The following is a 66,240-nucleotide window of genomic DNA, read 5'->3' as shown; positions in this document are numbered from 1 at the left end:
AGTTTGAAGACTGATCTCATAAAGTTTTCAACATTAAATATTTGTTCATCCAAACAATGGCTGATTATGATGACTCTGCCTAGTTTGTAAGCTGAACATACATAAGCTAGTTCCACTTTTTTTTTCTTGGAGTGCAGTAGCAGCATTATTTTTTTGTAATATCTTCATGATTAATGAAGGCACATGTTTTCCAGAGAAAACATATAGGGTTATAATGAATACTTCCACAGTAGAACCTTGTTAAGGTGAAGTAAAAAAAACACTCAAAATATTTCATACACAACAAATTTCAACCACAAAGAAGTGATTTAATTATGCTGAACATGAAAAATATTCAATTCGTATTAAGCTGATTCGTAATAACAGAGTTTGATGGCATCGGCATCCTTTATGGCACCTTTATCAATCATTAACCCCCTTCATGTATGCTTTTGGCAAAAAATTTGGATGATCTGTATTTGAAACATCAGTAATAAACCGAAAAAAATCCTCATGGTTTCGTTGTTTGCATGTTAGAAATAAAAGAAGGAAAAAATTAGTGCAATAGATTTTTTTTTTCATAACTTTTGAGGAAACAAAAGTCTGTCACACTGAAAAATTAATATTTACACAGCTCTACAAAGGATGACCATAAAAGTGGAAAAAATGCAGAGGTGAACAAATTTCTGTTCAAATTTCTAGAAATGATGGAAAATACGGGTGTAATGCAGGAGAGCGCAGCATATAAAATAATTAAATGGAACTTGCAATCATAATAACATTAAAGGGATAATACCACAATTATAATTACATGTATTTGGTTCTTTCTCAGTTTTGAACAATGATGCATGGTCCTACACTTCAAAAAAGCTTTACCTTGTAAAGGGCACTTTAAGGGATTTCCCTCTTTGGCAAAAACTTAGAACATACTATGCAACTACTACTACTAAACCACACATACACCTCATCCATGTTTCTCTGTGGAACTTCTAATGAATTCGTACATGTTGGAGTGTATGTGCCATGAACCTAACGTGAAGTTTGGTTCTGTGTAATGCCATCTATATTTCAAACTATGAGGAAAGTATACTATGCTGCAGGCGGACTCCTAATTAAATTTGTCAGCAGTTTATAAGGTTTAACCAACTAGTTCGATTCCCTCATGAAAATCTATGTTACATAAGATTTAATGTGTCATTGAAAGAAAAAAAATGTCCATGCCGTGAACGAATAGACTTTGTAAATATAAGGAAGTGGAGAGAGAGACACTAAAAGTTGTTGCAGTAGGGCAGGATAACCCAGTTTCATAAGATATTCACCTACAGCACCAAAGGATGTTCAGCAGTGTCACCAGTTTGATATTCGATTTCGTTCTTGTCATGATATTTCCTGACGTGGAGCTGCAACAAAAGGGGTGTTATATGCCCACAGAACACAATGCTACTGTAGGAAGTGCCCCACCAAAGGATTAACACACCAACTTCTTAGGAAGTGAATCCTGCTGATGTTTTCCAGCTTAGAACTATTTATTATCATAGTCTCTCTCAACTGTAACTAATACTCAAGATTTTGCATTTAAAGTGCTTTTTTAAATGATTTTTGAACTCCACTGTATATGGGGGAAAAAAGGCCAAATGCTGCCATTCAGAGATTCAGCAATAAACTGTAGGTCTCTGTTCAATTAGCCGTTGGTAGAAAATGAAAAATGTGGTGCAATAAAAATGATTACATGAAGGTAATAGTCTGTACACAATGCTTGCTAAAATATTGATGTTTAATTGGGGAAAAAACTCATGGAAAATTCAAAAATTTTTTAATAATTTTGGTAATTCTTACATTAAATTTTAATTTTTTTAATGTTTGGTATGGCCATATAAGATAACACGTATGTATAGAAAATGTGAAGGGACCAAAATATGTCAGGTGTTATATCCAAAGGTTTGCTTTAGCAGGGTCAATCTCTTTGGCACAAAACAAATTTGATTTTTGAAGAAAGCTCCCATTGAACATTTCTCATTGTAAATTTCCATGTATTAAAGTCTCATTTTGTAAATTCAACAGCAAGAAACAAAATACAGTCGATGCTCTTCATAACGACTCCACATTATAGCAACCATTCCATTACAACAACCGGTAAGATAAGTCCCAAACGTTTAAATAGAACAACTGTCATATAAGTTTTTTACTTTCGATATAACAACAGTTTTTGATGGGACAAAGGGGTCCTTATATCAAGCATCGACTGTGTAAGTACATAAATATTATGGTTTTTTTATGAAGAACTTCTGTATTTCTATACCATTTATAAAGTTCTTGAGCATTTAGAAACAGATTCAATGAAGGTGGTTGATAGTAAATACTAAAGTTTCAAGACTGATGTTATTGATGTTGACATTTTGTGTGATAATCGTATAAGAGTGTTGCTATTGAATTTTGTCATTAACTAGGTGAATGTTACATAATCTCATAAATTTCTGTTGTGTTTTTGCAAATACCTATCAGGAATACTTTTAATATTGTTTTGAAATTTTGTCAAGAAATTTTACAGCTTTAATTTATATTGTCGAATTTTACGTTTTTTGGACAAGTAATAAATTTTATTACTTTTGATTATTTTCGTCTCCTTTATTTTTAAAGAAAATATAACTGAAATTTTTCATGAAAAAGTCTGTCGAAATATTTTTCCACTTATAGGTTACACCAACACATGAAGTACAAAGCAGTTTTGTGTGTTTTAAGTTGCTCTTTGCAGAAAGTCACTAAACCCATTTTCCTAGTAGGTTTTTGCACTGCGTATAACATGAATTACCCAGCATAATATGCCGTTCACTCACTACAGAGTGCAAAATGCCTCACACCTGCACTTTACAACAGGTGCGATTGGCAGACTGGTTCGGGAGTAAAAATGCGTGGGTGTCTTTTTTTTTTTTTTTTTTTTTTTATTGAACAAACAGCACAATTGACAAAACAGACAAAAAAAAAAAAAAAAATTAAACAAACATTTTTCGACCCAAAGGGATATAAGAAACCTTCCATGGGTCGTATTGATACATTACATAAAGAATTTCTGGCAACATACATAGATATATTTTACTACAATTGCTGCATTCAAGTCACACCAACTATATTACCTTAAAAGTTAAACTATAGTCTGATATGTCGAAATACAGATATATTTTCTTACACAACAAAAATATAAACAAATTTTACTCCTTATATCATTTGCAATTGCATTAACTATCGAACGAAACGAACCGCTCCATATCTGCTATTTCCAGTATACGATCCTTTATAGTCTTTTTAAACATATAAAATGATTGCTGTTGTCTAATAATATCATCAAATTCTCTACATATTCTCGGAGCAAGAAAACATATTGATTTTTTGAAAATTGTTTTTTTAGGTAATGGTATTTGATATAAATATTGTGATCTCATAGTTCTTTGTATATTCACTCTGGGATACCAATCAGGATTCTTATAGATGTATACTAAAACTTTATACAGATAAAGTTGCCGTATATTAAATTGGATCAATGATACTTTATTTTGTGCAGAACTGTTAGTTTGTATAATGTCACGTCGCAAACAGTCATAAAGATTATCAATAGTACGGATTGAATTTTTATATGTTCCCCCCCCAAACTTGTAGTCCATATAAAATATGTGGGAACACCCATGCAAAAAATACTTCTTTCAAACTTTGGTGTGAGATGATAGCCTTTAATTTATACGTCATTGCTGTGATTGCTCGTAATTTATTAACAACTTGATCAGTATGATCTTTCCATTTTAGGTTAGATGAAATAATGATTCCAAGATATTTATAATGCTGTACTCTTTCAATGTATGAACAGTTACATATAGTATTTGAAAGAAAGTCGTTACATTCATGAAATTTCATTAAATCTGTCTGTGTGCTTAAGTTAGTTAAATTAAAAAGAACCCATTTAGTTTTGCTAGCATTTAGCCTAAGTCGAAGGTTTCGAATTCTTTTATTTATTGCATGAATGTCTTTTTCCAAATTTTTTATCAGTTCTTCAGTTGTTTCAGCGGAGGAAACTAGAACTGTATCATCTGCGAATGAAACAAGTTGACCGGAAATATTGATATTATGAATTTCATTAATGTAAATAGAAAAAAGTATTGGGCCAAGAACCGATCCCTGAGGTACGCCTGTATCTATTGCCTTTACCTGACTTATCGCATTGCCTACTTTAACTGTCTGTTTCCTATTTGTTATAAAAGATCTGAACCAATCGAGTGGGAGCCCTCTTACTCCAATATTTTTTAGTTTTTCCAATAAGATATCCCAGTTTACTGTATCAAACGCTTTACTGATATCTATAAATACAGCTGCTACTTTTTTGTTATTATTAATTTTATTTTGTATATAATCCATTAATCTAATCATAGCCATTTCAGTATTCCTTTTTTCCCTGAAACCAAATTGATGATGTGAGTAGTAGGCAATGGCGTGTAAATAACTATTAAGTTGTCGTTTTACCCATTTCTCTAATAATTTTGACATAATAGGTAAAATCGAAATTGGTCTGTAATTGTTCATGTCATCTTTATTACCTTTCTTGTATATGGGCGTAACAATCGACTTTTTTAGTTCATTATAAAATATTCCAGTATCTAGAGATTTATTAATCAGATGGGTTATTAGTGATGGGTGGTGACGATAGATAATTTTAATCATTCTTGGTGTCAGACCATCACTTCCTGCTGGCTTATTAATATTAATTGAGTTAACCAAGCTTTCAGTTTGTGGCAAGTCAATTTCGTGAAGAACAATTGAGTTGAGAACTTTCGTTGTTTACAAAGTCATTTGTTTGATTGTTTACTTCAGTGTCCCTTACTCGATTTATAAAGTTATCATTAAAATCGTTAGCTAGTTTATTTTGATCATCACAATTGGGTAATTTCCTAATTTTTTTGTTGTTTACAAAATGGTTTATAAATTTCCACTGACTTCTTTTATTTGATCCCAAATTGATAAACTTTTCCCTAAAATAATTATCTTTCTGTTTTTTGATTGCTTTCTTTAAATTAGTATTATATTGTTTATATTTGATTTCATAATCATGTCTGAATGGATTTTTACGATGCTTCATATATAGTTTCTCCTTAATATTTATCATTTTAATTAGGTCATCCGTAATCCATTCATTAAGCTTTGCCCTATTTCTATCTTTAACATATTTTTTTTTTATAAATAAGCTTGAATTCAATCTAAGGATGTCAATAAAACGTATATAAGCCTGATTTGTATCGATTTCATCAAACACCCGCGTGAAATCAACACCCCTAATAAATCGTTCAAATAATTCATAATTTATCCAAGTTTTTTCTATATAATTTGAATTGTTATTGCTATTATATGGTGAACATTTTCTTATGTAACCAATTAGTAGATGATGATCAGTGATTCCCGCATCATATACGCCCATTTTACACTGAAAATTATTTTTTAGCGAACGGTAAAAAATGAATGCTATGGTTCTTGCACTGCGTATTTCAACAATCTTTTCTGCATTTTTGTTTTTTCACAGAAATCATGCTTAAATGGAGATATGCAAAAGAAAGCTGATATGCCACACTAGGAAAATATAAACACATAACATGATAAATTTACGTGTTTCTAGCAATGCGAGATGATCCTATTCGGTTCATACTGTGCAAAAAACCTGCTCCTAGGGAAAAATACACTGCTGGCCACCCAAATTGCAACACCAAGAAAGACAAGAGATATCGCAACAATATTTATTTTGTAGATAACATGTTGACCAAGCATCAAATGATTAAATTTATAGACTTCTGTGAAGTGTGGTTCCTGCCAAAATCAGTAGCCAGAGTAGCCGCCATTATTGGAGATCACCGCTGCCACACGCCTCGGCATTGATTCAAAGAGACTTTGGATGTGTTCTTGGGGTACAGCAGACCAAGCAGCTTCCACGCGTTGCCAAAGTTGATCTGGTGTGGCAGCTGGGGATGTAATCTGGGTCAATCGTTGAGCAACCATGGACCACATGTTTTCTATCGGCGAAAGATCCGGAGAGCGAGCTGGCCAGGGAAGCAATTCAATCTGGCGATTGACGAAGAACCTTTGGACAATGCGTGCCACGTGTGGTCGCGCATTATCCTGTTGAAATATGGCTGTGGGCAAGCCCTGAAGGTAAGGAAGGACAACTGGCTCCAACACCTCGGAGATGTAGCGCTGGCTTTTTAAAGTACCGGCAATGCGTACTAGAGGAGTGCGAGAGTGATATCCAATACCGCCCCATACCATAATACCCGGTGCAGGACCAGTGTGGCGGTGCATAACGCAGCTGTTCAGCATCCTCTCTCCACGGTGTCTCCAGACTCGAATCCGACCATCGTGGTGTTGCAGACAGAAGCGTGACGCGTCAGTAAAGACAATTTCATTCCATTGTGCCATCCACATCCTTCTTTCATCGCACCATTGGCGGCGGAGACGTCTGTGGTTCTGCGTCAAGGGTAGACGAAGCAATGGACGTCTTGTGGACAGACCACTCTGCTGTAAACGGCGTCGAATGGTACGCGCAGACACTGGATGATGCAGTACAGACTGAATGTGCTGTGCTATGGTTCGTGATGTGGCTGAGCGATCCGTCACTGCCATACGCCTGTCATCACGTGAAGTGGTGCACTGAGGTGGATGCGATCGAACACGTTGGTCCGTCGTACCCTCCTGCATCCGACGATCACATATCCGCATTACAGTTGTTTGGTTTCGTCCGACACGACTACTGATTTCCCTGAAAGATAATCCACAATCTCGGTAGGCCACTATCCTTCCTCTGTCGAACTCAGATACTTGATCAAAAGATGATCGCTGTTTTCTACGAGGCATAATTGATCGTTTTTTTTGAAAAAACCCCAAGAAAAACACAATTGCCGTACTTCAAATCGTCGAAATCTCCAAGCCTTAAATAGCGCTTTGAAGTGGCGCCACAGGCGCGCGTGATGTGCGTCTGCGCTGAAATTCTAATCATTTGCATATCTCACCTCCGCTAATGCATGTTGTAAATTTCATATTATTTGCATGCTTCCTTCAGGGTGTTGCATTTACGGTGGCCAGCAGTGTAGCTTAACATTAGAATTCTAATGGTCTATTGTTAAATTTTTTATGGCCTCAGAGATGAAGAAACATTTTGAAGATGAGTGAATATTCATGTTGCACATTCAAACACAACTTGTTTGTTTGTACTCATGGCAATTTTTCAACATAAATTTATTAAAAAATGCTTTTTCAGTTTCTAAAATTTAGTTTATACTCATTTTTACAAACTTTGAACAATTGGTTTTTCAAAAGGGAAAGACATGCCATATTCTTCAGGACCAAAGTTTAGAAAAATAGGCCAATTTGTAAAATTGAGTGGCAATTAGTTTCTGAATTGAATAATAAGAAAAAATATTTAAGTCATCAAACCACATATGTTTATTTACAAGTCACTAATGAGTAGCACAATACATTTTCAAGATGTTGCTTCAGATTTAACGTCCATTTCTTTTTCTTGTTGTGACTCAATGTATGTTTGAAATGCCAACTGCAGATCTGCCTTATGAGTAGATTCATTTGTTCTTATAAAGGCCTGAAAAAAAATATACAGCATGTATATCTTGTTAATTTTTATTTCATTAAGAGAATAAATATCAAATTCATAGTAAAAAAATAAGCATAAAAAATGAATTTTATTAAGGAAAACTTTACCTCAATTAATTCCAAATCTGATGTATCCCTGTGCTCTGGTAACTGATACCCAGGATTTAAAATACATAACAGCTTGATCAAGTCTGATGCATCACTTACCCTGCAGAAGATACGATTACATCAATAAGATATGAATAAAGTATCAATGATTAGCATAAACACATTCTATAACAAAATTTCAATTTTGTCAATGCTGGTAAAATTCAGTCTAATTTAAATATGAGTAATTTATTGAACTTTTGCTGTTGATGGCCAGATGAGGAAATGTTTTTTTTTTCAGTTTAACCCATTAACGACGACTTTGATTTTTTTAAAAACAAAAAATGAGTGGAACCACTTCCATCATTTATTGGCAAAGAAAAAACTTAAAATTTAGAATGACAAATTTTCTTACCAACCGGCATTAATGTGTTAAAGGCTGTTGTTGGTTTGAGTTCCCTATAATCAGTGGTAAACATCTTCATAGAGTCTTTTTCAATAATTGACATTGCATAATGTGATTTTTCTGTTATTCAACCACTCTGTAATTTCATTAGATGCAGTTTGATATTTTCTCTAAATTTTTAAAGATTAAGAGATTTTATCTAACAGCAGTTTCAGGACAAGCCACATACTACGCTTGCTTGTAAATTGTGGAACATAGAGTGGGTCTCACATTCTTCCAAGCAATTGTCCATGCATGTCTTAGTTTCACACATAGGTTCGCCTCTTTTATTGTAACAATTATATATACAGATTTTGATGGTCTTTGTTGTACAGTATAGTTTCTGCACCTCAATTAAAAAAAATTAATTGATAGAGCAGACATGTTACATAAATGTTATGTAATAACGCAGGGCTCCCACTGAAAAAATTAGAAAAAGCAGGACTAAAAAGTAGGATGGGGGAGGGTACCCCCCACTTAGACAACATAATCATAGCATAACAAAAAAAATCCTAAAAAGATTTTTTTTTATTTAAAAAAGTTTTTCTCTCTCTTCATAGCACTATTTCAGTATCCTATAAGACTGACTCAAGTCAAAGCAAAATGACAGAAACGACTTTGTAACAAAAACAATTTTTGGTCAAAACAGTGTACTAGCAACCACAGATAATTCTTTTTTGTCTCTCCTCTCAATATAAATTAAATTTTTTTTTTTAGAGTCTTCCTCGGTCCAATCTTCCTTGTCCTTCTCTTTGGCAATGCACAGCAAATCATGAAGGCATGTAAGATTTTTAAGACTGACGCTCCTTCGAGATCCCTTTTAAAAGCACAGTGCAAAATGTGTAAATTACAAGCCCTGATGTAAATAAGTCAAGGTGAACCAGATGGTTTTACTACGTTGTCATCTCTTTTTTAAAGGGATTTGTTTACATTTTACTGTTCAATACCAGTGTAATCGTTTTTGAAAAATGAAGCACTTTCATTTCTAGCTCTTTGCCGAGTATTGTATATATTGTTTATGGCTCTGCATGCCCTAAAAATACAGAAGACAATGGAATGTTATTGGGTAGGATCAGAATCACCAAACCTAGAATAGGCTTATGTATTCAACTGCTTTGTAATGCAAACTTGTTTCACCTATATACAAAATGTGCACCATAATTTGGAATGATGACTGCTAGTTACTGTTCAAGACAATGAAAAGTACACACAAAATTATTTTTTTCATCCAGACAGAAGTTTTTAATGACTACTCTACTTGTTGAACCCACACTACAACATTTGAACCATTTGGCAATATATCAATGATTCCCTGCTCAATTAAAACCAATTACATGAATTTTGTAGATAGGATTTGGTAGGAAAAGTAGGACAAAAACTAGAAAATAGGACAAATCCGAGAAAGTAGGACCAAAAGTTGGACATTTTACCAAAAAGTAAGAAAAGTAGGACAGTTGAGAGCCCTTTTAATAATGTCACCTTATCATGAAAACCTCATATGAAATTTTTTTTCGAGAATGACTTTTTCACAGCTTTATACTGAGAACATATCTCACCTATTACAGCAGTTAAAAAAAGCAACTGGCACTGATCTGCTCTCTATGGAGGAAAAAGTACCATGCATGTGTTGTTCAATAAGACATCTCATCCTTTTTTTTTTGCTCTTCCTGTAAAATTTTTTATCTATGAGGTTTTCATTATAAGGTGACAATGTGCACATAATAACCAAATAATGTTTTTCGTATCTAAGTAATGAATGTTAGTATATGTTCATGTTATAAACTGAATAGCAGTGGAGACAAAAATTGTCATCTACAAATGCCTTTTGAAGATGACCAGTGCTGAAGAAAATCTTAAGCCAACTTACATTATTTTATGTATACTCACATTGTTAATTAGTACACATAGAATAAGAAATTTTAGCCTATACTACTGCTTTTTTTGACAGTAACAATTTTGTTGTGTGTGTTCAAAAATACAAAAGTTTTAAATCAAGAGCATTCAATAAGAATAGCATAAAAAAATAAAGCTAAAAAAGCCTGCTTAGCAGCTAAAAACCAAAGAAAAACTACACTCACAGCTCTCTCTCAATCATATCGATTAAAATCTTTTCAATTTTACTCTCCCAGGCCAAGTAAAAAGCCATCGGTCCAAAATGCCTCGTAGACCTCAATACATCAAACTTCTTATTTTGGTTGACATGATTATAAACAGCATATGCGACCTGGTAAAATAAACAGAAGAATATCATGGTCTGAAAAAGAAAAACCAGGCAATAAATATCAGAGGATGACGTCACTCTCTGCTAACTATACAAAGATTTTTTACAGCTGGCTGATGCAAAGATGAATCTATAGGAAAGAGAAAATTCAACTGCACATGAGAGGACGTGGGTTTGATTCCCCACAATGGCAGTTGAATTTTCTCTTTCCTATAGATTCATCTTTGCATCAGCCAGTTGTTAAAAACCTTTGTACAGACAATAAATAAATCACACAATTTTCCAATAGCTTTGTGTTTTCAGAACGAATATGAAAAAATCATTCAAAATATTTTTGTTCAAGTCACAAATTTTTATTACACAAATGAATTTATTTACTTCAACCCTTCAGTAAGCATTATATTCCTCATCATTAACATTTAAGTAATTGTTGCGTGTTTTGTTATAGGTTGAAATGCTGTAGCTACTTTCTAGCCTAATATTTTATCAATTATGATACGACATTGAATCACAACGATTCTTGTTATATGAAGCGGTTTCATATAATACCTTTGCAAACATAGGAGCAGTAAAATAAAGTACAAGATGCTACGCAATGCAACAGATTGATTCAGCTGCAACCTTAGTGTGTAGCAAGAGATTTACATGTTGCATGGAGATACTGTTTACAAAGCATGTACAGAAAAAGTCCCATTTCAAAAATGCTGTGAATTTTCAAGTGCAATACAGAACTTTATTCAATGTAATTTTATTTTGTATACACATTTGATATTTTTATTGCCTTGAATAGTAATTACAAAAATATTTTGATTGAAATGTGTAATTTCCATCATTCATAGCTTTATGGTGATTAAATTTTAAAGGCAATGGTTATCAACCTTTGGAAGTCAGGGGTTCGGTGGTTGATTACTTTTTGAGAGTGGAAAGTCTGGTCATACACACAACTAATAGAAAATAAATGAGAAAAAGTGAAACGATGAATCACCCATTGCCTGGTTTGTCTGATGGCATGGCCCAATACCGGGCCATGGCTCAGTGGTTGAGAAACACTAACCTAAGGGGAGTCCGATTCGCACTAGATCAGATAATAAAAGCCCCCCCCCCCACTGTATTAAAAGACAGCCATCTTTGCTATTTAAAAAAAATTTGTTTATTCGATGGTATTTTTGTCTCAAAGTCACACAGTGCTTACTGAAGGATTGGTCACGAGATTCTCAAAAAATGATATTAACAAATAAACTAAAATCTTTACTTAAATTGCACATTATATTTGGGATCAAAATTAATTAACGTAAAACTCAAATATCAAATAAAAAACAATGATACAAAAACAAAAAAAAATCTGGTTAAATTATTTTAAAAAATAGCAATACACATAGATAAAATTAACAGGAATAAAAATTCCATTTAAATACACAGACTTCTCGAACATAAACCTAAACGAACAGAAATAACAGGACAAATCCGCCAAACCTTACCCTATGAAACACCGAATCATCTGGCTCAAACTGTGCGCAAGCTCGATCAAGCACATACACATAAGATTCTTCATCCAACAATTTCTGAAAAGATTAAAGATGAATGGATTTTACACCAAAACTAAAAAGATTGTAAAGGAAAAAAGCCAATGAATGTAAAGTTTACCCAAGCCATCACAAATATCACTGAATTGAAATATATGATATTTCCATATATCTTGTTATGATAACTTTTTGATACTTATACAGAGTTATCATCCCCAGGGTCACCTGATGGTGTATAATCTGTATCATAGACAAAGGCAGGGCTGGACTAATCTCAGGTGCCAGGTCACCATGGCAACTAAAAAATTGGTTTTGGCACCTAAAATTTCCTTTGTTTAGTTACACTAGCACAAAATGTTTAGAATTCATAGCAGCATATCTGTTATTATGGAAGAGGGGTCACCATGCCCTGAAAAAATCAAAAGTAGAATTATTTTGGACCTTTCTCTTCAGGTAAATTTATTTTTTGGTGCCTCAAAAATTTTTTCTGGCGCTTAGATTATTTTGTGATTTGTCCAGCCCTGGGCTAGGGTAAATTAAGAGATTGGCATCTCAATCGAACTGCTAAATGCTGATACTCAATTCAGGATTATGTATGCATGTCTTCCTCTACGAGCAGGATTTGCTGGGTTCACACACACACACACACACACAGTCTACTTTTTTCCCATATACCCTCATGGGAGGGTTTTTGTGGGATGCATCCTACAGATTGTTCAGAGTTATTGTTAAAAACACACTTGTCTATGCAATATATTAGTCAACTGATTGTCTTGTACTCATACTGTACAGTAGAGTTCTAATTATCCAACACTCACTCAGGACCTGGGATATGTTCGATAATCAACATCATTGGATAAACTGGGACAAACATTGAATGACACTTTTTAAAGGTACAGATGTTGAACTATAAATATAAATACTTTAAATAAAGCACAATCCAACCCTGATGTGGCAAACCATTTTATAACGAGCTCCAGTACAACAAAGAAAAATTTTTATTTCCTTGAAGTTTATCATTAGAACAAGGTTTGACTATGAATAAATATGGCATTTCAATGATTGAAAACTTTGTTTCTAATTGATAGAAAATTTATGTGAGTTTAAACCACAAACCCAATATCCATAAAAAGAGTATTAATGATGAAAACAACAGAACTATATAATATCTCACCTCAAGGTAAGGACTTTCAAACAGCATTGGAGTGTAGAGATTCCTTCCAGGCTGGGGAAAGAAAATCTGATTCATCTTGAACCTTTCATCCCAATTCGCTTTCCTTAGAATCCCATCTGGTTCTCGAACAGTGATAAACCTCTCCTGTAAACAATGCATACAAACATGTAATCATTTCATGTTTTTCAATTTAAGAGATTTAAACTTGTTAATGCAACTAAAATAAAGCATTATGATAATAATATGTTTGAATGGACTGAGTAGTAATTACTATTATTTAAAAAAAATTTTGGTTTCACATTTTATACATTAATGCTCCTTCTAATTATTTTAACTTACACTAGTTTTCTCTGTGACTGGTAAGGCAAAATGTCATATTGGTTGTTAAGATGGCACCTGTCATCCTAGATTAGTTGTTCTTAATCTGGGGGAAAGGTCCTCGGAGAGGTTTAAGGAATCAGTGAGCTTGGATGATAAGACGTTGCTTTTCATTATCATGTGTACTATACAAATACAACGCCACAACAGGCAAAATGCCCAACGAGGTGGCTGAGAAAAAGATGCCCATAAAAATATGGATGTCATATATTTCAAAAATACACCAACCCAATTAAAAATGTAATTAACAAAAATTATAAACAATATATACACATGATAAAATATTATACAATGCCCATAAAGAATACTTATGGTTGTCTTATTCTAAGAATGGATAGCTTCTCGATTTACCCCAACATGTTTATCGTATTTCTTTTTAAACGTGTCAATTGTGTTACAATTTACTACCTCCGGGGGGAAGCTATTCCATTTATTAACAACCCTATTAGAGATATTAGAGATTTACATAACAATCCTATTATGTAAAGGAGTCCATAGTTCTATCTTATTGGTAAAGCAGAGTATCAGATTCATATTTTATATTAGATTTATGATTTCAATATGCAATTTTTGCAATTATATGCAGTTTTATATTCAAATTAGAATTTTATATGTGATATAAGATTATAAGTTTGATTAATAATTGTATACATAGATCATGATCTTGGAACTAGGTTTTCTACTTAGACTAACTATAATAACCCGCACCGTCTTCAGTTATTGGGAGGATTGTAGTAGCCTTAGTAGCCTTATTTGCAAAATTTGGCTGTGATCACAGTAGAAAATTGTGGATTTGCATAGAGAACCACCCCCCCCCCTCACACACACACACACAATATAAATCAATCATATATATAGATTATGATTTTATACTTGTTATGATTATATTATATTTTGTAATGTATGTTTTTTTTAATGAATGCATAAATTGCCAAAGATTTCCGGTCCATGAGGACAATGAACCAATATGTGGCTGTGACCTGTGTTCCTAGGCTTCGTCATTGTTGGAAAGGATCAGGGGAACATAGGAGGTTAAGAACCCCTGCTTTAGATTTAAAAATTATTTATGTAATTAGCACGAATAGCAAAACCCCACAGTATTAACAAAGTGCAAAGCAAACCTACCCTATCTGATACCTTTGGAGAAGTGTCAATAAAAACAACTTTACTATCTGTGAAGCCTTGCAGTTCTGGATTATAGGTCATCACCTCGTTTATTGGCTGTCTTATTTCCATCACAGGAGGCATCTGGAGCTTCTTCAAGGCTTTCTCTGCCGCTTCTGCCTGCAACTTTATAATTCACACAAGAGATTAAAAACAAATAATTTGTGATTTCACATAAATAGTACCACTGAAACTTATTTAAAAAAAAAACCCTTGGTAATGGTTTGTAAAGAATACATAGGTGCCAACTCAGACATAGGAAAAAATCTGCACTTTGTCATGTGACATAATATTTAGCTGCCACTGAGAAAATGCTACACAATTAAAAGAAAAAATTGGGGATTTTTTTGAGGGAATGCATAGGGTGACCATATAACCTGTTTCCCAGGGACATTCCCATATTTTCCATAATTAAGGCTGTTCTGTGTCTTTTTTTTAAGATGTCCCGTTTTTCCCGTATTTTCAATGAAACCCACTTGAATTTTCATTCTCCTTCACTAAAATCAAAGATTAAGATGATTTTGAAACTTATAAATTATATTATGATAATTGCGACCGCAAATATGAGTATTTATCTCACATTTTTGCCATGCTCGACATTTTTTTTTCTGCAGAACTCATTTTAATCCACCGTGATTTGCAGCATCACTTTATTTCCTGCCATTGTCGATTTCAGCAATAATTGTCAAATTCACTCATTTTTAGCATTACATTTGGCAACAATAGATGGTTTCAAATTTTTGAAATCTCAGTTTTTGTCGAGGAAACATGGTTAGCCTCACATTGCATAAAATGAATTAATTTAATGAACAAGATACAATAATATATACTTACCTCTTCAAGTTTTTCCTTTGTAACAAATGCATACTTAGGGGCGAACAATTTTTCTTTCCTAGGTGCGAACACTTTTTCGTAATTGATTCCAGTTATTTTCATCAGTATATTTTGAACGGTTGGATTTATAAAATAGTCATCCATTTTTTTTCTATTCCGAGCTGGTGCTTGCTCAGATCCAAGACCTGAGAAGAAGAAGAAAAGACATTTGCCATAGTAATGCTCAGAAATCATGAAATATGCAAGATAGTTACATGGAATGGCATAAAAAAATAGATAGACAAATTCTTTACCTTGTTAAAATGTTAAGATATTCAAATTGCAGGAAAAAAAAGAAAAATTCCCATCATAGGGACCATTTAAGTATTACATCAGCAGATTTTTAACCACTTTTTATACCCCACCATCAGCGTTTCCCTCTCTTCTATGGCATATTGGGATCTGAGGCGTACGCGTGATAAAAAAATGATTTTTGATCCAAAAAAATTAAAATATCGAAAGAAAACACCTTTATACACTGTTATAGTCAATTTATGTTAATTTCAATGCTATTTGAAGGCTAGTAACTCAATATTACGCCCCCAATCTTTTTGTGCCTCTCTTCAAAAATCGATCCTATGTACTCCCCCTGATTGGGATTGCCCTTTGAGAATATACACAGTGAGTTCGACTACCACTGTTATGTCATGATAATTTTCACATGTCTGGTTTTAACTACAGCGCAAGGTTGGCCACACAATGCGTTTTTCCACGGGAGTACTAAATAAATACAGACAAAAATTAAAGATGTCCTCAAAAATACTTCATATTTTAATAAAGGGTGGTTGATAATGTAATCATCTCATTCAAAATTCAGAAAATCTGACCCCCCCCCCTCCAATACCGACATAATACTTGAATAGCCCCATAATTCTTTTCTTCATAAAAAAAGATAATACTATATCAACTATATCAAATAATGGATCACTCGAAAAATCTCAAAAATCTAGGCGACAGAAAAAATTTTCAGGCGCCAAAAATTTTTTACCCACAGAAAAAGGTACAAGATAATGCTTCTTTTGACTTTTTCAGGGGGCATAGTGACTCTCTTTCATGTTGACAGATTTGCTGCTGTAAACTTCAAACATTTTGTGCTGCTCTCAGCCTGCAATTTAGTAACTGCACAAAAGAAATTTTAGGCGCCAATATCATTAGCTGACCTGGCACCTTGGATTTGTCCAGCCCTGGATTGTACAATAGCTGTTCCCAAAAGAATAACAAGCCTTCTCCTGAGTTAGGCAACAGCACAGAAGATCTGAAAGTTCTTCGCAAAATTGCATCACACTGTGCCTTTTGTATAGGAAGCTCGGCAATAATAATGGACCAGTTGAAGCCATATGGGAAAAGACCTCTAGTCTAGACGTCTATAACCATTTGTTTACTTCTCTTAATTTTTTTTTTTATGATAGATGAAACGTTTTGTTTATAAAAAGGTTAAAAAAAAACAAACTAAAATTATGTTTTGTGATTTACAAGCCACTCGGTTGATAATACTATAATCCGTTTCAGGTTAACTTTGCAGTGAAGAGGAAGCTATGAGGGAACCTTATCGCTATGGCAACAAAAGCCTCTTAATCAATGTATCGATGCGCGGCCTCGGTAAGGTATGGACGATTTCTAGGATACCGCGAAAATGTCGTTGTGGTTGCTATAGATTTTGGATAATGGTAACCAATACTAATTTAAAAATTTCAAACGAAGAAACATCGGTTCAAAACGATATTTTTTCTTTTTTTTCATAAAATCATTAAAAAAATTGAAATATTCTGTACAAATGATCACCATAAAACTACGATTTATGGGAACTTTATTTTGCGGCGAAGGAGTACACTCTCTACCTTTCTCTCCACTGCAAAGTTAACCTGAAAAGAACTATAGTAGGGTTCTCCCAACCACTCATTAATGCAGACGAGAGAAAATAACATAAGCTGCAACCACAAAAGAACAACGAACCTTCTCCTGAGTTAAGCAACAGCACAGAAGATCCGAAAGTTCTTCGCAAAATTGCATCACTGTGCCGTTTGTATGTGAAGCTCAGTAACAACAACGGGCGAGTTGAAGCCATGGGAAAAAGAACTCTAATATAGACGGCTGTAACCATTTGTTTACTTCTTTTTTTTTATGATTAAGATTTTAATTTTTTGTGAAAAAAATAAAAACACAACTTAAACTGAATTTACGGTTTTTAAGTTAATTTAATTCCTTTTTTGTAGCAAAATATTGTTTTCTGACGGATTTGAAAAAAAAGTGTATTTTTTCTTCATTTTTTTTTGTTTCCCCTTCATTTCTTTAACTGTATCCGACCGGCATGTGTTTGTTGACATAAACCGAAAATCACCGCGTGTGTGCGTGCGGTATTCAATTTCGCCTATAATTTACACATCGCGTTAAAGATATACGCTCGCAATAATGAGTCTTGAGCAATCAAAGTCCGCTTTTCTCAGTATTTTAAATACTCTTGATGGGGAGCAATTGCCAAAGTTTCTCACGTGGATAAAGAAAATGTGTTGTACCGGTAATTTATATGCTGTCAGAAACTTTTCCTAATGGTTCGTTTCTTTAAAACTTTGAATTCATTTTAGATGTTAATATTATCATTTTCATTTCCCCAGATCTCTGTACATCAAACGCATATTTCCACTTGAGGACCATCGCCCAAGATATCAAAACACTGATACCATTGAATGCCATTTTCGACTCGGAGAAAGTACTTCAACGCCCCGGATCCGTACGTGCTTTATTACTATTGTTTTTTAATTATAATACTAATATCCTATTAATTTATCGAGTATATAAAGATGTGGACGAGAAGTCCTGCACTCATTTTAAAAATTAATGGTAAATCAACCAGTTCATATAAATGGGTGCGGTTTGTACAAAAATACTTCACGGACTAAACCAGTGTTCCCCAAAGTAGGCAATATTTCCCCTTGTTGGGCGATGAGAGAAAAAAATTCTGATAAAGGGGGGCAATGGAACAAAAAGTTTCGAAAACTATGGTTTGGACCATAGTTTCCCAAATGTTTTGTCCCATCGCCCCCCCCCTCTAATAATAACACGATCTTCACGTATTCCCAACGGATCAGCATGATCGAAGCTCTTCAGAAATTTTTTTCTCCCAGCGCCCCTCAAGTAGGCAATATTTCCCCTTGTTGGGCGATGAGAGAAAAAAAATTCTGATAAAGGGGGGCAATGGAACAAAAAGTTTCGAAAACTATGGTTTGGACCATAGTTTCCCAAATGTTTTGTCCCATCGCCCCCCCCCCCTATAATAATAACACGATCTTCACGTATTCCCAACGGATCAGCATGATCGAAGATCTTCAGAAATTTTTTTCTCCCAGCGCCCCTCAATGCAATCTAACCCATAGAATCCTATGCTATACCTGTAGCTTCTACTGCCTCTCTGGAACATTCCATCACCCCCAGGAGGCGTTAGCGCCCACGTTGGGAATCACTGGTTTAGACCATTGTTTCCTAACCTTTTTTTGTCCCATTGCCTCCTTCAGAAATTTTTTTCTCCCATTGCAATCTAACCCATAGGATTCTATGTATACCGCCTCCTGGAACTTTTCATCGCTCCCAAGGGGCATTAACGCCCACGTTAGGTATCATTGGTTTAGACCATACATGCTCAACATGTGGCTCTCGAAGCTGTCTAATGTGACCCCACTACGTCAAACCTAATTTTGCAACTTGATAGACCCACAGGACATTTACATATCACTTAAGTGGCCTGCGGTGGAGTTTCACTTCATTAAAGTAGCTTGGCACTTTCCCAGATCACTTTAGTGATACACGACATATTTACAGATCTCATAAGTGACTTGTGGCACAGTCCCAGAGTGTTTAAGCAGTCTACAGTTTAGTTCCACATCACTTACGTTACCCGCGGAAACGTTCTTCATCACTCGAATGGCCTGTGTCACATTTCCAGATCACCTGGGTGATACATGGCACACTTATAGTTCACTTAAGTGGCCCATTACATATTCTTAAATCAATGAAGTGGTCCATACTATCCTAAAGATTGAGCTTTCTTGGCCTAGACCAGTGATATCCAACGTGGGCATTAATGTCCCCTAGGGGCAGTAGAAACTACGGGTATAGCATTGGATGATTGCGTTGGGGGAAAATTTTTTCTAAAGAAAGGGGTGATGGGACAAAAAAGGTTGGTAAACTATGGCCTAGACCCTAGAGTTTTTCTTTGATAAATTTAAAAAAATGTCCAAATTTCACTCACAGGTAGCGTTTCAAAACGAAAACTTGACGCAACACATAAATTGTAGCACAAACAGTGCATAATTAAAGTTTATGACAATTTGCATTTCATAAAACCATCACATTTCAATTTGAGCACCCTTTGTAACTCCGGCTACATCTAAATGGGTGCTCATGTTGAAATGTAATAGTTTTATTCAAAGCAAATTGTCATAAACATTAGTTATGTACTGTTGAATTTTATGTTATGTCAAGATTTTCATGACAGAGAATTATCGATGAGTGAAATTTTGCACAATTTTTTTTTTACTTAAAAAAAAAGTTAGGGCTAGTATTTTAGCATAAACTGCACCGTTTTTGTAAATTGGTTGATTTTTTATTTTATATTAATTTTCAAAATGTGTCTAGGAGTTTTCACACATCCTATATATCAAGTGTGTCTTTTGTGTTTCAACACTGAAATTTTCGGGGATTGTAATTTCATGTGTTTTTCTCCCTTTAAATATTAATGATACAGTTGATTTATATATCAATGTTTCTTGATCTGAATTGGTTTTCAACATTTTTCAGATTTGTGGCTCTGATGATGTTACACCTGTTCTTCATGTAGATAGTTTTCTAAACGATGACGAGGATATCGATGCTCTAGTTGAACAGGGACTGTTGAGCAGGAATTATTGCAGAAATTGCCATTCAACTGATGTTTCTCCAATCAGTGAGTAAGAATTTTCCTAATAAATTTACCGACATTCATGTTTTGTAACTTTGGGTTAAAATAAGGTTTTTAAATAAGTCACAGTGCAGAAAAATGACTTGAGGCAAAAAGTTTTCATAGAAACAGTATATGTTCATATAAGCTGCACATAATTTCTATTCAGAAACATCTAGGGAATTTCAATCAAATTTCTCTCCAACTGAAAGCTCTTATTCTCTACAATTATGGAAGATCTAAGCGCCAAAGTGATTAAAGGTTTACTCCTCTGTTTTAGCTTGCCAGGACCTTCTTTATGCTGATGCCAGACAAGCATGATTATCCCTTTACACGAAAATTCCTGAATTCCGGCATCTCAAGAGCAGTCATCACACGAGCGCTGTTTTTGAGTGCAGAAACAGGTTTTGCTATAGAAAAAAACCCTTTCCATGAAGTGCTGCATGCTCTTTGCTGTCTGTGATTGTCGGCAAAAGCATATTTACTGGGGGCTTTGCGGGCTATAGCCCAGGGCGGCAAATTGAAGAAGGGGGGGGGGGGGTCAAGAAAATTACTACAATAGGAGAAGCGCAGCAAAATTTTTATAGGTCAAGGGTGTAAAACCACAAATATGCCTCTGCCTAAAGAGCAAGGGACTAGGTTAGTGAGTGACCAAAAAAAAAATGACCAAGTATGTAAATGATGAGAACATTGACCTAGAGTGTGTGCAAGCATGTGAGTGACCTAAAGATTGACCTAGAGAGCAAGGGACCAAATCAATGAGCTACAGGAAGAGTGTAGGGCATATGCAACCTTATCAAAAGTATGCAAGCTTTGAGTGATAAAAACAGTGTGCGAGCATGTGAGCAATCAAAACTGTGTAAGTATGTGAGTTACCAGATCAGTGAGTGACAAAAAGTGTGACAGAGTGAGTGTAAGCATAGGAGGGATCAAGCCAGTGAACAACTGAAAGAATTACCAAGGAAAAGTGCAAGCAAGTGAATCATCAAAAAGGATGACTTAGAGTACAACTGAAATAAGTGAGCAACCAAAGGAGTGAACTAGAGAGTGTGAGCATGGGAGTGACATAGAGAGCAAGCAACTAGTTCAGTGAATGACCAAAAGAGTGATAAAAAAATGACCAAGAAAGTGTTCAAGCATGGGAGTGATCAAAAGAGTGACTTAGAGAGAGGGGCATATTCACAGGGGCTGGGGCTAAGCGGGCTATAGTGTAGGGCAGCAAATTTTAGGTATGAGTGGTCGAGAAAATTTGACCACACTTGGAGAAAAGCGGAAAAATTAGAGTAGCCCACAGGCAGCAAAACCAGAAATACATTTCTGATCATTGGACAACTCTAGTTTATTTTTTATCTCCCGGAGCTGGCACAAAAAATCACGTACCTGCAAATAACGCTCATGTGATATTTGCCTTAAACTTGTGGCAACATAATCTAATCTGTATTTGCATGAAAAGGTATCAGGTTTTATTTTGAACAAAGAAAAACGTCTGATGGTGCTATGCTGAAATTAATGAACTAAGATTAGATAAATTTTCTGTCTTACCATTAGGGATTTTGTGGGCATAATAGAGTATCGGTTTCATCATCAACATTCATTTTCTTAGACACTACAAAATATTTGAAGTATGAAAATTTTTGTTATAAAACGTTCATTTTCTTTAAAAGTAAATGACATCGTATGAGTCATTATAAAACAGATCAGAATTTAAAAGCTGGGAATTTTTGTTATTAGTGTAGCGCCATTGAATGGACACAGTAGTCACCATTTTTGCATTTAAAATTAATCAATATGTAAGTATGTTGTATTGAGTGTGTGCCTGTGCATATTTCGTTATTGTTTACTAATTACAGTAAAACCTGTCTATAATGATGCTGTAGGGACCTAGAAAAATATTGTTATAGACAGGTTATCATTGTAGTCAGTTTGAGCATTCATGTTATTATGAAATAGAAATTCCACCTGCACCAAAGAAAATATTGTTATATATAGTCTTGTTATGCTCATGTTTCATTGTACTTACCAAAACACAGCTTTAAATGTTTCTTGACCTTTGAATTACTCAGTATTCTTGTATGGGCTGCATCGTGTGAAGCCAAGTGAGTATAACCATGAATTTGCATTGCAACATTCAGTGTTGCAATGCAAATCTGAAACTGTGTTGCTAAAATTATATTACATAATATGCTCAGAGTTTCAGTGTTAATTTTATTGCCGTTATGCAATCATGAGGATCTATGTTCAAACTCCATTGGTGACACTGTGGTGGTCAGCTGAATTTGGTTTTCTGTGGTTTTCCAACTTTGAGGCATAACTGAGAGCTGGCTCTTCCATTTAAAGTCTCTACACAAAGAGCAGGCAGTTGTTCAACATGATATTTACATTACATGAAACTTCAAGCATTTACCATTTTCACTTCACAATCATCATCCATCACAAAAATATGGGAGGCATGACAAGCACCAGCACATGAAACAAGCAAAACAACAACAAAAATACATTGGGGGGGGGGTGGTGGCATACATATACACACACAAAACGTTCCGGCATGTAACCAGTTCATTAGGAATTCTGCAGAGGAATGTGTACGAAGTGCATGTACAGTTAAGTACTAGTGGTATTCATTTTGTTATATTTATAAGATAATTAGCTAATTTTACAATTTGAGTTCTGTTTTATTATGTAGCATTCATTTCACATTCCATCGCTATGGAAGGTATAATGTTCATCTTTCAACATCTTCTACCAAATTTGGATGGCAAAACTGTGCTTGATGTTGGCTCAAGGCTTGGGGCCGTTCTGTACGGAGTGAGTAATTGATATCTTTAGTGTAAAAAGTGAGAAAATAGTTCAAATTTAAAATGCTCTTGTGTTATTATACAATGAAAAATTTTATTTTTGCAAATTTTGGGATTTTGCAATCATTTTATAACCATAGTACTTGAATTTTTTATGTCTAAGAGTAACTTCAATTTACAGATTTTTGAGGTATCAACATAGGTTGAGATAGACTTGGCAGTCTTGGGGGGGGGGGGGCTTAGATCAGTTGACTCCCTCTTTGATGCTGGCTGTAATGTTCCTCTTGTATCTCCGCCCATGGGTGTCAGAGTTCGAAATCTGGCGTTGCCAGACAAAATCCAGAACCCATGGGTGTCAGAGTTCGAAATCTGGCGTTGCCAGACAAAATCCAGAAATAGTTGATAAGGTATTTGCGGCCATCATTTGATGGAAATTGTTTTTTCGGGTTTGAAGACCGTCGTCCGTTTGAGTTAGTTCTCAATGTTTCCCCAACACTAGTGGTTGGCATCATCAGGAGAATTGATAAACTCTTTGATCAAATTTATCAGACTTTGATCCAGTTTATCAATTCTTCTGATGATACCAACCACTAGTGTTGGGGAAACGTTGAGAACTAACTCAAACGGACGACGGTCTTCGAACCCGAAAAAACATTTTCCATCAAAATCCAGTAAGTTGACAGGTCTGACACTATATAAGCAGAGTGTCAGACCTGTCAACTTTCTGGATTTTGTGTGGCAATGCTAGATTTTGCAATGTTTACAGAGCTTTCGGGTTATTAATTCATATTGCCAGATTTCAATTATTGTCATCAACAGAGTTCGTTGTTTTTCGCGGCTACTGTTTCTTTTCTTCAGAAAGCGATTCCCATTCACAAGGAGAGACAACTGGTAAAAATTCAATAGGCATTGCTATGCCAGCCATATTTTCTTAGTGAAAATTTTGGAAAATCAGGATTTATATACACCACAAAATACAGGACATAGCTAGTTGTGTGTGGGCAAAATTCCTTTTTGGCGAGGGGATGAAAATTCAGGGCTTCTATACATCTGTTAATTAGAATCTTAAGAAAAGAACATTTAGCATAACAAAAATGTTCAGTAAGCATCATTGAAAAAAAATGGGCATTCCTTTAGTCAAACATCAAATGGTGATGAAAAATACTGGAATGTCCTGTAAAACTGGTGGCAAACTCGTGGCCAGCATATAGCCCCAGACAGCCCAATGGGCAGCCTACAACGTCCCATCAAGATACAAAAAAATTGTTTTTAATTTAAAAAATTAATGTACGAAGCAATTACGTATTTATATATACGTCAAAAAATTATAAATCCAAATGAATCAGCAGGGAGAGCCGCTGCATAATATATGAAATCAGTTATATATTTGTGAAAAATTCCAAGCTTTTTAGCAATGACGATTCCTTAACAAAGAAATGGATAATAAATGCTGCAGAAAGTGCGTCTGTCTTAAATATGTGCAAGCATTTCATAGTATTTTTTATGCCAAGATGTATGGTGGTTAAAAGAATAACAGCAATAGATAATTTGTTGCACTATCAGTTAGAAGTAATATCCTCTCAGTGTTTTTCAAAAGTACTCAACATAATTTTGGATGTTCTAGATGTGGCTCAAATGACAATTTCTTCAGCCTTGTGATAGCAATATGCATGTGACTGAAGAATTTTTTGAAAACTTTTCTATTCACATGAAACTGCACCAGGGGAAGACATTTCTGATGTTGTGACAAAATGTATCAAATTATGAACTTAGGAAAAATATCAACTTCCTATGAACAAACTTGTAGCAGTGGGAAAGGGTGGTATGTCAGCAATGGCTGACAAAAATGTAAATTTTACTTTAAGACTTACAGCAAAAATTAAAAAAGAAAATCCATTCAGAAAATTTTTGAACTGCAATTTTTCCATTGCATCATTTATCAGCAAAGAGTTGGAAATAAGCAGCAGTGTTCTCAAGCCTGTGACGAACACGTTGAACTTCACCTAATTCGAAGGCCTCAAGTAGCATATTCTCGCAAGTGTTAAAGTCTCTTATTCTCGCAAGTGTTAAAGTCTCTTATTCTCGCAAGTGTTAAAGTCTCTTATTCTCGCAAGTGTTAAAGTCTCTTATTCTCGCAATTTCTTAAAGACTTGGAGAGTTAATTTGACTGGCTCTACCTCATTACAAAAAATATTTTTTCTTTTGCAATAAAGTTCTAAAAAGTATTTCGTTTCCACTTTTGAACGAGGTAAAACTGTTCCTAGAAATGAAACTTTAAAATGTTTCGTTTCATAGTGATAAGACATGAATGCAACATCTAGCATATTAAATTGATATTATGGGACATTTGAATGACATTAATGTTTTAGGTGTGAAATGGATTTGCTCGAAAAAGACATTCAGAAAATATTCTCAATTATTTTTCTGTGTCAATGTTTGATCGATAAAAATCTTGGTTGGTAGGTAAAACTTTTTTTATGATTAATTATAATTTTTGCATTTCCCTTCGATTCCAATTGAACAATTTCTTCCAAATGTTTTTAATAAATTTTTAATTACTGATTAACAGATTTTTTATCACCAATGGCGCAAGTGGTACACTTGAGAGGTGCATCTTCGGGTAGAAGAAATAATAGAAAAAATCATAGAAAAAATTTGGCATGCAAAAGTAGGTTTGCTGAATTTTTTAAAAAAAAGTTAGAGTTTTATCTTCTGAAGGTTGGCGGATCCCCAGTATTTAGATACTTTTATGTTGTTGATATAATTCAGGCGACCTACCATTCCCCCATACTTGTAAAGAACAATCCGAGATATGGATAATCCGCTCTGTTCACAGAGAAAAGGGAAATTTTCGTACCAGCCCAATGAACAAGCAGCATATATGAAGGGAGATAAAGATCAAGTTCTTTTAAATCTTGAAACTTTGCTATGCTTCATACAGCTTAAATAATTGGAAATTATATTCGTAATTTGTAAAATGTTTGCATGTTCTGAATCATTGTTTAAATTTTCTTTTAGGCTTATTATTGCAGTCATGCAAGTAGAATACTTGGTGTAGAATTCAATGTGGATCTCTGCAAACTTCAAGATTTGGTCATCAAAAAATATGGAATGAATGACCGTATCCAAGTTAGTATGACATTTGCTTAGTTGATTTATATAGTTTTTAGCATGTGTTGTACGGTCGTGTGTGTGCCCGAAGAAAGGGTTTAGCCTAAACCCTTAGGGAGGGAACTTCTTGCGGTAGTTATCCATTCTACGGCCATCTTGTCACCATTTCAGTTGTATCTCCACATCAGGAAAGATTCCGACAACGATCAACTAGATATCAAACTCGCAACACTTCTAAACATCCTTTAGTATAGTATACTAGTATCTTATCGACAGGCTACTATACCCCAGAGAGGGGTACTTATTAATCCAAACTATCACTACAATCAATGTTCTCTCTGAGTTGTATTTTTACACAGCCACATTTAGCAAAAATGCTCCCCATTCATTCAAAATCGATGTGTACACCCTTTGTGTATATGGCATGTTTTGTGTTACCAAGCTCTGTTGCTTCCAAGTAATAAGATTGAATAATTCAGTACCTTTTTCTCCAGTGAAGAAAAAAATATGGGTGCAGTTTTTTTCACAGTATCAGATATATACGGGGTGATTATAAAAAAAACTATCCCGACATATGGGTCCCTAATTATCATACCATTCACAGAAACTGAATGAAATTTTGGCATAAGGTATTTTGAGGTATGCGCTCAAGAATGATATGGAAAACAACAGTGTTACTCTAACAGTTATGGTTACAGTGAGAAAATTTCGAAAATATCAAATGGCAACACCAAGTTTTTTGTATTGGAATGCGACCTCCATACTGAAAAACACTAAATAGCGTTGGAATGGCACCTGTAGCACGAAAATCCCTGGAGCTAGGCAAGGAAAAAGTAAAAAGGACTTTGCCGTGCACCAGAGCATTAATGTTCGTTTCATTCGTCACACCGTTTCTTCGGCTGAGATCCCAGCCTGATTAGTCCTCCACAAGGTTATGTGGAAAATTTGTGAAACACAATAAAATGCTTTATTTTATCCTGTCTCTGTCCTTATTGGTTATCCTCACTTTTAGCCTATCTACCGCCGGTGATTTTCATGCTACAGTTGCCGTTCGAACGCTATTTAGGGTTTTTCACAATGGAGATCACATTCCAATACAAAAAACTTGGTGTTGCCATTTGATATTTTCGAAATTTTCTCACTGTAACCGTAACTGTTAGAGTGATACTGTTGTTTTCCATATCATTCTTGAGCGCATACCTCAAAATACCTTATGCCAAAATTTCATTCAGTTTCTGTGAATGGTATGATAGTTAGGGGCCCATATGTCGGGATAGTTTTTTTATAATCACCCTGTATATACTTTTATCTGTTAAGTTACGTTTATTTCTGTTGTAGGTGATATGTAAAGATGTTCGCAACTTACCAGAAGTTGTAGAAGCTGCAGATGTTATTATTCTAAATAATGTCTTTGAATGTTTTTTGCCGGTGGAAAGTCAAGTCAGCATTTGGATGTGGCTACGTAAGAGGATCACCAGACAAGGAGCAATTTTAGTGACGTCTCCCAGCTTAGAAAAAAGCTTGGAATTATTGCAGGCAAGTAGATTGATCGATTGTTTAAAAGTTTGTGAAAAATGAATTTCACTCATTCATTTTATAGTATATTTACCTATGTTTCCCTCTGCCCTACCTATTTTACCTCCTAGTATATTTAAAATATAACCATACTAGTTATGTAGGGATGGAAAATCACATTTTTAACCTGCTCTGGCCTTGACAAAGCACATAAAAATAAATAAAAATTTGGCTAATGCCTAATTTTTTTAAGGAGAGCGCAAAATTAAAAAAAATTATGCAATACAGGTTAACAAAGGAGGGGGCTTTAGCTATTTACACATACATTCTGCTATGTAAAATGCTTAAAATCTCATGACTCCTACTGCCATTAAATTCATTTTTAGAAGTTATAGGAATATTGGTGAAAAATCTGACATACTTTTCAGCACGTACTAGGTATAAATTGCAGAATTAACATGGAATTCACATAATCTGTGGTGTTTTTTTGTATTTTTCGACTATTTTGGGACATCAAGTGACAATCATGTCAGTAAATACATCAACATATATTCCAAAAAGCATTGTGTTGTTTCAGACTCCAATTCAGTAGAATATATATATATGGAAAAACTGGCTGTGTGAGGAGATATAGATGTTTGGAAAAGGAAAATTCATCTCTGCCCTCGGGGGATTCAAACTCTGTCTCTCGTGTGCCACACAAGTGCTCTACCTATAGAATATATATATATATATATATATTCCCTCCCCTTGGAGCATATACATATGCCAAATGGCCCCATGCAATAAATGGCAGCAACATTACGCTAATAGTTTGCAGATGACATCAAGACCGCCAGATGACGATGTATATTTAGAGAAAGACGACCTTCTTTGTTAATACAATATATATATAGAAAAACTATCAATTAAGCTTTAACTATCAACTAAACCATCTCACCAAGCTTATATATACACGTTACAAGGAGGGAATATCTATCGGCCAGAGATAAATTTTCCTTTCTTAAACATCATCTCCTTTTACACAGCCAGTTCTTTTGTGTATATTGTACTAACAAAGGGGATTTTATCTAAATATCCAATTCAGTAGTGACATACAGTTAAAGGAGCCAATGCATAATTTTTTAATTGCCATGGCGACTTGTGATATTTTAAAGCCCAAACATACTGAGAATTTCTGAATTGCCAAGTTTGCGAACTAGCATATACATGTTATAGAAATGTAGATAGGGTTTGTAACCAAGTATGTGAAAATGCACAGCGGGGTTGCTCAATACTTTGTTTCAGGAAAGCACACCATCTAAGTGATTTGTTTGACAGTTAAAGGCCCAATAAAACGGAATAGCATGTTTGAAATTTTTTATGCAACACCTATAGCATGATCTACAATTAAACACAAAATGACAAAATCTGGAACCCTTTCCCTGGTATGGGAATTCTACCTTTCAAACATGTTTTAATTGTAAAATATTTTAAAGCACTTGCTGACACGTAAGTCAGATCCATTCACTTCTTTTTTTTACAGACTGACATAGACTTGTCATCATGGGTCTCAGAAGTTCAGGTTGAGGATCCCATTGTGAAAATGAAGATGGAAGAACTGGATCTATCTGAAATTCATGTATATACTGTTTTGTAGGATATTCTAATATTTTGTATACATTTGTTGAAGTTTTGACTGTTTTTTATAAATAAATATATTGATTTGAATACAAATGAAACTTGATGTTATGAAATGATTTGCTTGATGTAACATAATGTAATTTTTATGTATTCCTAAGAGATCCATATGATCTTTTCAAGGAATTTATTAGTAGGTATCCATACCTGAACCAGGATTCGAATTAAGACCTGCACAGCCAAAGGCTATCACGCTAACCACTCAAATGACAGGCAGCTGGAACATTGAAGAGGATATAAAGTTAGTTCTCGAAACACTGATTTCGACTTATATGCAGGCATTGAGCTTCATTCTGATTACAGTGTTCAATTTACGAGGAAAAAATTTCTTCCACTGAGTAATTATGAGTTAAGATTTGGTGACCAACCCAAGATTAAGTTTCGCAAATTAGTGAGATTTCATTCAATCAATAAGAGAAAAATGTTTGCTATCTTTTATATTTCATCTGAACTCCAATACTATACATGTTATTTCCATGTACAATGTAATCACATATAAACAATTCTTTTTTATCTATAAAACATGCATTTCAGTCTGCTCAGTGAATATTTCCTCCTTATTAATCAACCATATGATCTCTTTCGTCTTGCGCAACACACTCAGTTTTCTGATGGCATGTGTTTTTTTTTCACTCCATAAACTGCTTCCAGTGTGCCAATTAGTTTTGAACCTTGATGGTCATTTCCAGAACCACGATGATCTGAAATGTATGCTTTGTGTTAGAAAGAAAACATTTCATTAAAATCCTCTCAACTAATTGTTAACTTAACACAAACAACTGAATTGAGAGCTTCTTTCCCTTATGCAGAAAATGTCAATACTGTTTGAGTATTAGCAAGATCGTCATTGATTATTAATTTCTTCATCCTTCGAATTTATGATTATGAAGTCTACTCAGAAATCTTCATGGGTCAAGGGGTACGGTTATAATTTACTGCTGTGGTTCCCAACCTTTCATGCTTCCCTACAAATGTGTAGGAGGTTTGCATATTCCAAGAAGTGCCTAGTAGGTTTGATTACTTATATGTATAAGGCATAGGTTTTGATCTTTACAGGCCCTTTGTGCCAATAAGATGGCCACGGACACCCCCCCCCCCCATTTGCAGAATACTAAGCACACACAAAAATATAAATGCAAAGTGTAAATGTTTTTCTCTTTTAAGCATACAGACCTACCACAACCCCACTAAGGACTCCTGGTTAATAACCACTGGTAAGATCTGATCCCTGGACATGCATATGAGGCTTGCACAGCCCTACAAACATGTAGGGCCCCCTTTGTATATTGTGCCTTATTTGAGGTTTGCATTTCATTTACTCATTCTTCCCATTGCTACCGATAATTTTTTGCATAATTTACTCCCCTCCCAGAATACACATACCACCGGTTGGGGAACTACTGGCTTATTGTAATGGCTTGTTATTTTTGTATGCCAAGAGATGATCCAATTCCATTAAATGCTTTCTCAAAGTATCTCAAGAAAGAAAAAAAAAAAGTTTCAATAACAAAACATTTATCGATTTCATCTCAATTTGTCTCGCTCTCAGTTATGATATATCTAATCTACGCAATCGCACACGAAGAGATACTTATAGTTAAATACAATCACTTTTTAGGTTTTTCTTGTTTTTGAAGTTTATCTTCTAGAGCAAAACATGTTCTAGTGAGACTCAATATCTCAGCGTTTTGTTTCTCGACAACAAATTTCAGTTCATCTATGTCATTTTCAAAGGTACGTAACCGGTCTTCTTTTGCAGCTTCTTTGGCATGCTCACTTCGGCTTGATCTTATGTACTCCGCTGTTATGGTTAGAACGGCTATGAGAAAAATTGTGGATTCTCCTAAAATATCAGCCCCTAGTTCTATAGCCATGGTTTCATTGAGTTTGGTCACTTCAGAAGGTTTCCCTAAGTTAAGCAATCGCATCTTGATGTTGACTTCACACCAATGATAAACTAGAAAAGAAAGAAAATGAACTGATAAGTAACCATCATAATAAAAGACATAATGATCAAACATGAAAGGTGAAAAACTTTCCGTAGAAGGTCTAAAATACATTCAAAAGTGACAATGTCTACAGGGCAAGCACTTTATGTTTGATATCCTACCATGCTGAAACTTTGTCATAACACATCTGTCTATTCTCTGCCATATTGAGAAAGTAAATTCTGATTTATAGGCTGCTTCTTTCAAAACAGAAATGACCTGTGGACTTAGGTTGATATCGTATCACAAAAAAAATCCATGAATCCAAATTTAGCCACACGTTGAATCAATGCCTGTGCAAATTTAAATGCATTGATCTGGGAATTAGTAGAGCTGTTACCACTGTAGTCCTCCAAGCATGAGATGAAACTTGGCTGTGTCAGGTCAGACCATTCTTTTCTTTCAGGTAAAGTGATCGTCAGCAACTAAGCTTCCAGAAAAGAATGCAATTGTCTGACGTAACATAGCCAAATCTCATTTCGTGCTTTGAGAACTATAAAAAACTATGCCAAACTCTTCCCTCGACAATTCATTTAACATTCGCTGAGGCCGAGGGACAATTAAATGCAGAGTTGCAACTAGATGCTTGGTTAGCTGGGACAAGTACACTTTTGATACCTCCTTGTAATGTTGAAGGGTGAATTGAGTGTTTCCCTCTTTGTTCCAGTGCCTTGTACCCCTCCCCAAAGTTGCAGCCCTGCGATTCAGCTGGTCCCCATTAAAGAAAAGGTCTCTCTTCACAGAGGGCAGGCACACTTTTAATGCAATATTTACAAAACAAAAATTCAGGCATCTTTATATCACTCCCAATATAGAAGACATGGCAGCACCATTAGAACACAAACCAGACCTCTGACACCATAATTACGTTAAGGTCACACAAAAATTCAGCACATTCTGACATGCACCAATTTGTTCGAAATTCCCCAGAGCAATGTTTATGAAGCACATGTATGGTTTAGTTCACGTTTTGATAAAACCTGTGTCAAATTTCTTTACCGGGTGCAACAAACCTCATTAAATTATGTTTTTGAGGATTAAAAAAATGCATCATGAAGAAAACATGTTTTCGCTCAAATTTCCCTTTTGGAAATTTGTGCATATAATACTACTGCTTGACCGTAAATACACTTTGTAAGCATTCCTCTGGAATTTCTAATGAATAGGTAAATGTGAGGAGAATGTGTGTGTATATGCGTTGCGCCTAGCATATTTATATTGTCAGTTACAATGGTTTCGTGTCACACATTCTTTCCAACTGAGCAAAACTATGGTCTATTGCTGAGCATGATTCACTACCAAATTAGTTTTGCCAGAAGTGTGCATGTGTACTTAGCAGTACGAGTTTACGTAGTAGTGATTGAATATTTGCATCGTTGTAGGTCTGTTGCTCTTTGTGACAAGACTTTCCAACCATGGGTGGAGATACGAGTAATGCCCCTTCCCCCCAGCGTCAATGGCGGAGCCGACTGATCTAATATATATATAAACTGATATCATGCCCCCCCCCTTCCCGAGCCTTTCAAGTCAGTCTATCTCTGCCTATGTTTCCAACAGGAGGATCAGCTCACATTCACGCTCGAAGAGAATTGGTCACTATGGGCATATGTAGGGTTACCAGATTTGAAAACACAACAGTGCCCGAGTGGCGCAGTGGTAAAGATGCTCGTCTTCCACTATGAAGGTTACCATCAAGGTCCATGGGTTCGAATCCAGGCATTGAACATCAGAAGCAAGTTCTTTACCTACCGAGCCTAGGGCGACCACCGATGGATGGAGCCTTCATTTCCCACCCAACTCCACAGGTTGGAAATTGACGTATGGCGATATATGACCGGAGTTTGTGTGCGGTGAAGTAGATTTGAAAACAGAAAGGACGGCTATGCGAACACCATTACTGATGTCACTTTTCTAATTTTCACAACAGATGGCGCACCTATTCAGAGCAATAAAACTGGCCACAATAACTTTTCCCATTTACAACAGAACCGCTAATAAAAACAAAAAATTCGGAGAATTTAAACAGTTACTGGTCAATGGAAAAAAACACTTATCTCAATGAAGAGATATATGTTTGAAAATGTGGGAAAAAATCCAGAAACCTGAAAACGTGGACAAAAGGGTGAATTTTATGTAATGTAGGATACTCTGGAAATGAGGATGTCTGACAACTATATATGACTGCAAGGCAGCTCATGTTATACTGTAAGACCAGACATGACCTAGGCTCTGTCCCACGAGGGATGTAAGCAGATTCTCCGAAGCTCATGTTATACTGGTGCTGCCACTTGGCTTCCATAATCTGAATAAAAAAAATGGCAAATGTTTTTCGTGCTATGTGAGTAGCTGCTGATGGTCTACCTGCTATAAGCGGATAGACTTTTTCGAATGGAGGACTGGCTGCATTTGTACATAAAATTTGGAAAAACCAAATTCAGCTGATCACAACTGTGGTATCAACACTTTTTTTTTTAGGTTTAAAGCAATTAAATAAAGTAATGAAACCTCTGTCATGCTACTTTCACTGGTCAGAGGCGGGCAGGGCTTCAACATGTAATTTCTAGTGCAATTATTTTAATTTTTCACGCAATAGCAAAGGGATACGATCAACTTTTAAATTTAAATGGTGTACATACGCATACTTACACTGCGCCGGTGGCATACAGATGTAAGTCCGAAAGAAGTGGCTATTTTTAGCTCGGATTTTCAACCTATTAGCTAAGGGCTTACTAATTTGCCTCAGAGCTAGAGCTCCTAATTTCGCGATCGGAAAAGCGCCGACGACCATTGTTTCTAGATTTTTAACGGATTTCCGGCTCAAATCGTTGAAATTTCATGACATGAGACATGTTTCGCGATGTGATGTATCATTGACGAAATTCATTATTTACTCAGATCAGGACGACTTGAACCAAGGTTTTGAGAATAGCTCGAACATATGGAAGATCTTTGAGAGAAGGAAATGTGTGATTTATTTTCAAAATTTTCCAAAAAAATGTCCGTTGATAGTTTTTAACACACTGAGCTATAAGTAAAGTAACTTTTTTTCATTATTTACTTATAGCTCAGTGTTTTAACATCAGTTTTGGGTCTGCAAAAAAACTTGCTACACTTCTCCTACAGCGGTCACAACCGTCCTGATGTTGTATGTAAACAACAAAAACATCGGAAATTGAAGATTTTTATAATCGGGAAAAGAAACTTTACTTTCATTATACTTATGAGTAGTTTATGTTTTTCTGCTCATGGTTTTCCCATGATTTACCCTTTGAATTCTACTGGCTCGTCCGTGGAAGGATTCATGAGAGTTTTGGTAATTTTATTAGACCTTAATGTTTTTTTTGTGCGAGTGATGAAATGTTGATATATGCAAGAATTGGCATGTGTCTAGAAATTCTAATTTATACGTATCACAAAATTACTGCGAGGCAAATTATTTGATTCGACCAGGGGCCATTCAAGTATTACGTAAGCAGATGCCATTTTTGACCCCCTTGTCATCAAAAGTCAGTCAATCCGAAACCCCCCTCGATGCTGACGTAATACTTGAATGACCCCTCAGTTTATACAGTGGATCCCACTTAGAACGTTTTCCCGCTTAGTACGACTGAACTCTTACTAATACTCATGGAGATTTTCCGCTTTCAATGGTTTTTCATAAACTTTATAAGCGGGATCCCTGTGTGTTTAAATATTAACTGCATACGCAGGCCCACAACTGGGAGGGGGGGGGGGAAAGAACAAGTGAGCATGATGCTCCGAGCGTTGGACTAGAGGGGGGGGGATGCCAAATTCACCCTTCAAATGCTCCTTCTACATTATGCAGGGGGGCCAAATGTGGGCTTGCCCCGGCTGAATTATTAGTCTGTGGCAGTTCCGGCCTATTGTACATGATCAGAGCCCTAACTGGAAACAAAAACTGATTTTATTGTCCAGGGCAAGTATAAATTTTGGTGCCCCCACTCGTGATTTTGAATGAATAAGGAGGAAATTTGGCGCTCTTTCTAGTACAGTGTCTGGGCATCAGATTCCCCCCTCCCTTCCCAGTTGAAGCCTTATATATGGTAGACAATGGAACCTGATGCAGGGTTGAAGCTACGGTGGCATTTTTCGCAAAATGTGAAAGAAAATCTTAGAATGCGAAGGAAGTAGTAGCCACTTTTGCAAAAATGTGTACAAGAGATGCGAAATGAGTAGACATTCATCCATCAATCATTAGTATTCAAGCATTTTGCTAAAGGGTTTTTTTTCCCATTTTCAATTTTTTGTTAAATGTATTTTCTATCTAACTTAAACCCTGACCTGATGGCTCAGCCTCCTCCCAATTAAGACTGTAATTAGGATTTTTGTCAGTGGAGGAAAACTTGATTTTATTGTCATCTTTCCTCATAGGTTGGAATATACACTCTTACCGGGATTGGGGGTGGGGGGTTCTCAAACTGTGTGCCGCCAAAGGTTTTATGAAAAAAAAACCTTTTCTTTGTTAAACTGCTCTGGGGAGCCGCAGATAAGCATTGATTAGGGTAAGGGTTGCCGCGGGTGGAAAAAGTTTGAGAACCCCTGCACTATAAGTTATGGGAAATGCAGCAGATCCCACCTAGAACGTTTTTCCTGCTTGATACGATTTATTTTTGTTACTCCATGTCTTATGAACACTCATCTAGATTTTTCCGTTTAAAGCATTTTCCCACTTACAACAGTTACAGTCAAATCCTGTTGTAACAAACTCCAAGAGACCGGAGAAATTGCTTCGCTATAACCAAATTCTGTTATGAAGGAATTCCAGATTTTTGCATTGTTCCTATGTAAATTTATCTGAGTGATTAGAAAAGTTTTCATTAAAATGAGATTTTTGCTATAACGGTATTGATTAAAACGGTATTTGACTGTGTAACAGTTTTTTGAAGAACCTTAGCAGGATCTACTGCATTGGAAGGGTTGAAAAATGTTTTAGATGGGGGGAGCTCAAACCCAATATTTCTATACATACTATGGAGATTGTGGCAAATATTAAAGGTGGGGGGGGGGTGCTCTATCCTGTGAGCCGGATTTAACTTTACTCCAAAAAATATTTTTAACACGAGACAGCATAAATGTTATTGAACGATGTAAGTCGAGGATATGGAAGTCAGGGTATTACTGTATGCCACTACATTTTCCATAGGCATATAAAGTTATTGGAAATATTGGGGGAGTGCTTAGGCCAATTACAAATTTAAGCCCATGTGTTTTTTTTTTATAAATAAATATAATGTTGAATATATTAAATTTTGCTTTTTTTGTAATGTATTTAATTGTAGAACCAAGATGTGTTCATTCGTTTGATGGTCATCAACACAAAGTCTCGAAAGAAAGTTTCTCTGCAAGGTTGTTGGAGACTCACTTGTCTATTGAAGCCTGAGGCTGACATTGTTGCAGAGGTAACTTTTTCTAACATTTACTCCTTCTTTGAAAAGAATACACCAATCCGGAAATCATGTTTTGAGGGGAGCTAAAATTTATGTGAAAAAAAATTAATTTAAATACAAGCTAAAATTCATGTGAATAGTGCGTTATTATTATTTTTTTTCTAGCGGTTATCAGCTTGTAATACTGTCCTTGATATGCTTGTCGAACTGAAAAGCTTTATTGTGAGTATTGTGTTTCAGTTTTTTAAAAAAAAATTATGAATGTACTGTCAGATCCCTATTATTCAAATTCTTAATATCTTGAAGTTCCAGTGAAATCTTAATATAACAATACTGTTCAGACCAAAAAATCGTTGCAGAGAGATTATCATTATATCGAGAGGCAGCAGTTTAACATTATATTTTAGGTATTTCCGAACAAGATTTGAAAAAAATACCACTGTAGAAGGATTTGTCAATTTGTCATTATATAGAGCATTGGCGTATGCAAAAGGGGGAGGGGGTTGAACCCCCCCCAAGCCAATATTGTACTGTTATTTTGCAGAAAAAAACGTAACCCCCTCAGAAGAAGAAAAAAAAAAAAATCTGAAAACCCCCTCGAGAAAATTCTGCGTATGCCTATGATATAGAGCAGCAGTTCTCAAACTTTTTTGACTCGCGTAGCCCTTTTCAGTACATAATTTTTATATCAGAGCCCTGTTTGACTCGAGGAGCCCTTTTTGTATATAATTTTTATGGTGAAAGCCTGTAGGCCTCTTTTTTTCATTTATCTATCAAATTTACTTATTTATTTTATTTTCCTTAAGTCGCTGTGGAACCCCTGGGAAGTGCACATGGAGCCCCAAGGACTCTGCGGAGCACCGGTTGAGAACCACTGATATATAGTATCGTTGTATCTAGGACAATACAGCTGTATTGTAATCTCTCTTGTAATCAGGGCCGCAATTAGATGCTTGGTCAACCGGGGCAAGCAAACATTTCAGCATCCCATTCTAATGTTGAAGCAAAGATTAAAGGATTAAAGAATGAAATAATTTAGCCCCCCCCCCCGGTCTGGTCCGGCACCCGGGTTATCAAACAAGCCTGCTCTCCCCTAGTTATAGTTGAGGCCCTGCATGTAATATCTTTGCTATAAACCAATGGTTCTTGAGCAGGAAGTCCTTCGAGTGGTATCAAGGGGTACATGAGTGTGAGGAGAACAACAAATAACATCTTGTTTTCACATTATTTGTGCTAAATCTTGATCCATAAAGGGGATTTTGATTTTGGCTTTCATCTTATTGGCGGGCGGATCCCTGACCCTCGTGCCATTGGCAAAAAGGTCAATAGAATACAAAAAGGTTATGGACCCTTTATTATTATTACTATGACTTTTTATTACTTTTAACTTTTAAGTTGAAAATAAAGTAAAATTAAATTTATTTCAGCTTTATCATACATATTTTGCATTATTAATTTTATTTCATTTTGTCATTCACTTATTATTTATATTTACAGGAGCATAAAATAAAAACTGGTCCTACTGCACCCTCTGATGATCTACCTCTTGAATATTATCATACATTACTGAATCAAGTACAAGCATTAGGAAGCGACAAGTAATATATGTACCTATATATGGTACTCTCTCATAGAACCGATAAATAATAATCTGTTCCTATAAATTCATGCATAAAAGTGTTTTGGAAGGTTCTTTCTAATATCGTTACCATATAATAGAGGCTCAGGTCGTTCATAAATTGTCAGATTTACAAATGTAAATAGCTCTGCATGTTTTTTGGTCATGCTGTTTTCACATGTAGTAAAAGTTGTGCAACAGAGCATGATGAATCAACATAAAGTTTTCTTTATATACAAAAACTAATCTTTTTCTGTCTTTTGCAATGAAATGCCTACGTATGAAATTTTCTCCATACAAATCTATAAGTTTAGACCAATCGTTGCCAAAATTTGCATATATACAAAACAGGATGCGACTTGAATGATTGGATACTTTAAAAGTTTGCAGAGCAAATGCCCGAAATGCGCAAAAAAACCGTCAGGCAACAATGGTTTGTCATCCACAGCAATCACTACCGTTTTCCTTTTTTCCCTAACAATGCATCTCAGACATGTTTACAATGGTTTGTCACTTCTTCAATGTTCCCAGTATATTGAGGAAGCCTGGGCAGTGTCAGTTATTATAGCTAGTATGAAATATAAAAATTCATATCTCAATTTGCAAATAATCATATCCACTAACATTGAAAAAAATTGTTGCTTGACTGCGCAGACCCAAATATAGTTAAATCTTTCTCTCAATAGCTCCCAAAATAAAATAGCCACCATGTGCCAAAAGTTGGAACAGTAGATAAACAAATTTAGCATTGAGTTAGCATAGTTTTTAAAAATAGGAAATTCTTTAGAACTTCAAGAAAGTAGTCCCTGCCACCTGTCAGTAAATGAGGGAAATGCATGTGCATTTGGTTGCACACATGTGCAAGGGTTGGGTTGAGGAAACAATTGTAGATTATTTAGCTTCTTTTTTATCTGTGTATTCTATATTTGTGTTTCAGTTTGTTTTATTGTGTACATTTTGTTCTCACCTAGAATATTCTATGTTGATCCTGATTTCAAAATCATCAAGGTTAGAGCTTATGATGCATGTAATAGAGAACATGTTCTGCACATGAACATACCATCATCTGTAAGTTAGTTACATACTTTGTTCGCAATTACATACATTGCTTATAATTACATTTTCTGTGCAATGATTTATGTTTCCTTTTTTTGTGTAGTTTCCTAAAGAAGGGCCATCATACAGTTGTGAGCTACCAGAAGAATTCTCTTTCACTTGGTGTCATGTATGCTTTCTCACATTTTTTAATAATAAAATAAATTTTTCAATCAATTTAATTATGCTTACTGGTTTATATTACTATAACTTTGAAATGCATTTATTAATTGTGAAGAAGGCTTTTTGTTATTTGATGTGAATATGCCAATTTGTCATGATAAGTTTTCTGAGCACATAAATGCTTATAGAAATCTCTGTGGATTTTCATCACAAATACTTAACTTACAACTATTCCCATATAACTGTATCCATGAAAGCAATTTTCACAGTCCTGTCGATGCATGCAAATTACAGATCATTAATATTGAGAAGTATGCAAATTGCAAAATATTCTTTGTCAGGCTCATTTGACGTATTTGTTAACACAAATATATTATAAGTATTGCGATTCTGTAATCAGTTTCAACATGTTCTTTTTGATACTATAGGTTAATACGCTAAAAGATGTCTACAGCCATTTTGGAAATTGCCTGGCCAAGTATCATGACTTTTGGAAAATGATGAATGAAATAGATGGTAATACGTGGGTTTTGGGGCCAGAACATATAAGCCCAGCTACTTGTAAAAGAAGAATCGCGATAGGTACTGGATTCATTTATGTTTTCTTAATTTTTAATGTAGGAATGGTTATTTGTTAGTGTCCAATTGATGTGAAAAAAAAATTCAAGATATGCTGGAAATTGCTTCTAGAAATTAGATAATGGGTAGCAATGATCTCCTATGGGAAGTATTTTTAAAAATATCTTTTCCAAAAGCCATACTTTATCATCTTCAATCTAATATGTGTTTGTTATGTTGCACACAGATCAGTTTTGGTATTTTTGAAACCATTGTGCAAAGGGTATGTCTTAATGAAAGAATGGGAAAAAAATTGAGAGAAAATAAATAGGTTCATAACTGCGGGTTGTTTTTTATGCAAATTGTAGTGCACATGATATATATCTACTTTTTGCAAATCTATGACTTAACTGCTCAAGCTTTTTGGCAGGGTATCTAAACATCTTCAGCAGAACCATTTTCATCTTGATTTCTTCACTAAAGTTTGTAATCTTGATTTTACCTTTACATGAACTTTTACATTTCATTTCTTCAATAAAGTTTGTAACGTTGGTTTTACCTTTACAGCACGCTTTTACAAAATCTATGATTCTGCACCAAAAGCTATGTGTATATTTTTGGTCTTTAATGGTTCTATTCTTCGAAAATTCTCCCCATACCTTCATTGAGAGATTCCTTAAGTTTCATAACTTTCTGATCCATATTTAATGCTGTCGACAGCTCAAAACTTCAACTATGTGCACCCTGCATGTTGAATGTAGTTCAATATGATCACAATTTAAAGTTAAAACAAACAATTAACATCAATGTGTATCCTTAAATATATACAAGCAAGCTTTCTTGTGTTTATCTAGCTTAAAACCGGGTGTTAAATTTTTTATTTCTTGTGCAATAAGCATAAACGTGTTCAACAAGTATTGTACAAGCATAAAATATCTTGTTTTACAGTTTTTTTAAAAAAAATAATTTTATTTTCCAGCTCCTATGGCATCGTTAATTATTGCAGTTGATCCATCATGTCCATCTGCTTTACCATCATGCCAGTACATGGGTCCTGAAAATGGTTAGCTTCTGATTATTATTTTAATGTGTTCGAAAATATATAAGGTTTTTATTTATTTTTTCATAATTACAAAGTGTTTTACATAATTTTTCTTTTTTCAGTGATTCAACCTCTTCGAGAAACCTTTGCCAAAAATATTGACCAGTGGTGAGTATGATACCTCTAACAAATCTGTAGTAGGGTTAGATTTTTTTCAAAATAAATGCATCATTTATACAAACCACAAAAGTAGTCAAATAAGGTTTCCACTTACATTGCATTATCTACATTCCAGTATCATGAAAGAATTTACATTAATTTCCTACGTGTAATCCACAGATGAAAATTCCATTATTTTGAGTAAAAATTTTGAGGAGCATCCTGCATATGCAAATTTCATCCACCTATAATGAAATCATAAGGAAAACATTTTTTGTCACATTTTTGTAAAAAAACTGTTAATTTTTCTATTTACGTATGTCATCTATAAATATTTAGAAAAAATATTTTTGTTGCAAATTAATTTTTTAAATATTTTTATTCCAACTACTGAGGAAGAAAAAACATAATTCACACTAAAAAAATTGGGATGTTTTTCATTATATAATCTGTGGATTTACACAGAAGAAAATATGTTAGATTAGATTCTTGATTGAGACCAGCAGTAGAAACAAATATCTCTGAGTAGGGTTATACTAATTTGAATCTTATTATCTTACAGGATGTCATGTTCCTACAAAAATCTGTACCTACAAAAAAATATTACTAATTTTTCTCTAATCCTATAGGGACGAGGGTTTATCTTTGCTGTCTAACCTGAGGCAGGTCCTCAATGTGGAGTTCCCCTCTCCTTTGACTTCCAACAAAGAGGTAAAGTTGACTATGTAATAGTAGTTTGTAACAAATCAATCAGAATCAATGGCACGAAATTCATGCAACAGACACATAAAACAATGTACTCACCATATATTTTTAATGAAATATAACAAAAAAATTTCTCGCCACTTGTTAAGAAGTTTTATATATTGTTCCATATATGTTTCTCTTGATTTTCCTCAATGCTTCCTGTTTGCAGGTCTACTTAGAACATCTTGTAATCCTGACACATCTAAAAGTCAGCATTTGACAGCAGGTTTTAGGGGAATAATACAAACTTACTGCAATTGGCTGTGAAAAACATAGTAGGGCGTGGTAGCCCAGGTTGATAAGATACTCGCCTGAAGTACCAAAGGATGTTTAGAGATGTCCCGAGTTTGATACCCAGTTCGTCCTTCTCAGAAACTTTCCTGGCATAGGGGTACAATGGAAATGGTGAAATGACTACAGAAAAAGTTTGCTACCGCAGGAAGTCTCACATCAAGGGGTTAGCGCACCAACCTCTTGAAGAGTATGAAAAAGGACTGTCGTTCGGAATCAGTTCAGGAAATGACCATGGTGCAACAAAATTTATCAATGAAAAACATAGTTTTAGAATAGAAAATAGCTGAATCTCTCTCAACCAAGAGAGGGGCACATTAAAAGCTCATAAAATGATTTTTTTTTGATCAGAGGCGTGTTTATAGAGGTGGTGGGCTAAGTAGGCTTATAGCCCAGGGTGATGAGTTCAAAGAGATGGCAGATCTGATTTGTGGTCAAGAACATTAAATTAGGAGAGAAGGGCAGAATTCAGTAAAATTAAATTTAAATGAATTCCAGAAACCATTAAACTTAAAAAAACCCAGATTTTGACAACTTTTCCCAATTCATACATGCACTCACTTTTACACAAACATTATTCACTTGTCTTTCTCTTCACATGGGGTCCTTATGCTCACTTATGGCTCAAAATAGAGCCAGTCACAAGCTTTAAACTTTTGATTCTGGTTCTGGAGAGAAGGGCAAGAAAATTTTAATATCCTACGAGCAGCCACAATGTCGTCAAAGCCGTAGTTGCTCAAGCATCCGCAGTATTTTGCAGAACAGGTTTAAATAACCCCCAGAATTAATTCACAAATGGAAATTTCCTGGATAATGCTCAAGGTTAGCACTCACGGGTCTAAAACACTTCCCATACCTATAGACAACCAGACCATAAATTCACCTCAGGTGGATTAAGTCAATGTCACCCATCGCCAAATTTTTGCATTATTTGTGTTATTTAATAAATGTCTAGCACAACATTTGAAGTGTCTGTCTAATCTCTGTCCAAAGATGGTGTTATTTAGACCAGTGGAATGCCTCTGCAACCCTTTAATAAGAGAAGTTTAGTTTTGATAACCCTCTATTATATGTTTGATAACCTCTAAGGTTTGGCTGGAGCAGTTGATCTATATTAGTTTCAAAAGAATTTATCTGAAATTATATTTAATGTATGTCTTAATCATGAAATACCATTCAAATATCTATATCTGTGATTTAGAAATTTCTCTGTCCAAGTGGGAGATTTTAGTCTGTATAAATTTCAATCGGTAATATCATTATTATTTGCTTTTTCCACGTAACACTTCATTCATATTTGTATGGTAATTTTCATATTTCTTCTTGACTAATACTGATATGGGTTTTCAGCCACATCTTCTGAGTTGCACAATTTGGTTTTGATTCTGGCCCTATCTAAAACATTTACACATTTATTTTTCAGGAGTTCTGTATTGAGTGTGGAATTTGTTACTCATACAAACTGGAAGATGCTATCCCTGAAGTCATTTGTAGTGATCCCAAGTGCCATCAGCCATTTCATCAAGTTTGCCTCTACGAGGTGAGTCAACTGGAATTCCTATTCTCTTTCAGCGTAAAAATATGATTGATGTTCTAGTTTTATGAGTATAAAATATTAATAAGGTGAGCACTATATGGAAACCTCTAGGTATCACAATCTTTGAATACTGATGATAAAATTGCTTGTTGAACACATAAGGATACATTAAAACAGTTAAAATTGTACAATGCATGCAAATAAAAAAATTTGATTTTGTATACAGTGGTGTCTTGCATTTTCACATTAATCCGTCACTTAACTATTGTAAAATTGAGAAAACATCCAACCGCAGGACAATATTTTCCTTATAAGTCTATCTATAACAGAATGAATTAAAAACTATGCTGCTGAATACACAAAGTATTGGGAAGCAATTCTCAGATCTATGTTGCAATTTGGCATTTTCTTCTGCAGTGTTTCAGTATTTTTAGTTCTTTGTCATTGATAATTTTCTATTAGTTATTAGATCTTTCTTGATCAAGGTGATAACAAGCTTTTTCTCTCAATCCTTCACTGATTGCAGATTTATTGCCATCTTTGTTAATGTGTAGAATAGGTTTAAAATGTGTATATTTAATCTCTTTCTAAAAAAATAATGTACATAATATAACAAACAAAATGGCTTGAGAAAGAGAAGTAATTATCAAAACAACTTCATTTTTCTCTCATCTTGTTTCTCATTCTTCTTTAGTGGCTGAAAGTATTCAAATTGGCAATTCAAACCAGCAATAAAATTGGAGGTGAATGTCCTTGCTGCAATGAAGTAAGAAGTAGTATATTACATTATTTCACTATATTGTTTTTTTTTTCTTTCTTGGAGGCATTTATTGTTCGTACACATAATGGTGGGGATGTATGCATGAAATCTTTTTGGTTTGGTTCCGATAAGTAATGCAAGCACTATGGATGAAGCCTCTGCTAACATATTAAGTGAAGTAGCAGGATCGATACTTATTTCTTTATTAATTTTTGACTATCAAGTCTATTCAGCTGAATGAATTTAATCTAAGCATTCAAATCATTGAATGGGGGCCTGTGGTTCATTTGTTATTTTTATTTTCGAAAAAGACTGCTTAGTAAGTAAATTAGGTGCTATTTAGTTTTTAAGTAGGCTCAAAGCAAGTCCTTGGATGCAATGAATAAGGCTGCACACACACACCGGTTAGATAAGCTTAATTGCTGTTGTTAACAGTGGTTTGTATGGTGCAACACACACGGTTAGTCATACAAATTGAAACGTTGCACTATACAAATCAATGTGAACAACAGTGAATAAGCAGGGCAAGACAAATCCCAGGTGCCAGGTCGTCATAGTGATCAAAAAATTGGTATTGGCACCTAAAATTTTCTTTGTGTAGTTACTAAATTGCACTGTGGGAGCAGCACAAAATTTTTGGAATTTATAGCAGCATATCTGCCAACGTGAAAGAGGGCCACTATGCTCTGAAAAAGCCAAAAGTAGTATTTTTTTGGACCTTTTTCTGTTGGTAGAAAAGTTGTTGGCACCTAAAAAATTGTTTTGGGGGGGAAAGGAGTGTCTAGATTTTTTTTTGTGATTTGTCCAGCCCTGGACTAAGCTTGTGTAAAGCTTTGTCTTGTTTAATTGAGGTGCGCCCAGCCTTATGCCATGCGTGCCCAAGTGGTGCAGTGGTAAGATGCTCGTCTTTCACTATGCAGGTTACCGTCAAGGTCCACAGGTTCGAATCCGGAGGTATCGAATCTTCATCGGTAACAAGTTGTTTACCTACCAAGCCTGGGGCCACCACCAATAAATGGGGCCTTCATCTCCCACTCAACTCCACTGGTGAGAAATTGCTGTATGGTGATATTACCGGAGTTGGTGCGTGGTAAAGTAGCCTTATACAATGAACCTTAAGGTATACCAAATAAGAAGTGGGTACTAAAAAAAGGAATAAAGATACTTCTCTTCAAAAGTACGGAATAAACGAAATTCTGAATTTTCAATAATTCTAAAATTATTTTATTCATTAGCTCTGAAATTGGAATTCTCATCAATAATGAAACTACTTTTATTAATGCTGAAATCATTTCCTTCATTAATTTTGTAAGCATTGGTTCTGAATTCCCATAAATTTTTGCTCACTGCTCCTGCATTTTTGTTTTGGTATTTCTTGCATTTCTATTCATTCTGCAATTGCATATGGCTTTTTGGATGCTGATTCTCTTGATCCTCAAATTTTAAATTGTGAAATTTAATTATGTACATGTGGGAAAGGTTTTTTTGGTTCATTCAAAATGTGCGTCAGTTTTTCCCTACTAATTATTGATGTTTTCAAAAAGATAAAAGCAAAATATTTAAGTGTATTGGAAATTTATATAGTTTATATGGGGGGAAATAACGGTCGATCTGAAGTGTGTGTGCCCTTTACTATCATTTTCCCGCACACATAATCATAGATTATAATTCCTCATTTTTGTTTCTTTTCTCATTGATCAGTCGATTTGGTGCGGGCAACCTGAACTGGACAGCAGGAAAAAAAATGATATCACAGAAATGGATGTTTGACTATTGTGTCTTACAGAGAATTTGTCTGTATGTATGTAAATAAAACCAATTATACAGAATCATTAAAATTTGTATATTTGTACAACATGTTTATGTTTTTCAGTGAATGCAAATCATGTGATGGTACATATAAATACATGTGTAATAATGATGCAATATGCAAAAAAGAGTATACTGAATACGTCACTGAACAGTACAAAATATAATGCCAATGTTATAAATTGAGTTCACTTGAGTAGTGAAGGAGTAAATAAAATTACACAATGTTTTTCGATTCGGGCAGTCGAGCGTATCCCAGAATCTGAGGACAAAAGAATCCCTGTGTGTTCGTCTCGGCCCATAACTCACGAAGTTCGTCGACGTCTACTTCGTGAGAAGTGATTCTGCCCTCTGCGAAAACGCACGGCGCCTGCGCTGGTTCTATTGGCGGTCTGAGCGTGATTCCGGCATGAGGCGTGATGTCTATTCCGGCTTTGTATCTGCAAAAACCGGTTAGGTAGACGTCTTCTATGAAGAACAGTGGCGTGATTAGACTGGCCTGCAGGAGACGACCGCGCACTGAACGCGACATGACGTAAGCCAACCCGGAGCAGTACGGTGGATAGTAGGCTCCGGGTAACTCTGACCCCGTGACTTCATATTTGTCGTAGTTCTTTGGCACGTTTTCTTTGAGTTCCTCTTTCCTGAGTATCCTTTGCATTCTGTTTTCTCGGCAAAGCAGAAGGTTCTCGTGGTCGCTGCTCTGTCGGACGGCGTTCATCAAATTGGGAACGTGAATGAATATGTCATCGTCCGTCTTGACGATGACGTCTGCTTCGCTGCAGTATTTGGCGGACCAAAAAAGGCCCGCCACGGATTTCCGTCCCAAATTCCTAAACGATTCGCGGATGTCGATCTGTACGATGTCCCCGTAACGAGAGCTTTCTTCCTTGACTTTGTCCGTTTGGTTGTCCGATGTCCCAATGACGAACGCTACCCGGAAGTTGAGAGCCTCTTGTAGGGCTCGTACTGCCCACGTGTCCCTGATGACCTGTCGGCGTACGAAATTCGCGGTCTTTGACGCTACGAATATTAGGAATTTTGTGCTCCTCTTGTCGTAGGACGCGCACAGATCTTTCGCATTCACAATGAATGCAGTTCTGTTGACAACGTTACTGGCTTCGAATCCCACGTGGACGGTGATGTTCCCGCTCAGAACGGTCCAGCCGTGAGCGGGTGAATTGCCGTTCTTCTGCCTCTTCCCGTCGACGAGTGTCCTGCTAGATTGTAGAAAGTGGAAAGTCAATGCAACAGATGTCAGGAACGACAGCAAGTACTTCAGCCGATGCTTCATCGTCTGTGTCGGCTTTCGGGCTGTCCAGTGAAATCATTTGCGATCTGCCGATTCGTTACAAATCTACTGGGAAAAAGAAAAATTCAATTATGTTACACGATATTATAGCTGCATTTTAGTATGAAATAAATAAAAAACAGAATACTGTTCTGTAGTGTGAAATTTTTTACCGTTTATCAAAACAAAAAGAAAAGAGATTTTCTGGCTATAGTGCCGGGATGAAATTCAGAAAAAAAGTTGTTTGTCTCCTCCGGGAATCGAATTCGGGTCCTCTTGCAGTACGCGCTATCAAATTCACCAGAGACAACTCCTCTTAAGCCTGGCTTTCCTTAGAGCATGTTTTCTGCTCCCGGTACAGTGTGGTAGTGTGAAAATCTAAAATTCTGTTTTTTTAACCAATCAGCGTTTGCACGCGGCTCAGAAAACCTCATCTTGGCAAAAAAAAAGCCCTACTTTACCGAGTAAATACGCATGATGCGCTAAATGGAAAGGTTGCGAGCCATAGACGGATACAGGACTGGGTGGTAAGGGCGATCGCACCCCCCCATGCCCGAAAAAAAAATGTATTATTAGCATAGGAGAGAGGGTGGAGATATAAAATCTCCCCGTTCGAAGAGCCTGTATCCGCTTATGGTTGCAGCCTTCCGTTAACTTCAGCAAATACTCCCCAGATGGCAATAAATTATTAAAAAATATAAATATAATTATTAAAGAATAAATTACTTCTTACTGTACTTATGCTTCTTGATTTTCTATGGTTTAACTTCTAATTTATTATAGAACGCACATTGTAAAAATATCTAAAACTGTTGAATAAGCTGTTCGGAACTTAATTTAATTAATAATTTAAATTAATTAATCACTTAATTTAATTTAATTATTGGCAATTGAAATTGTAGAGACCTATATAGCCGATTTAGTTTCCATCCAAGTCAGAAGAATACTCCTGGAAAGCCGAATTACAGCGCACCTATGTCTGCGCGTTAGGAGTTTCAAAAGTTTAGCTTTAGATATGTTTGGCATTATTAGCTATGGTTTGCTTTTGTTTTGGTGTGGCCTGGAAGGGAAACAATGGGGTGTTGAAAACGATTAAGTACTGTCCTAAATCATCTGGAATTCATCATCATCACAGGAAACTGCTTTTCGCCAGCAATCCTTTGTTCAGGGATCTTCAACCCATAGTCCGCTGGCCAAATGTGGTAGAGTTTTTTGCTGTGGCTGACGTTTGTGTAAGGGAGAAGCAGAAAGAAAACAACCACCTCATGTTTTCAAGCAGAGCCGCAACTAGAAACGAAACTTGACGAATGTGGCCAGCATACATTTTTATGCACCCTCCTCATAGTAATTTTTGAACAGAGAAAGAATAAACCAAGCCCCCTCCCTGGTACAGCGCCCGGGGCACCAACCCCCAACGGTACAATTATTCAAGCATTACACTTCATTCGTAGTTTGAAAAATTAATGGCAGAGAGCAGCATTATACAAGCATGACGCAGAAACGAACTTCACGTATGGTTCACAACACATACACACACACATTTTCCAGCATGGCCCAGGTCTTCGACTATCAGCTCATATCTCTTGACACAGAGCGGCGGGGCCATGATCTGGTTGAGCCCCTCCACCCCACGCCCTTTAGTTCGCGTCCTGTTAGTCGAGATATTTCCAAACTCGTGTACCGTGACCACACACACAGAGGCGCGTCCCACTAAATAGATTTACTAATTGAGTGGTATAGGATTAGAACATGTGTTTATTTTATGCATAAATTGGTTAAGAATTCGAATCATTGTTTTTTTTCCCACTGTTTTCGGGCGCCGCGAACCGAAAACGTTCGAGAACCACTGATTTAGGATGATGTCATATCTTAACGGAATTTCACGTTGTTCCAGTGCTTAGGCATCCGTTCTTAACGCGTGTCTGAGCCACATTATTAACATTATCTCAGTGACAGGGCGTTGTTAACATTAACCGCCCACATTTCTAACCTTAATTACTGAAGGAAAGAAAAGAAATTCATTGGAAGCATCAAGAAAACCGAAAATATTTCGAATCGAAAAAAAAAATAATCGTCAGTTAACGATTGTTTTTTTTTTTTTGGGCGAACTTACGTGAGGAAAAGGTGCCCAACACCCCCGGGGGGCGTTCGCATGTCCCAAATAACAATGTTGTTTCCAACTCGGGTGCAATTTCTTCTCAAATCGTTTTCTTCAATACCTTCCATGACTTGAAAGATATTGCTGTTTTTCTTCTTTCGAGTAGTTTTTTCCTTTTCTCGCATGGATTGTCATGGCAATATGGCTACGAGCAGTTTTCCCGTAAATGTCTCTCTCTACATCCACTATACTTGAGATTTAATCTTCGAGATGCGCTTTTAATCCGTTACTCGCTCTCATCAGATTATTGACAAAAACACTTTTTCTCTCAACTCTCCTCTGGCATCTCATTGAAATCGTTTAGTAAGAGACCACCTACCAGATAATAATATGTTATGTATTATTCCACTTAGGACCGACCAGGCTTAGGTATTTCTGTGGCCTTCTGAGTATCTGTAAGGATAACCCCCTCCACGAGTTGGTAACTAGGATTTCTCTCCCGGGGTCATACCTAAATTGCAACCGAGAATTTCTCGGGAATCTGAACTCATTTCCTGGGATCCCGGAAAAAGAATAATGCCAGATCACATTTCTGTACTGAATTAGACGTTCCTAAGAAATTTTAATCTCTAGAAACATGTAATTTTAGAAGCTGCAATCAATAAATTTTGAATAAAAATTAATCATATTAATAGATAAATTATTAAATTAATGAATAACACAGACAGTATATTTAGGCCTTTGGCGGCATTGACGAGAATCGCTTGCCACTTATTTTAACATTGATAAGCCCAGACATTTTGTAATGTCGAAAAAATTACCAGCAATTGAAAATCGGAAGAAAGCCTGCTGAAGGGAGTTTAGTGATTTCTGCTTATGCATAACACCCCCCCCCCTTCCCCAGAGGGAGGAAACTCATTGAACACCAGCCCAAGGTACACGGACCCCGGGTGATGTGTCGGAAGTTGCCATTTACCGTCCCTCCCGAGGTTTGTCGGATTGTTCCGTGTTTTACACAGACCTATTTCTACCATAAAATTCGGCGCTCAGGACGGATGACCATTTTCCCCTTCTGGATCCGTGCTTGGCCCAGGATTCCAAATATCGATATCTTATTTAAAACATTTTATTTCACTACAAATTTAGTTTTTACTAAATTTAGTCCGATAAGTAGAAAGAGTCTCGCGCCTGAATGAGGAAGGGGGGGGGGGGTTCTTGGATAAGACAATGGGTCAAGAGAAGAAAATAAGATCCAAAGGGAGAAATGGGTTAAAAAATTTGAGAAACACTGCTCTAGAGGCCCGATCAACTTTTTGTTTTTTTTCCACCATAAAATTCATTAGATAACATAAGTTAATTCTTATTATTCATTAGAATAATCAATACGGAGGGAAAGTGTCTCCAACCTTGTCCTAGGCCAGCGTTTTTTTCAACCTTTTATACCCCATGGTATACTGGAATTTACAATTGAACTTCCACGGCACACATAAAAAATTGAGATTTAAAAATAACACTTTTAAGTATTTAATTAATACAATGATATACATTATATATATTAGTTATTAACTAATTATTACCATTGATTAATTATTCATCGCAAAGCAATTTATTGCCACAAAAAAGTTGTTTAAATTCCTGAAACAAAAGTTAATTAGATATTTGAGCTCAGGGCCGTCATTTCAACTTTTTCCAGGGGGGCAAACAACATGTACTCAATGTACGTATATATATATTTGTGTGTATATATATACACCATTTTTAGTGTGTTTTCAAAAGCCGGGGGGCTTTTGGACACCCCCCCCCCCAAATGACGGGCCTGTCTGAGCTTGCCAAATGTGTAGAATATTTCTTTTTTTGGACAAGAATATTTAAGTTTCTTCCAAAAATTGTAACTGTGATCGGTTTTATTTTAATGTCGTTCATTACAGAAAAACTGGTCTTCACAAACGTGATGTTAAGAATAGAATTATTGTTTTTTTCGCAATACGTATTTCAAAATGTGTCATTAATCGATTCCAAATTTAAGTCTAATATTTACCTAATTAAATCAAAATTTAGTAAATATTTTATAATAATAAGTAATATTCATAATAAAAATTTGTTTCCGTGATAATATTTGTAATTTATTTGCTTTGTACCTGAAAATCAGACAGATTTTTGTATCTCATAACTCGTCTCTTAGTGACGGATTTTGTGAAACATCTAGAGCAGTGTTTCTCAACCGCCGGGACCTGACACTAGTCACACCGGGCCGTGAGAGTGATTCGCAGTTTAACTTTCATCATTAATTTCTTGTTAGTTGTGTGTATGACCGGGCCTTTCACTTACACAAAAGAGATTTACCGGTCCGCGGTTAACAAAGGTTGAGAACTACTGATCTAGAGTCCCTCAGGGGGGGTCTGTCCTTGGACCTTTGTTGTTCCTCATGTGTATTAACCGGTAACCTGGACAATTAGTTTCTCCTTTTTTCCCTTTTTTAAAAGTTTGAAGCTAATAAAATATATTTTCCTGATTAAATTTTTTTATGAATACATCGAAACTTACTTCCTTATGTTCTTAACTGTGTTTTTAAATGATTGAAAAAAAAATTATGATAATTGAAATAATTACTAATTAGTTTCAAAAATTGAAATAATTAGATTAAAAATCGGTGCGTCTTAACCAGCTAACTGGTTAACAACCTTGCGACTGCTTTTCACAATTGCTTATTATTTGCTGGTGATTTTAAAATATTTGACTTTGTTGCAAATTTTGAATCTTGTGCTATTATTTAAGATAAGTTACCCTATATTTATCACTGGATCACTGGTATATTGAGGATCATCTCCACTTGAATAGAAACAAATGCTTTGCTATATCTTTCACTCACATGAAACATCACATACTCTTATTAGTATATTGGCACTGAGAGATTTTACAGAGAAGGCATTCTGCTACTGACCTGGGTGTAATTTATACTTCTGATTTTACCTTTCGTGATCATATTAATGACATTTGTACAAATTCATATCACATGTGTGGCTTAAAAGGATAACTAAAGATTTCAACAATTTAGATACAATGATTGTTCTTTTCAATTCTATAATACAATCAAAACTTGAATATGCATCTGTTATTTGTAATCCTCATTACTGTAATGCTATTAATGATACTGAAATTATACAAAATGCATTTATGCGATATTTGTATATTTTAAGGAATTTAAACATATGATATTACAATTTCAGCAACTTTCTTCCGGCAAAGTTTTTTAATTACTAGTCTCCAAAAGAGAAATTTCATTATTTTGGAATTTTTTTGGTGGTTAATTAATGGTAATATATCTATCAAGTGTTCTAAAATAGAATTCTTGGTCACATGGTACAACACCAGGTGAAATAAATTATTTCACATAGCTCACTTTAGGACCTCGATTGGTCTTTCTTGTGTGATAAACAAATTTTATTTTGTATTTTATATAATAGTTTACCAGAGGTATTGGATATTTATACAACACCTATTGGTAAATTCAAAGAGCTTCTTCTCTTCGATTGATAAGCGATTATTTTTCTGTAAATGATTTGTATGTGATTGATAAATTATTATTTTTTATTTTAATGTTCGCGTGCTTTTATTTGTTTTTATTTCAAGTTTTGAATCGCCTATAGTCTAATGTTAAACCCATCTCTCGATACAACGATATTCTTTACTACGATAAATTCCTCCCTCTATAACAATATTTTTTAGAATATTTTGAAACTGCCACAACGATATTTTTATATTCCGCTCAAAATCACCTTCAATATATTTTTAAATTCCATACCAGATGTGGTTTTTTTCGCGAGTGTCTAATAACATTGGTATTTTGCGCTATTATAATCCTTTGAAAAGATCAATGAAGTTCCCGCGAAGCTACTATCTGTGTAGTACATGAAACTGTTGTGCGGTAAACTACTTTACAGGGTGAAACAACTAACTGAATTTTATTCATCAACCAATCAACGACATTTTTTTATTGTGAATAAGCACTCGCGAATGCGAAATCCGAATTGACGTTATTGTGGTACTAATAACGCTAATTCAGAAGAGATGCCAACACAGCAGCATAAATTTAGCGGTGCATGTGATAATGCTACCTCTCGATATAACGATAACTTCTCTGCAACGATATTTTTTTTTGGTCCGCAGAGTATCGTTGTATCGAGGTTCCAGTGTAATCTAATTCGTCGAGGTTTCACTGTAATCTAATTCGCTGACGCTCGCACACGTCAAAACAGCGGTTCCCAAACCCTTTGACTCGAGTTCTTTTTAAGAAAAAAAAAAGATATATTGAAGCCCCTCATTTAATCACAAAATTTACAGATTATTAATTAACATTTAAGATTAAATTACATTTTACTGGATCCTATGTTATACCCGTAGCTTCTACCGCTCCGCTGGAACATTCCATCGCCCCCGGTGGTGTTAGCGCCTACGTTGGGAATCACTGCTCTAAGCCATACGTGCTAAACCCATGGCCCCCGGACCAAATGTGGCCATCGGGGTTATCTGATGTGGCCCGCCAACTCAAACCTAATTTTGTAAAAATGAACTAAGCGGCCCATTTACAGATCGCTTAGGTGATCCGTGGAACAATTCCAGAGCATTTTAGCTGTCCTTGGCACATTTTCAGATCACTCAAGTTGGCCCGTGACACATTTACAAATCACTTAAGTGACCTGCGACACAGTTCCAGAGCATTTAAGCGGCCCGCGACAGAGTTCCTAAGCACCTGAATGGATCCGCGGAACATTTAAAGATCATTAAAGTGGCTCTATAGAGGACTTATCAATAGGAAGAATGTAGTTTGGGTCATAGTTTCCCAAACTTTTTATTCCATCGCCCCCTGCTCAAGCGAACCCACAGGATCCCATGTTAAACCAGTATCTTTTATCGCCCCCTGGACCCTTCTATCGCCCACAAACTTGGGAAAGGTTTTTTCTCGTTTTTGGCACACTCAGTAAAGATTCCATTACGAGTATTTCGTATTTTTATAAAGGGTGGTTGATGGCGAAAGCATCATTAAACCCCCCGGATCATCAAAAGTCAGCAAACCCGAAACACCCTCCCCCCCCTTCGATGCTGACGTAATACTTGAGTGACCGCTTATTAAATAAAATGCTGATCACATCTTTCCGTAAAAAAATGATTAACTTTAATTCGTAACTATTACATCTCTACTCGCATTATTATCGATGATGAATTTTTAATGGGTAAATCAAGACCAAACGTATAATTACCAGCAATTTATCTCACGCTCGTGACGCGCCATGTCACGTGAAGAAAATGTCTTACGATTCCGGCGAGTGTTGTCAGAATGTTTCACTTCAAAACACGGTATATCTCGCTTTGCCTTTAAGAGAGAGCTACACAGTGGCTATCATACAGCCAACCGAATAACCTTTGTTGGAGGTTGGTTGAATAAGATTCGTTTCGGGTCATGTGCATTGGAAGAAAACACGAATACCGAGTTCTTCATGAAAGTGAGATTCAGGCTCTCTTAACTACGTTATTACTTCTCGCATCGATAATACTGCCCTCGGGCGCCAAAAAAAAAAGGAGTTACCATCTTCATTATCAAGTGGGTGCACGTCCCATCACCATCGAGCCCGATTTTGAAATAGGCGTGGTTGGTCGGCATATCGACCTAAAATTTCTTTTCTATGATGAAGTTCGATTCATAAATTCTTCTAATACTGCACTCTTTCCAAAGGCCGGGGTTACAACAGAAAAGTTTGATAAAAGATCTTTTGTAAAACTTCAGGAGAGTAGTAGTAATGTTTAGACAGATTTTTGGTGGATACCGTAATTAAAAAGAAGAGATACCGGGCACTCGTATGAGTCGATCTTTAATAAAAATTATGAATATAGTCCGGAAGTTTAGGTACTAAAAATGGTCGAAATAGGCACTAAAAGAAGGCATTTATAATTTATGGAAAGAAGAAAAAACAACTAAAAACTAAAGTATTGAGGGTCCAAAAACCAGCTGAAAAAATGGTTGCACTTAATCCGTCTACTGTTTTAATTATAGTTTATAAGTGCATTATTGTCCAAGTTAGATTTATTCCAAAATAAAATGTTAGTAGATCCTCAGAATTAGGCCAATTCCAGAGCCACTATTACCAGACTCGAAGCCAGAAGAGGAAATAATCTGTGAGGCTCCTTCGAGTTGCGAATAATTCTCGTTTATTTTTTGTATAATTTGGAATAATCATTATCATTCTCATAGCTACCTCGTTTTATTGTTGTAAAAAAAGTGCGGGACTCCTGCAAGCGCGGGGCCGGTGTGACGTATCTGAAACAAATTTCTAATATTCCACTGTTTTTCAAACATTGGCTGCGTTCATCTGAAACGAAATCATTCAAGTCTAACACCATCCGGTCAAACGGTCAAAGCAAAGTTAATGCATGGCAACACCAATCTCTCAGATCACTTATTAGCGTTTAAATGGAGTTGGAAGGAGGGGGGAGGTGGGTTCTGATGGATAATTAGTACTCAGAGTTGGAAAATGAAAAAAATTTTTTTTGTTCTCAATATTTTTAAGATTGCCAAGTTTTACAGTTTGTCCTCCAAGTTATACATTTTTTTCTATCCTCTGAAATTCCCTAATAAACTTATAATTATGTTAAAATAGGAATTTATGGCAGGAATTACACTATTTAGGCAGGAAAATATTAAGAAAGGCATTTTTTATCAAAAAGTTAAAAAATAGACAGAAAAAAGGCATTTGTGGCATTTTGCCTGAAGTTTAAGGGCTCTAGTTTATCGCCAGGTAAATTTTATTGCCAACCCCTGCTACATAGAATCCTCCCCGCAAGTGCAGTGAAACCTCGCTACGACAATAAATCACTCAACAACGATACTAAATACAACGATAAATCACTCTTCAACGACACTCGATATAGTGATGCTGATAAATCATTCTACAACGATACTCGGCATAACGATAAATAACTCTACAACGATACTCGATATCACGGTAAATCATTCTACAACGGTACGATAAATCCCTGCAATGATATTTATTGAAATCTTGTTCAGAATCGCCTGAATTCCAATGTTGAACTTCTCTCGATACCTCAATATATCTTCTACATTCTTCAACGATAAATCCCTCTATAACGATATTTTTCGAAAGAATTTTAAACCATTACAACGGTATTTTTCACATATTTCGCTCAAAATCACCTTCAATATATTTCTAAATTCCTCATCTGTTTTTGTTCTTCTCTCTCTCTCTCTCCCTCCGAAGACGTTAAATAAATATCGGTATTTAGCACAATATCTACGTGTTAATAGTGTTGCCCTGAAGCTACTTTCTGTGTAGTACATGAAAGCGTTGTACAGTAAATTACTTTACAGGGTGAAAAAATGAACTGAATTTTATTCATCAACTAGGCAATTAGAATTTTTCGCTGCGAATAAATATAAACAAATACGTTTTATGGAGTTGCATGGAACACGTATCAAGATGCATATTGGCGAACATTAAGAATGAAATCATCAGATATAGATTTATGAATACTAATCGCGAATTTAAAATGCAACCGATAAAACTTATTTTTATGGTTTCGATATACAGTTAATTCGCGATAAGTCGAACTCCGATAACTTGAATATCTGTTTTTAGTCAAAGTTTTCACTCTGCCCTTGAACTTTCCTCGTATTTTAATGTTAAAATTTCCCCTAAATCTCTCTCTCGAAGTTTTCTTCCTTCAAGTCGAAGTTGTCGGGAACGAGAGAAATTTAAAAAAATAGCATTTTAGCAATAGAATTCAGCATTCAGCAATACAATTTAGCATTTAACAACAGAATTCAGCATTCAGCAATGCAATTTAGCATTTAACAACAGAATTCAGCATTCAGCAATACAATTTAGCATTTAACAACAGAATTCAGCATTAGCAATAGAATTTAATTTTTTTGCAATTGAATTCAGCATTTATCAATAGAATTCAGCATTTATCAATAGAATTTATCATTTTGCAATAGAATTTATCATTTTGCAATAGAATTTATCATTTTGCAATAGAATTTATCATTTTGCAATAGAATTCAGCATTAGCAATAGAATTAAGCATTAGTTAGCAATATAATTAAGCATAAGTTAGCAATATAATTTAGCATTTAGCAATAGAATTTAGCATTTAGCAATAGAATTTATCATTTTGCAATAGAATTTATCATTTTGCAATAGAATTTATCATTTTGCAATAGAATTCAGCATTAGCAATAGAATTAAGCATTAGCAATAGAATTAAGCATTAGCAATAGAATTAAGCATTAGCAATAGAATTAAGCATTAGTTAGCAATATAATTAAGCATTAGTTAGCAATATAATTTAGCATTTAGCAATAGAATTTAGCATTTAGCAATAGAATTTAGCATTTAGCAATGGAATTTAGTTTTTTCTGCAATGGAATTTATTTTTTCTGCAATGGAATTTAGTTTTTTCTGCAGTGGAATTTAGTTTTTTCTGCACTGGAATTCTGTTTTTTCTGCAATGGAATTTAGTTTTTTCTGCAGTGGAATTTAGTTTTTTCTGCAGTGGAATTTAGTTTTTTCTGCAGTGGAATTCAGTTTTTTCTGCAGTGGAATTTAGTTTTTTCTGCAGTGGAATTCAGTTTTTTCTGCAGTGGAATTTAGTTTTTTCTGCAATGGAATTTAGTTTTTTCTGTAAATTGAATTCACCATACTTAACAATAGAATTTAGCAGATTCATTTAGCGGATTCGTTCTTCTGCCTATTATAAGTAAATGACTTCCTCACAAAAGAGGGACAAAAAATAGAGAGAGACGGTAAAGGTAAAAAATCCCACACAGCATTTTTTGACGGAAACTACTCTTGCATACACTTTATTTATATAGTTCGTTTCATTTATATGAGTATGCTGAGTACCTCCGTTTCCATAGTGCAGTATGCACACGCCTAGTTTATTTCTAAATATTCCATTTTCAATAATTAAATATGATTAAATTAGAATTACGTATCTTTTCGAAGTTCTTCACCTCCAGTAGTTTTGACACGTTTTACTAATACGATATTCGTATAAATACAGCGCTGTTATGTTAATAAATTTTTCTTTTTCCCCCCACTCTGAAATTGGAATTCCCGATAAGTCGAACTAACGATAACTCGAAGTTTTTTTGTCGGCCGCTGCACATTCGACTTAGGCCGGGATTACACTATAAAAGCTTGATAAAATCTCTTTTATGAAACTTGAAAAATCCAACCAATAAAGCTCATAGGTTAAATTCGAGCAAATGACAACCGATAATCTTACTGGTTGAATTTTTCAAATTTTATAAAAGAACTTTCAGGAAACTTTTACAGTGTGATCCCGGCCTTATCGAGATTTGACTGTGCAAGACACCCAAAGAAAAACCTTTCATCGGATGACGCATGAGATGAAAAAAAATCCCTCAGGTAAATAAATCCCTGACATGAGGGATTTATCTGATGAATATCATTCGACAAGTAAGAGAAAAATTTAAAACTTACTTCTATGCTGCTGTAATTTCTATAGATACCCTTTTACAACTGAGTGTGTGATAGCAATGAATACAACTCGCACACAAACACTCTCACATGAGAAATGAAATCGTCTCCAAGGGAACTTCGTGATGAGACTATTTCACAGACAACCACAAAAGTTGCGACTCCATCAACATCGTATTCGCCAATAATGAAGAACTTTGCAAGTTGCCGTGCGTAACCGAGAAAAAAAAAGCCAACAAAAAAACCTGTTGCGTCTTCTTTCTCTTCATTATTGTCTCAATGACGATGGCGTCCTTCGTGATGTCCGTTCATCATTTATTACAAGAAAGGTCGCCGAAGAAATTCGCCAAAGCGAATCAGTGGCGTAATAACTCATATGATATTTTTGTTGAGAAAAAAAAAAGTAAAAGTGTCTTTTTTTCTTCAATGACACAGAAAATATTCTTCGTAATTAATACAGGTTACAGTAATGATTGAGATATTGTGATTATTAGCACTGAATTGTTTAGATCAGCGGCTGTCAGCCTGGAGCTATATGCCCCCCCCCCCTTGTGGTCCTGGGATGTTCTGTGTGTGTGGGGGGGGGGGGGAAGGAGCATTGGGGAAAATCGGATGAAAGGGGTGGGAGCACAGAGAACTGCGAAAAAATAAAGTTTTCAAGTGAAATATGTTGGGGAAAAAATGTGACTACTTTTTTCAAAATCCAGCAGAGCTGTCCACAGAACCTAGGTAACCTTAACCCATGTCCAGGATCCCATGTCCACAGGAAGTCTACATGATGAGAGATCTGGTACTGTGTGATTTTCGAGTTTAAATATGTAAATGTGTGTGCAAGCTGTTACTTCCAGCTGGGTATGGGGAACTAGAACATTACTTTGTCTGATGTGATGTCATCCATGATTATTGACGGCCATGCATAGATCCCCATGCCCCCCCCCCCCCGCTCTCGCACAAGGGCGTTGCTAACAGAGCTCCAGCCCAGGGCCCGAGACATCTTTTGTTTTTTCATGCAATGAATTCACTGAAGAAGTACCCGTGAAAAGTCTGGCGTTGGGAGCCCTGTTCCAGGACGGGGGGGGGGGGGGATAGCCGCGATGAAAACCACACAACAAGGAAGCTCAGTCTAGCCCAGGGTAGGCGCTAACTCATAGTGATGGGTCAGTGCCTAGGAGTGATTTATTGCGTTGTTAGTTGGATCGTCTTGTATTTTACACATAGACCTATTTTCCGCATATAATTCGGAGGCTCTTGATTCCAGACAATCAATAATTAGAAAGGGAGTCGAGAACCAGGGCCATCTAAACCCATGGGCATATGACCCGGGGCCTCATATCATTAGGAGAAGAGGCATCGACATGAAGTGAGGGCTGAAAGTTGCTGGTCGTCCCGTATATACAGGACTTACGCGCGTACACAGGAGGGAAGATCATTGTTTTTTCCTAAATTATTGGGGAGGGTCATTCCCCCTTACAAAATTTATTGGGAGGCTCAAAATGGCATCAGCCCAAAGCCTCCTAGAAGTACCTAGTAGTAGTCTCCTAGTAGTATCTAGGAGGCTTTGCATCAGCCCCCCCTAGGTTCCAGCGTTTATGTACAGGAGGCCTTCCCGACGCGATCTAGTACAGTACTGTGATCTTGGAATCTAAGTACAGTGGAACTTCGGTTAACGAGCGATTCGCATAAAGAGCAAAAATTTTGAACAAATTTTGACTCGGTTAACGAGCGATGGTTCACATTACGAGAAAAATGTTTGCGCTTTTTTAATTTATTGCCACGTTATCACAACGGAGCTGATGGTTTTTGCTTTCGCCCATACACGTGTTATGGAATTTTGTGTAATATTCTTCCCTACGGTCTCCGGTAAGCGTGCCTCAGTCGGAAATTTTACACGCGTGCGAGTGTGAATATTTACGATACGAAACTAGATGTAACATAGCAGCGATGCGTATGTCTGCACCTGAAGTTTTTTTTTTAAATTCTGCTTGGGAAAAAAAACTGTGTGTTGATTGCATTATTGAACGTGATTTTAAGGGGGGCCTAACTCATGAACAAGAGCCACTACTTGTGGAAGAGATTTTGTGCTTGGCCATGGACTGAAGGTGCACGAGGATGGCATTAAAGAACTGGTGGTGAAAAATGTCTAGAAGTTGACGGTAGATGAAGTTATGAATCTCTTTTTCACGAATCAGCAAGAGTTCATGGACGGTGTCTCTTCCGAGGAAGAGAGAAGTAATTAGGAGTCCCCTCACATGAAATGAGATTAGAGATGTGCAGAAGAGAGGCAAAAGCAAGTGTCATTGGATAAGGTTCTTTTTGAAAGTCACGCAAAAAGAATAAGTTATCAAACAACAGTGAGTCTGTAAATCGTCCTAAACGATGGCCCTCCTCTCTGTCTCGTCGTTTAGAGTAAGTTAATTTGAAAACATTATCGTATTTGTTATGCTTATTTATGACGTTACTTATATTATGCATATTTTATTGCATTATATGTATAATTAGTATTGTGTTCAATTACTGATTCAAAACCGTTTTTTTTATTAGTCATTTTTATGTGAATGAATAATTGTGGAACGAATTATCCGAGTTTACATTATTTCCTACGAGGAAGTTTGATTCGCATAACGAGCACGTTGGCGGAACGAATTAAGCTCGTTAACCGAAGTCCCACTGTATGTAGGTGTGTAAGCTGTTAATTTCAGCTAAGAATGGGGTCTACGAACATTACTCTGCCCGGGGAGAGTAATGTACTCCCATGATATTGAGACGACCAGGCAAAGACTTGGCGGGAGGGGGGGGGGAACTTGGGGGGTCTGCTCCCCCCCCCCCGAAATGTGAGAAAAAGACCGAAAAAAGGGATAAAGATGGCCAAATCTATTGTTATATTACTTTGCGCCCCCCCCCCGAACGAAATTTCTGGCTACGCCCCTGCGACCATGCATAAAACCTCTACAAGAAAAAAGCTCACTGAATGTCTGCCCAGGGAAGGTGCAGATCCCATGTTTTGTATCGTGGGTCACGGGTTCATTATGTATCGTCCCATATTTTACACAGACCTATTTCTCCTCATTTGATCAGCACCTCCTAGACTCTCTCTATAGGAGGTGCTGATTTGATTCGGCTCTTGGTAGGGATGATCACCCACCTTCTGGATCCATGTCTGGCCCAGGGTTCCAAAGACCGATCTTATTTATAAAATTTTTGTTCATTACAAATTTAGTTGTGGTTAAATTCAATCCGATAATTTGTGTGTGTGTGTGTGTGTGTGTGAGAGGGTCTTGATCTTGGATGAGGGTAGGAGGCCCTGGATTAGACAGAAGGCCACGAGAAGAAAATATTGTCCAAAGGAGGGCCATGGGCTCAAAAGGTTGAGAAACACTGTATACTAAAGCATCACCGAAACCGCTTAGAAAGTTATTAGTACATAATGCTACTTTCTGTGTAAGACGTAAATGTTTTAATGAGGTAAACTTCTTTACTTCTTTACAGGGAACAATACATTTAACTGAATTTTTTTTATCAACTAGTCAATCAGTGACGTATTTATAAAGGGGGCTTAGTGGGCTATAGCCCAGGGCAGTAAGTTCAGAAGGGTTGCAAATTCGAGGAATGAGTGGCCGAGAAAATTAGTAGAATGGGAGAAGAGTGGTAAAATTTGTATAGCCCTAAATAAATCCGCATCTGCCGAGCAGTGCCGTCTTAACGCATGAACTTAACCCCCCCCCCCCCCACACACACACAAGAGCAGAGTGGGGCCTCATGAAAATGAGATCAGGTTAAAATGCTAGAGTGCAATTGGTTACGGACAAGCATTTCTATCCAGGTAGGGCCTCAAAAATATCACTTTGCCCAGGGACGCTTGATGCGAGTGGGCAAAAGAGTGATTTGGAGTGTGAGGAAAGCATGCGAATGTACAAAAGAGTGACCTACAGAGCGAGGGACCGGCTCAGTAAGTTATCTAGAGCATGTGCAAGCATGTGAATGACCCAGAGCATGTGTAAACGCGTAAATGATCAAAAGAGTGACCTATAAAGCAAGGAACTTTGAGTGATCAAAAGAGTGACCTACAGTGTGTGCAAGCACTTGAGTGACCAAAACAGTGTACAGGCATGTGAATGACTAAAAGAGTAACTTAAAGAGCGAGTGCGAGTATGGGAGTGACCAAAACAGTGACTTAGAGATGCAGGTGTACTTGCAGGAGCAGAGAGAGGCCAAGCGGGTTAGGACAGCGCAGATCGGTGAATTCGAGGAAAGAGTAGCTAAGAAAATCAGACTAGAATGGGAGAAGGGCGGCAAAATTCGTGCAGCTCACAAGCGGCAAAACCATAAATGCGCCCCCTGTAGTCAATTAAAGTTTTTTTGCGGAGAATAAATACATAAAAAACACATTTTCTGGTGGCATCAACAATGCCAATGTAGAAAAAGATGATCGCAACAGCATCAATTTGATCATACGCAAGGATAATGTATTAATGTTGCCTCTCGATGTATAACGATAATCCCTCTACTTACGATATTTTTTCTCGGAATATCGTTATATCGAGGTTCCACCGTATATCACGCAGTGATATTCCGCCACAGCAGGAAATGGTGTATTGAATAGGAGAAACATGATTTTTTTTTTTCAAGGCTCTGATGCCACCACCAAAGCACGAAAATGTAATTTAGCCTTTCCTCATTTCACAAACAAACCTGTCAGTGGTTTTGCTTTTGACCTTGAACACCTGACCTACATACTTTCGCGGATGGACCTCTCTCTATCTATTTTACTAGCAAAAAAAAAATATTTCCTATTTTCTTATTATTATTACTACAAAGCCGTGGGAGAGAGAGAGAAAGTTGTGCTTTTTTCACCCTCTCTCCCTGTGCTGTACATTCCAGCTTTGATATTTTCGTGCAGATTCACCCAATTTTTTTTAAATGTGACGGTTTTTGGCAATGGGCGCCACTTTTGGAAATGACATCTACCCATTCGGGAGGGAAAACATCCCTTTTTTTTTATTTATTATTAATGATTCGGAGAAGGATCCGTTCCAAAAACACTATTTTTGATAAGTTACGTGCAACTGGTGACCTTTGGCGGAACTTCATGACACGATTGACCAGTGTCGTCGATTCTCGGGGGGGGGGGGTACGTATCTTTGCTGAAGGGGACTGACCTAATGCACTTATTGGGGGGCGGCTTAAGTGAGGGTGCAATGGGTGCGGTGCACCCATGGCCCCTACATCCTTGGGTGGGGCCCCTAGGCTGGGATCTTTTGCGTGCCCCCCGGTCAGACTTTTCACGGGCCACTTCTGTAGTTAATTTATAGTGTGAAAAAACATAAAAATGATGAGAACTATCCCGGGCCCCAGGTCTAGAGCCCTGTCAGCCCCCCTCCGTGGGGGTCATGGGTGCACCCGGGCGGCTGGTTGTAAGGGGCGGTGACCTAAGCGTTTTAGTTAGATACATAAATTTTTAAAATTTTGGAATAAAAATAAATTCACACGACCCATGGGTTGTCACTCTTTTCTGAGCCATACCTTGAGAACTGGAATGTTCAGAAAACTTAGGGCAGCGGTTCTCAACCTTTATTAAATGTATAAGCCCTTTTAAGTATATAATTTCTATGGCGGAGTCCTGTATATGATTCGAGGAGCCCTTTTTTGAACATAATTTTTATAGCAGAACCTTGTAGACCTCTCCTATTTATTTATCTATCAAATTTACTGATTCATTTTATTTTCCTCGAGTCGCCGCGTAGCCCCTGGGAAGCACACACGGAGCCCTTGGGGCTCCTCGCGTCACCGGTTGAGAACCTCTGACTTAGGGGAACAGATTGGGCCCGGGGTCGCAACACTAGAAACAAGAAAGGACAAGAAATCAATCCCATAGGGAAATCCACGGGGTCTTGAGCTTTTCTTTTCTTTGAAAACAAGCACAACTCAGCTCTATCGCCATGGGCAATCTAGTACCTAGTGAGTCATGCCGGGAGTGTAAGTGTGAGTACCTAACAGTCTGAGTGCGTATCTAGTGTTGTGCTTGATTTTTCGGTGCTGCCATCTATATTTCAGAAGTGAAGTGAGTGAATAAGGATGATTGAATATTTGTACTGTTTGCAGGCCTGTTGCTCTTTGTGGCGAGACTTTTTAAGGGGGGAAATCGGCTCGCATTCGCGCCTTGAAGTTGAGAACCACAGAAAACCAACTTCAGCTGAGTCTCAACCCAAAATTGATTAACAGGAGTTTCCTAGATGAGTCATTCGAGAATCCACTTACATTTTATTAATTGTGTATTTTGGCTCAGTCATGCCCGCCCCCAGGGCCGGATTAAGATGTTTGAAGGCCCATAAGCACTTAAATGATTTTGGTGCCCCCCCCCCTATACATATATTTTGCCTAATGTCGAATCTATCAATAGAAAAAAAACATTCAATGAAACTTTGTATTTTTTTTAGAAGTAACTGAGCCGTGATAACGTAACCAGCCGTGGATCCAGAATTAGGGTGGGGGGAGTAATCACCCTCCCAAAATCCGTATAATATGGTAAAACTTGGCCTGTCCCGTAAATACAGGATAATCCTACAAATCTCAGAGCAATTAAGATTCACAATTAGCCCCCCCCCCTCCCGACTCATCGCTGTGGGTCCGTGACTGTGTCTAAGGTTAAATATATGATCTGGGTATTCCTGAGAAGAAAAGTTTTTAACCAGTG

At 36.2% G+C, this 66,240-nt stretch overlaps 5 protein-coding genes across 8 annotated transcripts; 2 read left to right on the top strand and 3 right to left on the bottom strand.

Moving 5' to 3' along the window:
- Positions 1-7,422: 7,422 nt before the first annotated feature.
- On the bottom strand, positions 7,423-17,559 carry mRpS22 (mitochondrial ribosomal protein S22). 2 transcript variants are annotated; one of them, XM_089245820.1, is made up of 8 exons: positions 17,430-17,559; positions 15,438-15,622; positions 14,565-14,729; positions 13,062-13,205; positions 11,843-11,926; positions 10,222-10,367; positions 7,720-7,819; positions 7,423-7,600 (listed from the first exon to the last, which is right to left on the bottom strand). In XM_089245820.1, the coding sequence occupies exons 1-8, from the start codon at positions 17,539-17,541 to the stop codon at positions 7,484-7,486; spliced, it is 1,053 nt and encodes a 350-aa protein (XP_089101946.1). In that variant the 5' UTR covers positions 17,542-17,559; the 3' UTR covers positions 7,423-7,483. The 2 variants fall into 2 exon arrangements, with proteins under 2 accessions (XP_089101946.1, XP_089101945.1); XM_089245819.1 differs by having other exon boundaries at positions 10,222-10,397; positions 17,430-17,557.
- A 225-nt stretch (positions 17,560-17,784) lies between these two features.
- Positions 17,785-29,538, top strand: LOC149074881 (uncharacterized). Its single transcript, XM_089245817.1, has 7 exons — positions 17,785-17,991; positions 18,089-18,204; positions 20,268-20,412; positions 23,090-23,211; positions 26,220-26,330; positions 27,651-27,848; positions 29,353-29,538. Exons 1-7 carry the CDS (start codon positions 17,886-17,888, stop codon positions 29,464-29,466), a joined length of 912 nt encoding a protein of 303 aa, XP_089101943.1. The 5' UTR covers positions 17,785-17,885; the 3' UTR covers positions 29,467-29,538.
- Positions 29,539-29,918: 380 nt separating this feature from the next.
- LOC149074880 (optic atrophy 3 protein homolog) lies at positions 29,919-34,408 on the bottom strand. The gene is made up of 3 exons (XM_089245818.1): positions 34,142-34,408; positions 31,119-31,464; positions 29,919-30,208 (listed from the first exon to the last, which is right to left on the bottom strand). The coding sequence occupies exons 1-3, from the start codon at positions 34,281-34,283 to the stop codon at positions 30,187-30,189; spliced, it is 510 nt and encodes a 169-aa protein (XP_089101944.1). The 5' UTR covers positions 34,284-34,408; the 3' UTR covers positions 29,919-30,186.
- Positions 34,409-34,629: 221 nt separating this feature from the next.
- LOC149074879 (E3 ubiquitin-protein ligase FANCL-like) lies at positions 34,630-46,695 on the top strand. 2 transcript variants are annotated; one of them, XM_089245812.1, is made up of 13 exons: positions 34,630-34,808; positions 36,796-36,915; positions 37,069-37,125; positions 38,401-38,501; positions 39,493-39,589; positions 39,681-39,746; positions 40,168-40,321; positions 41,277-41,360; positions 41,462-41,507; positions 42,128-42,209; positions 43,960-44,076; positions 44,768-44,839; positions 46,535-46,695. In XM_089245812.1, exons 1-13 carry the CDS (start codon positions 34,716-34,718, stop codon positions 46,601-46,603), a joined length of 1,158 nt encoding a protein of 385 aa, XP_089101938.1. In that variant the 5' UTR covers positions 34,630-34,715; the 3' UTR covers positions 46,604-46,695. The 2 variants fall into 2 exon arrangements, with proteins under 2 accessions (XP_089101938.1, XP_089101940.1); XM_089245814.1 differs by lacking the exon at positions 37,069-37,125 and having other exon boundaries at positions 34,637-34,808.
- On the bottom strand, positions 46,653-59,781 carry LOC149074878 (beta-1,3-galactosyltransferase 5-like). 2 transcript variants are annotated; one of them, XM_089245815.1, is made up of 2 exons: positions 59,553-59,781; positions 46,653-48,002 (listed from the first exon to the last, which is right to left on the bottom strand). In XM_089245815.1, the coding sequence occupies exon 2, from the start codon at positions 47,934-47,936 to the stop codon at positions 46,860-46,862; it is 1,077 nt and encodes a 358-aa protein (XP_089101941.1). In that variant the 5' UTR covers positions 47,937-48,002; positions 59,553-59,781; the 3' UTR covers positions 46,653-46,859. The 2 variants fall into 2 exon arrangements, with proteins under 2 accessions (XP_089101941.1, XP_089101942.1); XM_089245816.1 differs by having other exon boundaries at positions 46,653-47,999; positions 59,553-59,677.
- Between the last annotated feature and the right edge of the window lie 6,459 nt (positions 59,782-66,240).

Source organism: Pholcus phalangioides, unplaced genomic scaffold (assembly GCF_987345545.1).
Source record: "Pholcus phalangioides strain wild (caught in Gottingen) unplaced genomic scaffold, Ppha-v1.0 ptg000016l_1, whole genome shotgun sequence".
Lineage (NCBI taxonomy): Eukaryota > Metazoa > Arthropoda > Arachnida > Araneae > Pholcidae > Pholcus > Pholcus phalangioides.
This window is presented reverse-complemented; position numbering and strand designations above follow the sequence as displayed.

Bases quoted from the DNA above. Each gene is read 5' to 3' on its own strand.
- LOC149074880 (XM_089245818.1), bottom strand. From the start codon at position 34,283: ATGGTCGTCGGCGCTTTTCCGATCGCGAAATTAGGAGCTCTAGCTCTG. The intron at 31,465-34,141 runs GTAAGTATGCGT...TTTCTTTTCTAG, and splicing joins CTGTATGCCACCGGCGCAGT to TTTATCATTGGTGTGAAGTC. The intron at 30,209-31,118 runs GTGATTGTATTT...CATACATTTCAG, and splicing joins AAACAAGAAAAACCTAAAAA to ATCATCGTGGTTCTGGAAAT.
- mRpS22 (XM_089245819.1), bottom strand. From the start codon at position 17,541: ATGGCTTCAACTCGCCCGTTGTTGTTACTGAGCTTCACATACAAACGG. The intron at 15,623-17,429 runs GTTCGTTGTTCT...TCTTCTTCTCAG, and splicing joins GTTGCTTAACTCAGGAGAAG to GTCTTGGATCTGAGCAAGCA. The intron at 14,730-15,437 runs GTAAGTATATAT...TGAATTATAAAG, and splicing joins CAAAGGAAAAACTTGAAGAG to TTGCAGGCAGAAGCGGCAGA.
- LOC149074878 (XM_089245815.1), bottom strand. From the start codon at position 47,936: ATGAAGCATCGGCTGAAGTACTTGCTGTCGTTCCTGACATCTGTTGCA.
- LOC149074879 (XM_089245812.1), top strand. From the start codon at position 34,716: ATGAGTAGTTTATGTTTTTCTGCTCATGGTTTTCCCATGATTTACCCT. The intron at 39,747-40,167 runs GTATGCTTTCTC...TTGATACTATAG, and splicing joins TCTCTTTCACTTGGTGTCAT to GTTAATACGCTAAAAGATGT. The intron at 41,361-41,461 runs GTTAGCTTCTGA...TTCTTTTTTCAG, and splicing joins GTACATGGGTCCTGAAAATG to TGATTCAACCTCTTCGAGAA.
- LOC149074881 (XM_089245817.1), top strand. From the start codon at position 17,886: ATGAGTCTTGAGCAATCAAAGTCCGCTTTTCTCAGTATTTTAAATACT. The intron at 23,212-26,219 runs GTGAGTAATTGA...ATTTTCTTTTAG, and splicing joins TTGGGGCCGTTCTGTACGGA to GCTTATTATTGCAGTCATGC. The intron at 27,849-29,352 runs GCAAGTAGATTG...TTTTTTTTACAG, and splicing joins AAAGCTTGGAATTATTGCAG to ACTGACATAGACTTGTCATC.